The following is a 72,089-nucleotide window of genomic DNA, read 5'->3' on the forward strand; positions in this document are numbered from 1 at the left end:
GTGCACAAAGGAAAATTTCAGGTGATTTAAATACAGAGAAAAAGAAAACATAAACTCACTGAATCCGGCTTCTGTGGGGCAATCATAAAGTAGGTTCATGACAACACAGCTCAGGTCATTTTTTTAAAAAAGGATGAGAAGTGGCATCCTGAGAATACTGGAGGCAAGGACGCTCGCAGAGAGACAGTGAGAGAAACTAAAATTGTGAGTAGGATTTCACAACACGTTAGGGGTTATAACTAATTTCACAGCAAGAAAACACAAAGGCTTATTTTTTTAAAGCTCAATATAATCAATGCAAAAAAAAAAAAAAAAAAACAAAATACCAAAAAAAAAACCACCCCAAGTCAGAAGTTTTGATGGAAAGTCCACAATGTATCCAGTGTTTCAAAAAGGCAAACTACATCTGTATGTACACATGTATACATACTGTCTATGTATAGAGTTAAACACAAGCACGCCGTTTCTCACCACCGGTACGAGGCCGAGCTGGGCGCCCACTCTGCAGGCTGAGGAACCGCTGCGGGCTGTGGGCCAGACCGGTGCCGAGTGTGGCTCTCACTTAGGAGCATATGAGGGTGCTGTAAGCACATCATTATGTTCTATGTTGTAACAAGGTTCCAGTGACCCAGGCATCACCATGGCAAGGCCAAGGACATCTGTACAGGATTTATTTCATGAACCTCAATGTGTTCGAGTGGTGGTTTATACCCTAATACAGCAGGACTGATTGAAAACCAGCGAAGTCAAAGGTCGAAACCAGAGTCGGTGGCTTTGAATCTCCGGTCAGGGAGTTTTTCTCGGACTTGTGAAAGGCTGATGCACAGAACACCTCGTTCGAAGCGGCCCCCTGCTTTCCAAAGACGAGCAGCACCAGAGCCTAGATCTCACTGCTTCGCCACGGCTCCGGCTGTGCTGGTGGGGGGCCAAGCCTGCTGTCCGCCTCGACCCCTCCCTTCACTCACGAGCACCCCCGTTTCCAGCCACAGCTCCCCACAGCTGCACACGTGCACAGCTCCCCATGACCTGCACGGCTGTGATGCCGGCAAACAGGCCTTGTGTGAGCGATTAAATCGTCACCTGTTTAACAAGAACACACCCTTCGAAGAGAATCTCCAGTCTCGCTGAGTTTAGTACAGAGTCACAACATTAAAATGACATCTGGGAATCAATAGAAAATATTTATTTTTTTCAAACCACAGAATTCACCCAGACTTGTAAGCCATGAACATTTTTCTCGACAACCCGGTCCAACCAGAAATGAAGACAACTGCCGCCCGGCGGGGGCGCCGCGCACAGCGGGGTCTCGCGAGAGCGCACCTCCGAGTAGCCCTTTCCGAGTTCTCCCCGCGGCCGCCGCGCCAGCACACGCAGGAACAGTGTGTGCGCTCACGCCACCCGCTGTGGACAGAGGCTCAGAGCAGGGTCTCGGCCAGTGGAGGGGGGAGTGTCAATGACTTAGTAATAAACGGTGGGGACAGAAAAGCATTCTTTCCCAAAAAGAGGGTTCCTTTCACGTACAAGGTGGGGGAAAAGTAGTAGGTTTACAGTTGCGAGCACGCGGAACACTTGAGTTTATTCCTGTAGTATTATTAATTATTGTATTATTTTTCCATATGAACCACTAGAAACCTAACTTTTGCCCCACCCTGTATTCCAGCAGCCAGAAACTGGGGCAAATTTCAACAAGGCAATGAAAATAATCAGAAAGCCGTTTCTCCATGAGCTTCTAGGACCTCTATTTTAACTTCTGATAAACATGAACTTCATCTTATGCAATCATATCGAGAACAGTAATCACACACAAAAAGGCCCTGTACACCTCTTATAGGCATCAGTCAAGGAATTCACATTCTGATCTTAAATTTCAAAGTCCCCTGAAGGGGCCCAGACCTGCAGTAAAGTAAACAATAATACTCTGAAGCTCAATGAGACACCATAGGGAAAAAAAAATCAACTGAAAACATCCAAACAATGAATGGATAGCAAAAGTAGGTTATTTTGTGTTGGTTTTTAGTTGTAACGTTTTTTAATATCTCAGATTAGTGTATATTCCTAAAACAATGTTATTTTAATACTAGCTGCTTATTAAACAACTGACTTTGGGCTTAAGGGCAATACATCTTGCATGATCATCATGCGCACAATTGAGATGAAGCAGAAAGAACAGAGAGGAAAACACAGCCGGCCTCGCTAAGACGGCGGCGGCGGACCTGGAAGGCTGCTCTGGAGGGGTCCACAGGCTCATCCGAGGCGCCGACGCAGGTGCTCCCGCTCACGGCCGCAGGAAGCGAGCTGTCCGCTGGGTCGCCAGGAGCTCTGCTAGCACGCAGGCGCCGACGGCCGCTCCGAAGTTCTCCTTGTGCTGAAGGACGTTCAAATCCCTGCTCAGTCTGTACAGAACATTGCGAGGTGATGCATGTGCAAACTCTTCCTGAGGAATTCTTTGTGTGTGCAAATCTGCAACCCGACAGAAAGCGTGTAGCAAGGGGACTGGTGGCTCTGTGGGGCTGCAGCGCTGGGGACGCCCGTGCGGCATTGCTGGCCTTGGCCCTGGGCATCGTTCTTCTGCAGTCTCTCACCCACAGATCAGCTCTCATCCTACACCCCAAGGAAACGGAGGGCAGCTGCCTCAAACTTGTGAGAGGGACAGAAAACATGTAACCTTTCCCCAAATGTACTAACGCACAACCCCTGCGTCCAGGTTGGTGTTCTTCTCACTGACTCTACCTAAGAACTTCAGGGTTTGCTCTTGTCCCCAAAGGACACCAAAGGTGTGTTGGGCTGGTGCATCTGTGACAAGAGGGCACAAGATGGCATTGTTACTGAAGACTGAGGCCGAACTTTAAAACACGCATCATCTCTCCAACCAGCTGTCACTTGTTGACGCTCTTCCACGTCACATCTCCGTGGGCTGACGTCACATCTAAGTGGGACTGAGCCGGCTCCCTTGGGAGGGAGGGGCCACATCCGGGAGGCCCCCCCCACCCCCGCAGCCGAGCCAAACCAACTGCGTGTGCCCACACACCAGGGCACAGCCCGCATGGCTGATGTTCCGACTCAGCCCACAGAGGTCGGGATTTCACCGGGTGGAAAGACCACACACTCTAACTGGTGAGAACACAAGTCAACATGAGAAAATACTTTCTGGCAAACAGTGCTTCATCAAAGCCAAATGGAGGACAAATCTTATTTCTTCTCATGTTGAAACGTGAGAATTTGGTTAAGAATCTCAATGAAATAAGCAAGGTCACCTCTGCCTTGAAATAAAGAAATAGGTCCCTCCTGCTGCCACGCGCCTCGGGGGTGCAGAGAGCACCGACAGGCAGGTGCGCTGGCAGGAGGTGGGCTCGCCCCGCGGCACCGAGCCTGGCCCGGGCCTGGCTGTGCTCACTGCACAAAACTCAGGGAAACTCAACTCTACAGGCTCTGCTGACGTTTTGTTCACATATATATTATAATAATAAAAGAAGACAATATAAAATTTTTCTCCATTAACTTAATAATGCAAATACATCCAAAGATTTTAATGCCAATTCGTATCATAATACAATGCTTTTATAGAGAAAGTTCTGTTCTCGGCCAAAGAACAGTCTCTCCCAGAAAAAGCATTTGGGTATATTATTAAAATACTGAACCATTTTTTAAAAATTCCAATTTTATTCCTTGCAGAAATATTAAAACCACCCCGGAGAGACTTTAGTTGCAGGTGTTATTTATAAGCCTGCAGCAACATTCCACTGAGAAAACAAAATCTGGCCTTCGTGGTAAAACGGAACTTCCCCTTGGTACCGGAATGTCACTGGTGCCGCGAACCAGACTACACCGGGCCGGCGAGGGCCCACACCCCCTCCCACTCATTCAGCGTCTATCAGCACAATCCACTTCACAGAGCTCAGGAGTCTAACGCAAGTCCTCCACAGACTCCGCCGACTCTGGCTGATTAAGTACTTTAAAAAATAAATCTTACCACCTTTACTTTTGCTTCTCTGGGTAGTCATCTTACAGACACAGGACTTCTGGGAGATGACGCACTTGCTCCCAAGAGCGCACTTCAAGGCTCCCGCTCTCCCCTGCCCCCAGAGGAGGACAGACTGCGCGGCAGAGGCAGCCCTCGGGGACACCCGCAGGTCGGAGGTGTGACAGGGTCTCCAACGTCTCCCTTTCCCGCCCCGACTTCTCCGAGAGTAAATACTAGTCTGACACAGCCTCACGGGCTCACAGAATGCTCACCTTTTAGATTCACGCAGAACTGAAGAAAAAATTTTTTTTCATTTACCACATCTATTTCTCTTTGCCTTCCGAGAGCCAGAATAAGCTTCCGAGTCCGAGCAGGACCCACACAGCACTGCGGGTGCAGAGAAACAGAGAACACGGCTCTGCCACCGCTGCAGGGGGCCTTGCAACAGCAGTGCTGCTTCCCTGCGGGACTCAAAAATAAATAAATAAAAATTTTTAAAAGTGAAAAAAATAAAAGATGCAGGCTACAGGCTCAAAGTACTTCTCTGATCCATTTAAAATGAAACGGATCCAGAGTCCCACACCCCTGATGACCCTCGGACGCAATAACCTGCCTGCCTCGTAGGGCATCACGGAGCCAGCTTCCTGGTGGACGACTCCCAACATCAAGGGGGAGCCTCGGGGCCAGAGCGCTGGCTGCCCCCGAACCAGTGCGACACCGACGCTCCAGCAGCCGGTGCGTCGAGTGCGGTGCGAGGGGGAATGGCAATGTTCTGCGAGAGCTGGTCCCCATGGGCACGCCACGGGAGGCCGGGGAGTCCGATCCACGTGCGACAGGGTCCTGTCGCCCACTCACTTAGCACCCCGCTGCGAAGTCGTACCTGACATCTCACGGGGGTGAGTCTGAGACACCACACACCTTTTCAGGGTGCAGGTGTGAGTGTGACCGCACGGTCACAGAGTTGCAAAGTGCACAGAGCTCAAGGCACAGAGGAGAAAAGAGTTGTGAGCTAACGGGGGGGGGGGGGGGGGGGAGCAAAAGCAGGGTGAGCATTTTCCTCTCACGGGACTCCCTAACGCTACACGAAGACCAACTCTTTCAAAGGGGTGTGTTTGGTTATGGGTGAAAAATACTGTATCGTGATGATCTGCTCCATTTTAAAGCAAAAGGAACCTTGATGTGAGAAACCGGGATGCCGAGTGCCAGGCCCACGAGGGAATAAAACAGTGCTTAAAAACAATTCTTCTGCGCTTACGTTTTTGGAGAAAGCTGCTGATCTGGGCCGCCGGGTTTCGCTTACAAAAACATCACTTTTCAAGATGCCTGTCCCTCACAGAACCTACAGATGGATTAGCCCATTTCAAAATCAGCCCCAAGTCTAGCAGCAACTGACAGTTTTCTTGTTAGTTTTTTGTTTTTTAAAATTACAAATCAGAGTGAGAAGTCCAACGTCCTCTTCCAAGAACAGCCGTGAGACGGAGCTCCCGCGGGCAGGGCCCCGCCTCGCCCCGAGCACAGCCTCCGCAGCTCCGGCGCGCCCTTGCTTCCGGGAGGAAAGCGCACGCAGCACCTTCACTATCTGTACCCTCTGGAGCTCGCGCACGCTGATGAGCTGTCTGAAAAACATCACCAGAACAGGGACAGGTATGAACAGCAGGCGACATCTGAGAATGGGAGGCATCTGCCTATTTAACACAAGCTCCTCACCCCCCGTCCCAATCCCCTGCCCCAAAATGTTTTCTTCTTTAAAGTGGTTTTGGGTGGCGTGAGAGGGGGACAGATCATCAGGAACTGAGACGGGTGGCGGTCCCATTCCAGCAACGACAGAATCTGGCAGCCTCCTGACAACTGTCTGAGAACCACCACCACCCACTGGGCTTCGGGCGGCCACAGTGTGCCGAACAGTCTGTCCCTGATCACACAGGGTGCCTAATGAGACCACCATCGGCGACACTACGGACACCATTATACTCACTGCGTGGTCACTGCCAGTGGCTACCTTCCATCACAAAGCCACCCCACGTGGTACGGAGCATCATTACTTACTGTAAGCCAACTCATCCCCCGCTCTCTTCCGGGACTGGTCACCTCTGGGGATTAAAGAAAGAAGAGGGGTCAAAAGAACTGACCGGCTTCTTCCCAGACCCAACAGGGGAAATAATCGGCATAACTGGTAACGGAAGTACAGCACATATTTCAATTCTAACCCAGCAACCTATTTCAAAGTAGACATTAAACTTAAACAGTAACTGAGTCACAACCTGTAAAGGATGCCACCTTACAAATACAGAAAGCTGTTCAGTGAAGGAGGGATGGTCTACAAAGACCGTTTACACCGATTCTAGAGACAGGTTCAGACTAAAACGTCTTTGAAGACTAACCCGGGTTCTGCTATCGACACCCCTAGTGACCTTACACGAAGGGCGCAAAGCTTTTGAAAAAATCTCAGCATCTCAAGAACGAATACGAACACCCTTCCTGCAGGTAGAAGAACAGGAACCTTTGAGAAGGTGTAGTTCCACCTCGGAGGTAAGAAATCAAAGGTCCTGATCAGGTTCCATTCTACCCACACATCCGATGTTTGTCCTGTCAGTTTCTCAGATGATAATTAAGACAAAGGACTAAAATGCCAAAGAACTGAGTAACAACCACCGATTCACTAGCTTTTGGGTCTGCCCAACACTCTGCCCTTGGCCACTTTTCTTTTCCTTGTATATCTCTCTCAGCCCAGAACGACGAAGATGCGTCCTGTGGCGTGAAACACCGCCCACGGGCCAGTGGGCCCCGGGTTTAAACCTCCAGCTCCGACACCTCCCCGCGCTTCAGGCGCAGGTCCAAGCGCCCATCTCCACCGCCCCTCGGGGGTGTGCACACACTGCCAGTCTGCTGTGGCCGGGACGGACGCCGACTCCCCACCATCCCCACACCTGCCCCAGCCTTCCTCAGTAACGGTACCACCAGCCGCCCAATGACTCGGCCAGAGTCCCAGCTCATCCTTGATTCCTCTCTTTCCCTCACTCTGGAACATTTTATCCCCAAACATAATCCAGAACAGACCACCCCTCACCCACTCCACAGCGACAACCCCACTCCAAGAAACTAGCATCTCTCCACTATACAACTGCAGGAGTCTCACCATTGGTCCAGACGAGAGCCACAGGGATCTTAAGTAAAAGCATAAGATTATTTCATGTCTCCCATTAAAGTCCTTCAGTGGGTTTCCAATGCCCATAAAAAGCAACTCAAATGCATTCTCCCAGCCCGGGGAGATCCCTCCTCTCCACCCTCCTCATCCACTTCTGTTCACTGCACTGCAGCCACTCTGGCTTCCCGTGTGTCCCTGGGACACGGGAGCACTTCTGCACTTACTATCTCCTCTGCCCACAACCCTCTCCCCCTGGTTAGCCAAGTTAGCTACCTCCTTGTCATCTACTCCCTAGCTGCAACGTCTCCTCCTTGGGCTTGACACTACCGTGTCAGCCCGACAGTCCCTCGTCCACGCCCCGGTCACTCACTCTCCCCCCACCCCCGGCACTCGGTTTCATCTTCCTCACAGCACTTGCTTGGAATAGTATGTGGACGTATTTGTTATTTATCTCCCTACCTCCCACTGCAAGCTCCCTAAGAACAGGAGCTCTGCCTGCCTTGTTCACCCGGTACCTGGAACAGTGTCTAGCACACAGCAGAAAATAAGTATTTGCTGAATTAACAAATTAGTGAATAATTCATAAATGGCCTCAACAGATGATTAAAATGCTAGTTCAAGTGATGATCTTCTGCTTTTGCATAATCTTTCCGATTACCAGAACTTCCCACTTGTGTTCTCTGGTCCTGCCCAAGACTGGGCAGGAAACCCCTTGCTGGGCTGGAGAGGAGTCGGAATGACCAGCAGCGGGACGGCACAGGCACAGCGAGTGCCTCTGGAGGGCCCTCCTCCCCTGCTGTGCCTCTGGAGGGTCCTCCTCCCCTGCTGTGCCTCTGGAGGGCCCTCCTCCCCTGCTGTGCCTCTGGAGGGCCCTCCTCCCCACTAAGCACCTAGAGCACGCCGGGCTCGTGGTCGGCACGAACCGGCCTCGGGCGGCCTAAAGAACTCTCAGCGCAGGTCCCAGCGCCCCTTTTAAACGTCTCTGCTGGGACCGCCGTACCCGGCAAGCCAGCTGCGTGTCTCACGTCACCACCACTTCCAGTGGCACCACCGCAGCAGCGCTCACCAAGTGTTCTGCACCAAGCGAGTCAGTGCCAATCAAAAAGAAAGGGCAGGGTTTTCTATCTGGAACCTCGGCTTCTACAGACAACCTTCATTCCCAACCCCCCACGCTAAATAAAAACTGAACACGCAAAAAATAACAGAGAAAAATGCAGACGTGAGAACGACAGGAGAAAGGAGGAGAACGTGAGTGTGAAGTGCGCGAGAGGCGGCCAGAGACACCACCTAACGAGGCAGGTACAGCAAGGCACAGGCTGCGCCCCTGCCCGGACCCTGCTGCTCCGCGGAGAAGCCCCGGTCTGCAGGGGCAACCTGGCCGGCTGACAGGCCAGCAACACCTCCACCCTGCAAGGTTCTGTTTGGTGCCGGCAATCTGGGTACCAACGACTCAGAAAGGACATCTCATCTGCCCTTGAAAGGCAGTTGGCACCAGCTCTGAAGAGGGCCACAGGCAGCCTGGAACGCGACATTTCACCTCAGAGCACGCACGTTCGAAGTCCCCACACCAGCAAACGGTCCACGATGCGACCTTTGACAACAGACTCCAACCCGCCTTCTCTGACAACAGTCGATTCGATCACGCAGGTAACAGATAAAAACAGCACATTGATCTCAGCTTATATGTTAATTCTGGCTGTGAAATAAGTCCACATTGAATTTCCACGCACCTAAAGATCTTTTTCAAAAACTCCAGCTCAAATAAGAATCTGTCCAATAAATGCAAAAGAAGATATATCTGAACAACATTCGTGCATTATTTCAAAATATTTCGAAGACTCACTCTGTGCCATCCGCATCACAGCTGCCCCCTGCCTGGAGGGACCGTACATCATGTAAGTGGGACATAATCGTAAACGAAAATAGTTGGCAAAGCTGGACGGGAACCATGTGGTTATTAGGTACAAACATAAAGTGACTGCTCACATCCAGAACAGCCAGAAACAGAACTCTTGTTAGATAGGTTTTCACGCTTTTTTTTTTTTTTTTTGATTAGTGGACACCATTTCTTCTAAAACAATTTGAGCCAGACCACATCCAGGGAGTCATCCAAGCTGGCAGGGCAGGGTGTGGAACGAGCTGGAAGCACGGGCAGGACCTGCCCACGGCTACACAAATGGTGTCGCACACCCCGCTGGGCCAGCTCAGTGGGGGGACAAGTGAGTCCGAGAGTGTCAGCGTGGGCAGCACCTACCCTGTGCTAGGCACCCATCAGAATCATCTGTAAGGCAGACCTTAATCCTTATAAGCAAGTGCGAAGAAACTGCTAACTTAATTTTGGAAATGGCCCAATTCAGTTTATAAAACATTGCATCTTATCATCTCCTGGACTACTACGTTTACATTTCAGGCAGAAGGTGTATGAAAGAATTCCACTAAGGGAAACAAAAAATCCAATTTGCACCCAAGCTCCAAGGCACTTCCTGGAATATGACCAACCTGGCCTCGGCAGAACAGTGCCATGCTAGCCCTTCATGTTCAAGGGCAATGTGACACGAGACCATCTACGGAGGAGTCAGTGACTCACCCTGACCAGGTTCTGCAGAAGGGCTGCCACACACCAAGCTGCCCTGCACCCTGTGGTTCCGAAACGGGGGTTCAGACACGCCGCTGGGTGTGCGTAAACAGCTGCCCGTACTGCTCTGAAAGATGAGTTCAAGGTGTTCGGAGACATCCAACCTCCTAAACTGCCTCACGGAAATAAAACTCTTCAGGTGGCTGTTTGTTTTTTAAAGACACCAATAGTTCATCTCTAAAATTAAAAGCAAACATTCAAATAAAACATAAAAGCACAGAAGACTTCAAAATTATGGTGACTCCCCCCTCATGTTTATTAGGGGAAAAAAGGTATACTCAGGTTATTCTGCACTTATTTTAAAATATGTACGGAAAAAATTTTCACTATAATTCAAAACACAAAAGCCAGAAAAAGGCAAAACCTGATATAGCTACACAAAGATAAAAAAACTTCTACATGACTTAAAATTAAAAAGAAAACGCAACACCATAAGCAAAGTCAAAAGACAATCTGAAAATAAACTGTCTTATCACAGGCAAAGGATCAGTATCTTTACTACAGACAGGACGCCTTGCAACTAAGAAAAAAAGTAGATTAACAATCAAACAGAAAAATGAGTAAAGGACATGAACAGGCAGTTTACAGAAAGAAATACAAGAAAATTTGCTCAGCCTCACTCACAACGAGAAATGCAAATTAAACCAACTCTGAATAAGCATGTTTCACCTGCTAGATTGGCAAAAATCCAAAAGATTAACAATACACCCTGTACGAGCAAGGCCACGAAGGACAAGCACTTTCAAACTCTGTGGGTGCGTATGCAAAAGAGCACAATCCCCCATGGAGGGCGATTCAGCAATATTAATCAAAACTACAACTGCATTTACTCCTGACCCAGCAATCCTACTCACGGGATTCTGCTCTCCAGCTACACCTGCAACGGGTACAGGGGTGTGCAGGGACAAAGGTCTTTGTTACAGCATTGTCAGTAATCGCAAAAGACTGGAAGTAACTCAAGTTGCCACCCGCCTACTGGGGACTGGTTAAATAAGTCGTAGTGGATCTACCCAACAGAATGTGTAAGACATGAATAAAAGTAAGAACACAGATTGTATTTGCTTTTGTCTGTATATTAAGAAAAACGCTGGAAGGAATCATAAGCTAAAATAACGATTACCTAATGGGTGGGAGCAGATGGGGAGACAGGAGAGAAACTTCTCAGTGTAGGCTTTTGATCCTCAATGTGTATCATTTTGATTTTTGAATCACAAATATATCAGCTCTTCAAAAAGGAGTAAGTAAAACTACTATGGCATTAAATGGCCCCATTCTGTGTATGAAAACAATACTGCCGTTAGCAATATTACAGTTAGTGTCAGGAAGCAGGTGACCACTGGACCTCGGAGAGAAAAACCAGCCGTTTGCACTCCCCCATCTCCCGCGGGCCTGTCCTTCCCTCGCCCGCTCCAAGACAGCCGGGTGCAGAGGCCTGTCCACCTGCACAGCCCCCCGAGCCTTTCCACGGGTGGGGTGGGTGGCCAGGGGGTTACTCGGTGGGCCCACTGCCACACGAGCACAGAGGCCACCAGGACAAACCGGGAGACAGTGCCAACCCACAGGCCAACAAGTCATCTGCTTTATTTCCTGACCTGTGCTGAAACTAGAGACCCAGTAACAGTCATCTCGGTCAAGGCCAATATTCTGAGATCTCATTCGGCCTCAGAACCTGTGGAAGTGCATGTCCATCCACAGTCCTGGCGAGACAAGTGAGCCAAGGATCAACCGACTCCTGGTGGCCACGGCTCTGCCACGGTGAGGAACCCGGTACCTTCCTTTCCGCAACTGTCTTCCTTCGATGCCACAGACCCCAACAGGAGAAGATACGTAAAAATGTGAGCGAAGAGTAAGAATTATGAAAATACAAGGCACTATGTGACCTTCAGGGACACGATGACATAATAGGGTGTCTTCCTATAGGAATCACAACATTTTTATACAATTTATTTCAGTTGAAAAGATGTACTCTGCAAGATTGTCTGGGTTAGAGCCATGATACTGAATCGTAAATTTTAGAGAAATTACCAAAGTGTATATATCAAAACCAAGGCAGGCAAACTTTCTGGCCACACTAAAGAGATACCCTACTTTTTAAGAAGAAACAACTAGAATTTAGGGCAAAGTGAAAATATGAGAAACAGAATCTAGCCCGGGCCAGATGGCTCAGGTGGTTAGAGCATTGTTCCGCTACCGAAAAACTGCGGGTTCGATCCCCAGTCAGGGCACATGCCTCAGTTGGGGGTTTAACTCCTGGCGTGTATGGGAGCCGAATGACCAACATTTCTCACATCGAAGTTTCTCCCTCTCTCCCTTCCTCTCTCAATCAGTGAGCATATCCTCAGGTGAAGAGTAAAATAGTAATAATTAAAAAACAGAACCTACAGCCTCTTTAGAGTAGCTTAGTCATAAAAGTACCTTATAACTGATCATAAAATTTCTGCAATGCTTTTGCAAATGTTCAGAACTCATCTGAGGCAATCTAAGTTGGAAGGGCTGTCGGGGGCTGCCCAGCCTAACTGCCCCCAGTGAGAAATCCCTTCTTCAAAATCCACGTAAGGGAAGAGCAGCTTCCACAAAATCAAAACCCAGCCCAAACACTCCACAGACAGAGGCTCCCTCCCTCTCCAGGGAGCAGCACCTGGACCTTGCACAGTTCTGCCCCGTCTGAGAACCCTGGCGCCCCTCCCCTGCCAGGCCCAACCGGCCTAAGGACGTGGACGTGCTTTGTCACGAAGGGAAACACTTGCCTCATGAAACCGTTCTGTATGAGCTCCCGCTGCAGCTTCTGGTCTTGCGCAGCGTACTCGGAGAGTTCGGACTCCACCGCGGGAGGGAGGATGTTCGGGATGAATTTGGAAAACAGAGCCGGAGCCATCTGCACCCACTCTGCGAGGGAAGGAACAGATCCACTGAGAAAATCATGCAGACAAATTAAATGAAATGGGAGAGTTTTATTTTGTTTGTTCAATATATATATTAAACCACACTTAAGTATAATCCCATTCCGATAAATAACATACAAGAGGTTCAATTTCCTTTCGAAAAAGAATTTACAGCGTAAAGAAAGCAGATGTTTTCACGTTTTACTGATATAGCAAAATGTAATGAAAATTATATAACAGAATTTCATTTATTTTTATCTTTTTACTGAACTTACTGGGGGGTAACACTGGTTAATAACATTATACAGGTTCCAGGTGCACAACACTGTAACACACCATCTGGACTGTACTGTGTGGTCACCGCCCCAAGTCATGTCTCTTTCCTCCACCGTTCACCGCCCCCCACACCCTCTCCTGCCTCTGAAACGGGTCTCATCAAAAATCCTAAATATGAGGGAACACAAGAAGGAGATAACTGAGGAATTCGGCACAGGAGGCAACTGGGAGGCAAGAGGCTCGGTGGGAACACCAGCCCTGTGAAGCTCGGTTAAAACAATACGCTGGACGAAGAACAGAACTGGACAGGGAGCAATAAGAAGACATATTAAAAAGTTCTACAAAAATGGAAGGGAAATTAAACATTTAACAAGCAGGCTGGAGATAACTAAGTACTTTTGAAATAAAAACCTATTTTGACCCATGCTAAATGACAGCACATTAAATATATATAACAGTAAAAGAATTAAAGTTGTTTATTAAAAATATAAATGACCAAGAGACTAATCGAAAGGAAAACATTCAGAAATAAAATAGGCAAAGGGGAGTCTAAGAAAGATATCTGCATTAAACATGAAGCAGTATTTTTACTCCAGAACACTTTTACAAATCACTAAGACCAGATAAGTGAACGACAGGGTTGAATGGTTTCCAAGAAGAAAATACACAGAATGGAAGCCTTGTTAATAGTCCCACAAGCCTGAGCGGAAATGAACACAACCCCTCCCCCTCCCGCCTGAACCCTGACTGTAAAGGACGGGCACCTGGCGCAGGGGGCCCTCACTGAGCCTGAGCGCGGCGGCCCTTTGGGGTTCTTCCAGTCTGGCCCTCTCAAACGTTCCCTCTTGGAAAACATCTTAGCTACGTATGTTAACAACCGTAAGACGTCAATGCTCTATTTATTCCAGTAGGCTCAATGTGAAAATGGTAACATCTGTAAATATCATTCTAAATCGGAAAAAATTACACTAATGCTGTGCAGTGCTGAGTCATTGGTAAGTTAAAAAGAAATTTTTTTCAACAGAATAGCTACCTTAGTGATGGCAAATAAATAAATAAATAAATAAGGCCCCAAGAATGGCACAAGGGCCGATCCGCTCACCCCTTCTACACTAACTCATGGCAAGATGCCCTCAACGGGGGACCCCACGTCTGGCTCAGCTCCAGCGCCGTCTGGAAGGAGCCTCCGCGCAGCGCTCTGGGCAACCGCGGACCAATCAGCGTGGGCTGACGGAGTCCCACAGACCTGCCACTGAGGGGACTCCCAGCAGCCGCTGAAACGCGGGAGGAGAAACAGAGCGTGTGTATTAAACAAAGGGCAGGCTGGGATGGGTGGCTGCAGCTACTTGTAAGCTGTGCTCCTACAGATCAAATGAAAACACACCCAAAATGGTCACAGAATTCAGAATCTCCAAGGATTAGAGCCCAGGAAGAATCTAGTTTAAAAAACTTTCTCGGTTGATTCAGATGCATTCATCATTATACAAAGATCGGCATGTGAGAACCACCACAATGAAAGAAACTTTTCCACTTAAAATTCAATTTTCAAAATATTTTAACCTTAATCTGTCAGATGAGCAAAGCTGCTTTAATAAACCAGAAGCAAAATGGGCAAGACATGTAAATGTCAAGATGTGTTTCATTTTGTATCTCAGAACATGCCTAGGGTTACGAAAGGTTAGTCCGTGATAAAATTCATGTTTTCGAAAGGACAAGTCTCAAATACAGTATTCGCCTCACAAGTACTATGAATCCTATTATAAGAGCTCAAACTTAGATAAAATAGCATTTAGAGAACAAGTGTTTCTACCCACAGTGATTATTTTTATTCTGCAATTTATCACTTACAAATAAATGCCAGAGGTTTTATGATAAAGCTGCCTATTTGGGAGGCAGAATGTAGAAATCTGTCAAACTGCACTTGGATGCCTTCCAGAATGAAATAAACCATTCATAACCTAGCACTAAAAGTCCATGAGCCGTTTCATCACATTTAGTAAAATGAAATTCAAAATTCCACAAAACTAGAAAAAGAAGAACATCAGCTTATTGGACACATGTAATAAAATATTTCTGCTACCTTATGTAAGTAATTACATTATACAGGTAATCTGTTAAAAATTATGAAGAATAAAACAAGACCTGATTAAATTTAAGTACTATTAAATCTGAATACTGCGGAAGTCACTAATTGTTTAAAGTGGCCTGAAAAAGAAGTATCTGACACCACACTCTACCCCTAGTACCACCATTTGGACCTGGTTTCCATCTTCAGCAAGTTAAATTCTGACATGTCTTTCACAGTAAGCGAACAAGCAACCAGTTAAAATAACCACTGGACCCAACTGTATAGTAATCACAGTTACTGTGAGCATGCTTCTTATATTTTCAGAGACTGTGTTAAGCAATTGAGACCAGGTTTTATTTCATTGAATCCTCAAATGACAAAAAAAAACCACAGAACTGTAATTAAAAGTAATCCCCTTTACTGGGGGGATCCAGCCCAAGCACCCCAGTGGGTTCCTTGCAAGTTACGTAACAGGCCTAAGGAGATGGGATAGTGGATGTGGGGCCTGTGCACATGTGCAGTGCGGGGCGGAAGTGAAGGAGAAACTCAGTAACAAAAAGGACCAAGGTCAATGCTAGACACGAGAATCCATTTCACCAAAAGTGTCTCCCACAAATTAGGTCCTGTATTTCCTGAACGAGTTGGTTTTCACTAGAAGACGGAGGATTCCAACTGAGACCTGAGTTTACATTTCACCATGGTGAGTACCGACTCATTTTTTTTGCTGTAACAAATCCAGACGCCAACGGGCCTGAGAAAACACACAGTGAAATGCTCTCCTCCTGGATAAGGCTGGAATTACCAGAGACAGATGAACGCAGCCCCCCAAGACACGCCGTGGACATTTACCTGGTCTGAGAGTGTACAGGCCTTTCACGATATTTGCCATAGTGGAAGGTGTGACCTGAAACGGTGTCGACTGGGCTTCTAAAAGTAAAGCTGAAAAGAGAAGAGAAAATGGGATATAAAAATGATGTAGCATTCACTGTCAAGGTTTCTCCTCCTATTACAATTTCTCCCAAAGGCAGAAGGGTAAGTAAATGCAAGACAAGAACAGCCCAAGAGGGCAAACGGGAGAGTTTATATACAAAAGACTTTTTTTGAATCCAATGCAACAGAGCTCGATCTAACAAGTAAACAGGTGCCGTTCTGCTAGAATACTAATGGAAATGAGTCAATTCACCGAGGTTCGGGAAGCAAGCAACGCTTTCTAAAAGCAGTGGCATTCACGGCGCTCAGCGAGCCGAAAGTGCTTCCCATTATGTTGGCAACTCGAGAGACTGGCACTTGGGGATGAAATGTTCTCTAATTCTCTCAGTCACTGCTCTTTCCCTCAAACCGACATTGTCGAGGCTCTCGGGGTCTTTCTGAAAGGCATGTTGCTAGTCATTTCAATAGCTGCAGAGTCAGACTGACTTTCTGAGTCAATCTGACTTTCCCCAAAGCTGCAACTGTACGAGCTTTTTTCCCTGCTAAAGAGAACAGCCCGAGCGTGCACCATCACCCTCACGGTCATGGCTCTGGGAACCACAGGACCCTGCCTGACCGTGACCAGAGGGGCAGTTTCCTTTCAGGTTATCTACTGCCAGACAAAAATTTTATTAGAACATTTTTTAAGGATTTTATTTATTTATTTTTAGATAGAGGGGAAGAGAGGGAGAAAGAGGAAAAAAAACAATCAGTTGCCTCTCATACACCCCCAACTGGGGACCTGGCCCGCATGCCCCCTGGCACATGTCCCCTGACCAGGAGTCGAACCGGCCATCTTGCGCTGTGAGGAGCACCCAACCCACTGACCCACACCGTGGGTCAGGGCTTATAAGAATATTTTTAAATGGACAGGAACAATTTCTCTAGATAACATCATCAACAGATACAAATAAATTCCATTACTTAGGGGATACAACAGATACCGGTGACTCAAAAGAGTTCATTTTTAATTTATCCCTCAAAGATCTACAATTTACTAACCAAAATACTTTAAAAAACTTGGCATAATTTTACTGTACGCCGGGCTTGTGAATCGGACAAGCTGTCCAAATGCCTTTTTAAAAATGAAAACGTGGCCAACATGTCTGGCCGTCTTACTCGGCCAACGACGACTTCACAGTTTCAAACACACTTTGTGAGCTACTCTTGAATCTATATGATGAAGGCCAAAGGTGCACTGTTCAAGTTCATCCTTCGGATTTTATCAGCAGATAGCTGTAATTCTGGGTGGCATACTCTATCTGTTAATCCATCTTCCTACTTTTTGACCAGCCATTTTGACCTTCAATAAAGTCTTGTTCCGACTGATGACTACCTGATAGGAGGGCAGCTGGGGGAGGGTGGGTGAAAAGGGGGAAGGGATTATGGACAAACTGGCAGGTACAAAATACTCACAGAGATGTAAAGTACAGCATAGGGAAGACAGCCAATACCATTAGCAATTATGAATGGTGTCGACTAAGTACTAGACTTATCAGGGGAAACACTTGGTAAGTTATGTTGATGTCTAACCACTGTGCTGTATACATGAAACTAATGTAATATTGTCATCTATAATTAAAACATTTTTTAAATATTTCTTTTAAAAAGTACTATTCCAAGTAACTCTTCATGTTCAATGAATATTCATCATATGGTCAAATACTGGGTTGACCAAAAAGTATAGTTTTTCCCATAGAATAAAAGACACACTTTTCATTTTCGCCAGTAACTTTATTGATCTGGGTATTTTGAGTATGTCAGCTATCTCCCACGTGGTAGATCGTTGATTGTTCTCAATGTCTCGATTTGATCACTGTCAACGTCACCTGGTCTACCCATCCGTGGAGCATCGTCCAGCGAGAAATCTCCGGCACGAAACCTTGCAATCACTTCTGACACGTTCAATCAGTCACAGCACCTTCTCTATACACCGCACAGATCTGTTTTTGCATCTCAGTTGCAAAAAACCTTTCTTGCAGTAATAACGCATAATATGCTGAAAATGTTGCTTATTTTCTTCCATCTTCGATATTGAAATGGCTACACAAAACTTCACCAATTTCGATGAGTTTTTTTAATGCACACTGATATGACAGCTATCACAATACAATCTAACAAAATTGTTTTGGGTGAAGTTCAGGACAGTTGTCCTAAGCACTACTAGAGCCATCGTATGAAAAAAACAAATGAACTTTTTGGCCAACCCAATAAATATATTTGCAAACAACCCTTACATAACTATGTCAAAATAACCCATGTCAAATTTGATAGCTATGAGAAATGATGAATTCAGATTAAATTACACGTAAAATGCATATAAATTTATTTAGGATGAATTAATTGAAAATAATTACATTAACAAATGATCATTAGAGTTGAGAAAGTGTAATATTCCCTAAAATCCCCTCCATCCAAAACTCTTTTTAGGAAAACACTGTTTCAAAGACTTTCTAGTTGATCTCCCCTTTTGAGGAAAAAGAAATGGAAATTTGGAGAAGTGGTAGCTTGAGAGAGGAAAAAATATTTGTTGAGTATTTAACAGGTGCTAGATCCTTACATATGTTTAAGTCTCATAATCTTTCCTTTAAAATTTACCTTCTCACAACTAAACTCTCATCTACCTTTTTTTAACAGATAAGAAAACTGAGCCTAACAACAAAACAGAAGAAAAAACACGGAATATAACTCATCAAAAATCACAGAGCCGGCAGGTTACAGAAGAGGCCTGAGAACCTGCATCTCTCTCTGAACCCTGTACGGTTTCCGGCCACCGTGCTGCCACTGAAGTGCTGCTCTCGTGGGCGAACTGGTGCTAACAGAGTGTGAGCCTTAGTAACAATTTTCTTCCAAGAAGCATTCAATTTTTAAAAAAGCAAAGATCCCCAATAATCCCACTGATTGTTGACTGTCAGTAAATAGTTTTAAAGTAGAGCAGGACCTTAGAGAACTTCTAGTGCTAAGCGCTTTTTTACAGACTTTGCCATTGAGGCCCACAGAGGTCAAATGCCCTCCTGAAACGTCACCTGGCTTTTTAATAGCTGGACTGAGACCAAAACCCATCTCCTCTGCTCTTTCAATTACCCCCCAGAACCACCAGCTCACCCAGGGACTCCTCGCTTTTATTTGAGAAGTAATTCTTAAATCAAACTAAAAATACATGGCTTAAAATTTTCTCAAACTAAGCCCTGGCTGGCGTAGCTCAGTGGATTGAGTGCGGACTGGGAACCAAAATGTGCCAGATTCGATTCCCAGCCAGGGTACATGCCTGGGTTGCAGGCCATAACCCCCAGCAACCACACATCGATGTTTCTCTCTCTCTCTCTCTCCCTCCCTCCCTTCCCTCTCTAAAAATAAATAAATAAAATCTTTAAGAAAACTTTTTTTCTCAAACTATAAGGGTCTGAACTAAAAGGCAGAACCTAAGGAGAACACCTGAAATGTCGTTATTTAAAACCTTCTGTGCAAACTGATCTGTAATCTTCTACTGCAACTCAACGTGTGCTTTCTCAACAAACTTTTACTATTAACTGACTCATTTTGTTGAATTTGCACAGAATATAATACTACAGAGAGATAAGTGACTAATGTATATCCTAGTATGTCTGTTGTTTTCAAAGTTGAATACCAAGTAAAAATTATTTTGAAACAAAATTTTAATACCAGCCAAGAGTGGAAGCCATTTTATTCTATAAGCATAGATGCATGAAAATGATGACCATGCAAAGATAGAAAACTAGCTTTACATGCAGTGAGAAGTCACTTTCTTCATTCGTGAAACAGCTACTAATACAGGGCATTTGAGTCCGATTACTAGCAGAACAGGTGTTCATTCTGCCCTGCTGCACTGGCTTTAACATATGGCCCCCAAATTCTTCTGGCATGCCTCCCATCGCGAGGTGTGTCCATGTCCACTCCCCTGGAATCGGGGCTCTGGACCCGCCTGCCCAGCAGCACACAGCAGAAGGGATACTGTGCCGAGCTCCGGGCCCAGGACTCTGAAACCGGCTGTTTCCACTTCCTCCCTCTTGGAACGCTCCCTCTCAAAGCCAACAGAGAGGAAAAGCCGAAGCCAGTGTAACCTGCTGGTCATGTAAGTGGGCCACCTTTCAAGCCCCCGCCCCCTGATGGAGTCACTGCAGCCAATGCCGAGTAGGGCAGACATAAACCGCCCCACCGCGCCCTGCCCGATGCAGATTTGTGAGCAAAATAAAACGGAGCTGCTGCTTGACGCCACTACATTTTGGGGTGATTTGTTACATAGCAATAATAAATAAAATACTAGCATTCCCAAATGTATCTGAAGCCATGTTAAGGGAATTGCTGATCAGATTTTAGAAAATTATAGAAATTGAATGTAGTTATGTGTTTTGGTAGAGAAAGGGGTGAGTATACGAAAATGTGTAATGAGAGACAAGAAACCAATCCTTAACAGCTGTTTTTCTGCTTTAAAATAATTTTACCCTCTCTGTGCCTTGGTTTTCCCACCTGTCAGACGGGGGTTATGACCGTACCTACCTTAGAGTTACGAGAAATAAATACGTTAGTGTTTGGCAAGCATCTACAACAGGCCCTACACCGCACAGCGGTGTGTTTGCGTTAAAGCTCTTTCTGACGGCCAAGCACGTAGCATTACAGAGTCTCTTGCTGTTACGGAGTCCAAACCAGGAGGCCAGTGGTCACTTTCTGTGTCCCTCACTCCAAGCACAATGCCTGGTAATTGCTTAATAAATACCTGACAAGCTCCATTTTATCCAATTTACAAAGCTTCAGGGCCTTTTCAGTTTATTTGGAAAAGAAAAGGCATATCCACCTTTAAGTGTAATTTTTATTGAAAATCGGATTATATAATAAACAGAAGGAAGACGTAATCTGTTTATGTTTTCTCTGACCACATCTGGACTGTCATATTTCTCTTTGATTACTCTCTTTGCACATATAAAATTGATTTCCAAATTACTGACAAATATAAAAACATGTTTACGTAGTAAATACACTTTTCTACCAGATGATAGCACTTATCTGAAGAATTTTAGCAGGAATGTTTCCAAAGTGCTGTGTTTTATTTCACAGTGAGCACAAAGACAATGTCAACATCAGACGCAATACTTAAGCGGCTCTAACTAACAGCTGGGGTAGCTCATGAGATAATGTTGAGAGATATCTGTAAATGTGTGGCCAGCCTTTAAAAAAAAAAAAAGAAAGTAAGGCCACACTCCCAAGATTCTAGATCTCTATGATGATTCTGGAAATTCTTGGGAACATAATAAAACATACATTATCTTCATCTACAATACTACTGACAAATGCTGCCTTTCTAAAACAACCTAGCCTAACGTTTAACATTCCTTCTCTTCGTTTACACTAAAAAATGAAAGAGTTTGTGGTCAAGTTTACAACAACTCCCTTGTAAATTCTGGTAAAAGTCCACTGTGGCAGGAGTTATAACTATTAGAAAAACAAAGTAATACCGTAGATCCAAAACGGGCTAAATTCTAAAACACAATTTGATGACACACATTGTACATAGTGTAAGCTTTTAAAGAATGCAGACCCCTTAGGTTGTCGGGGACCCCCAAACTCCATTCAGAGAGGTGGATTCTTTTAGGAAAGGCACAAGATGCCACCTACTGTTAGGGGGCAGGGGACCTGGGAACAGGAGGGAAGGAAAAACTAACGGAATGTGACAATTTGATCTGCTTGCTCAATAACCTACATGACCACGTTAAACATTTTACAAGTCCTAACTCACTGAGGAGGAAACAGGACCAGAGGCTAAGTAACTGCCTACAAAATAGTTAATACATGACAGAGTCAGAGAAGGGTTTTTGCACTACAGATAAGAATCAGAGAAGATTCTGTGCCACCACTTCAAAGATAAGCATGCTCTCCTTCTAGAGTTGCCACTACCAAAGTTAGGGGTGAGCCCCTTACTAGTATTTCCCCCATTGTCAGGAGGGGTAAAAAAGGCAGCAAGTTTCAGGCCAGATATGAGGGCACCACCCAGTGACGTGGCTCAGCAGCTCCCAGCGCACTGGGGGACCTTCAGGTCTTATTTTCAACTCCTCATGTCTCTCCCTAGTGAACTGGGCTGCGACACTCGCCGTGTGATTCAGAAGGTGTGGACGCTGCGGAGTAGGCGCCACCGCTCTCTGCTCGAGAGCACGTGTGTCGCTGCTGGTGCTCTCTCGCCCCTGCCAGCTCGGTTACTTACGCATTAGGCTGTAAATGTGCTTTTCTGCAACATGTTCCGTAAACAGCTTTATAAGGTCATCTTTTAAGTCTCTGTTAAGCTTGGTTTCGATGTAAAACTTATTCTGAAAAAGAAAATAAATTACTCCCAGTGCATTAATTAAGAGAAATGATTAATAAACTGAAACACTAAAAAAAATTTTAGAAAACAACTCATAAAGACATGAATTAAAACATAAAAAAAATACCAAACAACAAAAAATCCATGTCCTATCTATGTCTTTCTGGCAAAGCACCCGAAGATACAATCCACACCTCCAAAACAACACAGAAAGATACCTGACATGTCCCAGACAGGGATGTACAGGACACATGGAACCACGCTATGTGACAGGCATTTACTGTGCCGTTTGAAAACACTTTATTATCTAAAAAGCAACACTGGGCATCACTAATGAAAGGCCCCCATCTATCAATGATCTAGGCTGAAGGCAGGTAGCAAACACGCACCGGCTGACTCCCAACTGACATCCCACTGCGATGCTTGGTCCGAGTTGTGCGGCTCATGGCACTCCTTAGCGACGGCCATCTCTGAACCATCTCTGGCTCAAAGGCAGACACGTGACCCAAGGTGGCCCAGCAAGACCGAGAGAAACCTAGTCCTGAGTGTAAAGTATCTTACGGTCACCTTACCACCCTGAGGAGAGCAAGATGAAACAGGTGCTGTGTACAGCCAAGAGAAAAAAAGAACCCGCGTCCTCGGTGACGCTGTTCAACCACAGACTCAGCCAACCCTGCAGACTGCCTTGTGTCTGGATTTTATTACAGGAGCTCATTCTTTCCCTTATTTACTTAAATCACCTTGAATCAGCTTTTCTGTGTCTAGTAGCCAGAAGCATCCTGATTAGAATAGCTGGCAAGTCAAAAAAGATTGAATTTGCACTGGCTGGTGTGGCTCAGTGGACTGAGTGCCAGCCTGAGAACCAAAGGGTCACCGATTTGATTCCCAGTGAGGGCACATGCCTGGGTTGCAGGCCAGGTCCCCAGTAGGGGGCGCTCGAGAGGCAACCACACATTGGTGCTTCTCTCCCTCTCCATCTCCCTCCCTTCTCCTCTCTAAAAATAAGTAAATTAAAAAATCTTAAAAAATTGAATTTGTTCATGTTTTAATATTACCTCAATGTATAGGAATGGAAAATGCAAGGAGGAATGATAACAAGTTGCTCATTTTTAATTCCTAACACGAGTCTTTTTCCTCTTTGAAAAATTATAAATATAACAGGTGCATGGTTAAAAATTAAAACCATGTAGAAGGGTATACAGTAAAATGAAATGCCCTCAGCAGACCCTCTGTCCCACCCCCAAAGGTCTCACTCTACACTGGGGAAATTTTCATAGGTTCTTTCTAAAGTGTACCTTGCATATATATGAGTACACTTTATTCCCTAATAAAGAGGAAAATACAAAAATAAAATCTAAAAAAGAAAATACTTGCTAATGGAGCAATATTTCACACTGCTCTCTATGTTGCTTTTTCACCTGATGTCTCCTGGGGAGGACTTTTCTCTGAAATAACAGATGTGTCATTATTTTTACTGCGCTTTTTTCAACTGTAAGTATCTTCCATAAGTTACTTAAATAATAGTCCCCTGCTGATCACAGAAATTTCTCCCAGTGTTTTTTTCTCTAGTAGTTGTTTTGTTTTTTTCAGTCAGGTATATCTATGGAGAATAAATAAATCATTTTGAAGACTGGTATACAACATCCAGCCATCTCCGTGCCATCGATTATAGGGTCAGCCTACACACCCCATTCCCCAATCAATACACGAAGAGGAGTTGGGGTACCAACTTCACTGTGCTGGGACAACAAGCCCCGTCTAACAGGACCACCAATGACTCTAGGCACTTAGGTACTTAAGGCGGGAGGGGCTAATCAACAAAGTCAACAGACTACAAATTCCACTCAAGGCACAATTCTCCAAATGAACTCGATCAGCAGAATGGAAGCAAATTTTATTGTTCTTTTTTATGAAATGACTTTCTTGGCATTTATCATACTTCATGTGTTTAGATACACATCTTAATTCTCTATTCTGAGGACAAAAAAAATCTTTCTTATACACCTTTATTTTCCATATGGCGGCAATAAAATAAATGCTAATTGGGTGATTGCTGATATTAATGCCCGTCTATACAGCAACGTTATTTATGTAATTTTAAAGCAGAAAAGGGTAAACAATTCCATGTCAACACTATCAAATATTCCCCAAATAGGTTAACTTCCATTTCTACCGTAATACATAGTATTAACAGGCAACAGAACATGCTCTCCGTGCTCCGATCAATAAACCGCGCTCCAACTTACCATATATATGAAAAGAGGCACAATGCTCTGCAATGCTCCCATATATTGTCCAAGAGCTATATTAAATCTTTCGATATAGAGATCTGGAGGGCTGGCCTGTGAGCAAGAACACACACGTGATCATTCTGGGAAACCCGGGTTACGCCACAATCTGAAGTGCAGGCGCTCCACTTACAAGCTTTAGAACTCGCCCAGTGAACCCTCCCTCCTCACTCAGCTTCCGTTACTCCGTACGGACAGGTGTGGTGCCACCAGGTGCCTGCACACTGAGTGTTCTTTCCACCTTCATGTGAAACCACCAGGGCTCAGAACACGCAGGCACCCGACTTCAGTTTCACAGCCAGTAAGTCCTGGCCAATCCGAATCCTTCCGTCTATTCACGTTCCTTTCTCTGGCCCTAAAACCTTTAGAAAAAGTTCAAATTTCCAATGCAGGGAGCACTGTGCACCTCTCCGCATTCCAATCCTGCTCTTTCTCAGGTGCAGCCCAGCTCGGCCAACGTAGGGAACGGCCAGCAGTTCCCAACCAGCATCGGGGCACTGCTTCAGGCTTCCCCGACCGTATTCTCTACCTGAAGGTCTTTACCACACCTCCGACCAGACTCACCTGGCTAACTTCTGCTCATTCTTCACGATCTGCCACCTCCTCATACACATCTGGGCTACAGGACCCTTCACCATCACACTTGCTCACTTCTCCCACTGGGCGGGCTCTGTCCCTAAGCTTAGGTCCCCTCAGGGCAGGCCCCAGGCCTCCCCTCCCCATCTCCAGTGCTGACGCGGAGCTGGGCACACAGCAGCTATACATAAAGGCATGCCTTCCGAGGACAGAGCCTTTCTTAAACGTAAACTTGGTAAAACAAATCTAACCCAGCTTTGTGTAAATCTAAATTATTTTACTATTTAACAAAGCTGTGTGACATCATGTAATTCATTTAGGCCTCTGAATTCCAATTTTCACACATATAAAACAGGAAAAATACCAACGTGCTATTTCTAAGATGTGCTTCGAATCAAAGAAAATGGTAAGTGCTTTGAAAAATGTCAAATATGACACGTGCATATGCAACTAGTAAGTAAACTTTCTGAACTAACTACCCATTTGCCTAATACTTCATAAAAACCCATTAATGTTATTAAAAGCATTCCTTATCAACTAAAGAAACTGGGAGAAATGGTTCCACATTACGACCAAACTTTATATCTAATGAACAGAAACATGTGACAGCTTTCTCTACAGTGCTTCAAAGACTCTAGAGATGATATTTCAGTATTCAAAGAAATAAATTTTAGAAGTATTACATGAAAAAAAATCTGAAGAGGTTTTGCATTAAAATAATTTTCCCTTTTCATAAAAGGACACTATCTCAAAGTTAAAAGTAGGAACAATGATTAAAAGGCATACTTAGTAGCAGACAGAATAAATAAAATTGAATTCCTTAGTTATTCTTTTCAAGAATTCACAAAGCTTCAAAGGTTATGGGTAATAAAAAGTACTTTTTCTACTAAATCAAATGTCGGGACATTCAGTTTTTTATTTCCACATTTCATGCAGCACTAATTCAAAACCTTTTAAATGACAAGGCTATAAATTATAACAATCTTCTGAAACAAATCCAATCTCTTTACTAGGAACCTAGAAAAAACTATTTTTAAAACTAACCAAATTGTTCATCCTTAAAACTTTAATTCAATATGCTCTGGGCCCCACTAGGGAAATTGCTACCTACTTGGTTTACATCATTTTGACATGAATATATCTGGCTTGGACATTAAGGGAAATTGTTTACCCCTAAAACAAACAAGCTTCCTTTTCTTCTAACAAGAAAAAGTAAGCTGCCAGAAAATTAACTTTACTTCCAACTTTTCATAATAGACCTTGATTCCCTGAAATGTATAATATGGCTGGGAGGGGAATGTTCTTTTTTAAAAAATGACTAATGTATTCATCTGGTTTAAAATTCAAATTAGTTCAAAATGCTTTAGAGTTTACCTTTCATTCCTTCCTCACTGAACCAATACTTAAGTCACTTATAACCTTCCAAAAAAATGTTATGTATATACAAAAAAATAACTATCCCATTTATACCCCTTCTTTTTCACATAAACGACTGTATGATTGTCACTATACAATCACACACTGATCTGCAATTGATCTAAAAGTGTATCTTGGAAACTGTTTTATTCTGGCAGTTCTCAGACATTTTGATCTCAGGAATCCTTTACACTCTCAAAATAATCAAAGACTGCAAAAAGGTTTTTTTGGGTTTTAATATTTTATTTATTTATTTTTAGAGAGAGGAAGGAAAGGAGAGAAAGAGGGAGAGAAACATCAATGTGTGGTTGCCTCTCATGCTGCCCCCCACTGGAGACCTGACCTGCAACCCAGGCATGTGCCCTGACTGAGAATCAAACGAGAGACCCTTTGGTTCACAGCCCGAGCTCAGTCCACTGAGCCACACCAGCCAGGGCAAGAAGGCATACTTTAATAGCCTTTTCAGATAATTGTGAACATTCTTTGAAACTTAACAAGTGGTAGTTTCTCACAGATTAGTTGCAATATAAAATCAGAAACCATCAATAAACTGTTTGTTCTCTAGCAATTAAAACCTATTGGTCTATCTTCCACTGTGAATGGATCTTTCATATACGCATTTTAAAACATCACAAACAGGTCATTTGGAAACACAAACTTACTGAATTATGCAGATCTTCCAAATGTTGACACATTTCACTATACCACAACAAACAAATTTCATTCGCTAGTATCACCTATCTAATCAGAAGGGTCTTTTTGGTTAGGCACTGAGCATCGATAAATGTCATGGAGGTCGATTTAGGCTTTCCATAATTCTAACTCTCACTTCAAACCTCAAATGTTTTCACTGGCAACAAATACTGTCAGCTGTTTCCCTGTCAGCTGTTCTGGTTTCTGCTGCGAGCGTGTGGAAGTGAAGATCCCAGCAGTCTCACTCACTGTCGCTATTGTACCATCACAGCAAATACCAACAGAGTAAAAAGGGCAAATGCCATTCTAGTAGTACTAGAAAAACAGTTCTGATCTTGTAGCCCCCCTGAAGGAATTTCAGGGACCCTCAGAGATCCTCAAACCATAACTGAAGAATTCTACTCTTGCCCTGACTGTGGGGCTCCCTGGGTTGGGCGTTGGCCGGTGAAGCGCAAGGTCCCTGTTTCGATCCCAACCAGGGCACAGACCAACACAGAGGGTTCGGTCGGGACATGCAGGAGAGCAACCGATCCATGTTTCCTCTGCCACCAATGCCTCTCCCTCTCTTTCTCCCCCACCCTTTCCCTCTCTCCAAAAAGAAATCAACAAAACAAAGTAAGATAAAATAGAAATACTGGGTCAGCCAAAAAGTCCATTTAGTTTTCCCCATAAAATAAAAGACACGTTGTTCATTTTCACCGATAAGTTTATTGATCTGGATTATTTGGAATATGCTGGCTACGTCGTAGAGGCCAGGGTGCTGCTAAAGATCTCCCAATGCGTAAGACAGCCCCACGGCAAAGAACTGTTTGCCAGAATGTCAACAGTGCCAATAAACTTCGCAAACCACCTCTGACACGTTTGACCAGTCACAGCAGCTTCTCCATACACTGCACAAATCTTTTTTTGCATTTTGATTGCATTTTTACCTTTCTTGAAATAATAAAGCATAATATGCAGAAAATGTGTATCTTCTTCCATCTTCAATGTTAAAATGGCTTCACAAAAATTCACCAATTTTGATAAGTTTTTTAAACAAATATGCGCTGATATGACAGCTGTCACAATACAACCTAACAAAATAATTTCAAATGACAACTAAGCTCTAATAAAGCCACTGCACAGAAAAACCTAAATGAACTTTTTGGGCAACCCAATATGTGTTTGTAAGTACTGTACAGTGTTTGAACGTACTATTCCATCAGGGTGCATTTTGATTACTTCTTGTTAATCTTTTGTTACCACAAACAATGCTGCCATCAGTAACTTCCCACAGATGTCATTTTGTAGACAGTTTTAAGGTAAAATTTTAAAGTTAAAGTGGTAGACCTAAACAACAACCTTAGAACAAAGCTTGTTATCCTCAACTTCAAAAACCAGACAAGGAAGCTTGGTCGGTTACTCTAGTTCCATGCGTACTGACTTCAGAACAGCATGATCTGTTTAGATCGTTTTACTGCCCACCGGACAAACACACCATGAGCCAGGCCAGCTCTGTCCCACAGAACTTTCCGCGGTGATGGAATTGGCCAATATGGCAGCCACCAGCCACATATGCTACTGAGCACTCGAAATGTATTTCGTGGAGCCAGGACCTTAGTTTTTATTTCATTTTAACTTTAATAATTACACATGGCTAGAGGCTACCAAACTGGACACCGCAGGTGTAAAATACAAACAAGTTCCACAATTTCACGTTTACATCCCTCTTCCTCTACCTACGCCTGCCCCCTCCCACCAAAATGAAACATTAAAATTTAAGAACATGTGTTTTATGTCTACAAAAACGTTCTGGTCTTCTTTAAATAAAATAGTGATTTTTTCATGGGAAAATGAAATAGGAAAGAAAAAAGTCGAAAGAACTAATAAACATTACAAGGGCACTCACATCTATCTTTAGAGAAAGAAGCATGTTCACTAAAAATTTTTAAAAATTAAAAATGCGATTGCAGAAAAATAAGCACTACCAACATTGGTAGGTGACTACCACTAGCATTTTCTTCTGTTCTTGTGTCTGTGTATTTAATAAATACAGAATTCCATTATTTTGTATCTGTTTTCATCGCTCCACTACATATCATCAACGTCTCCCAGGTCAAATGTATTCCGTGACGTAATAACTGTCTGGACACACCACTGTCCATTTCATCGGTCCCTCTTCACTAGCTACGGAAGCTGGGCTTTGCTCTTTGCACTACCCGGCTCTGCCTGGACCCGCTAATCCACATCAGCGCCTCAGTGGTGCGGCATGTCCAGGGCTTCAGCAACGACGCAATCTGACATGTAAACGTGAGACCACGCCACTCCGTGCTTAAGAGGGAGACCAGCGTCGGGCTCCAGGGTTCCTCCCCGGCCCAGAGAATCTGAGCTCTCCAAATCACCTGAAGAACGTGTAAGCGATACCGACTCCTTGGCCACACTCCCAAGTCCTGACTCAGAAACTCTCCAGAAGGGTATGTTTTTAATGAGAACTTCAGGGGATTCTTCAAACCGCTGCCCCGGCAGCTGCTAAGCATTTAGAAACGTCTACCGTGGACCCCTTGGAAGGCAGGCAGGTGCCCTCTGGGAAGAGGTCTAGCTAATTCAAGAAAAGGCTGGGCAGCAATCACCGTGCGATACGAGGCACGTGCGGCATGACGACAGTGATGTTCAGCTGCCAACTCTACTGAGATCAGTAAAAACACGACACACTAACACTTGAACATTCATTTTAAGAGTATAGGTGAATTTTTCCTTTAAATTTAGTAATTTCTTGACTGTTACTAAATTCAGTAATTATGAAGTTATTAAAACGGAACAGGGAAGTTCCCCCTCCACTAAGAATGCAGAAATTCATGGAAGAACATCAATCCCACACCTACGATTTTAAAAACAAAACAAAACAAAAGGCTGATTAACCCACATAATCTATTTTTTGAGCCTATCAGAGACCTGAGGTCTCGGTGTCTTACATACACAATGTCCAACCAGATGAAGTGAATTCCAAAGAGGGACAAGCTCCCCCAAGGAAAGAAAGGACACACGAACGGCTTCTCCTTTGGGGAGGACATCCACAAAAGCTGGTAAGAAAACCACGCTGTAATGAACCCTTAAAGGCCGAGCGTGCACAAACAGCACAGAATCCCCGAGCGCCTCGCACAAGGGCGGCCGTGCCCGTCCTGTTGCCAGCTCTTCTCCACGGCTTCCCCCGGGTCTCTGAGAGAAGAGTGGCGGCAGTGAAAGGGACGGACGTGCAAACGCCTGAGGACGAGGCAGAAGTCCCTGCAGAGCCTCTGCGCCCTCCAGGAGGGGGAGGGTGGCTGCCAATGCAAGCATGAACAAACGCTGCCTGAACCCTGGACCCTACTCAGTACAAAGCAAAACTCATTTGCTGAAGGGAAGAGGTACGAGACCCACCTGTACCCTGGTGACCCTTGTGTGAAATGATGCAAAAACTCCACCGCTGGCGTGAACCCTCCAGCCCACCTGTCCCCAGCAAAGGTCGGCTACCACCGGAGGGGGTAGAAACTCCGCTCACGCCCAGGTTCCTGCGCTGCCGCAAAGCAAGAGAACACCGCTGCAGAGGGAAGTGCGGGAAGCCCGCTCACTCCCCAGCTGTTCAAGTTGGACACAAGGCTGCCACAGGGTGCAGGGGACCAGCGGGCAGGGGCGGGGAGAGCAGGAAACCCTCCTGGGCTCTGGACGAGGGACGACAAACACAGCCTGCAGGCCAAACCGGGCCCCCACAGGTTTCCTGAATATGCATTTATGGCAACAGTCAAGCCCATCACTTACAAATTGTCTCTGGCTGCTTCCATCTGCAACAGCTGAGCTGAAGAAGCTGCAACCGAGACCATGAGACCCCATGAGGATACTGACTCTCTGACTCCTGGTGGAAACAGTGTACCAAGCCCTGCTCTAGACCTTGAACTGAGGAGGAAAAGGCAATCTGCAACCAGCGAGGGGAAGTGGGGCATGGGAACCCTGACAAAGCCCCTCCGAGGCCTCAGACTCGCAGACCATTCCTACGGCTAAGGCAGGAGCAGGAGAACCGAACCAAACAAAAACCACAGGATCTGCCCCTCACCTCCCACACCTGGCACCAACCACCTAAAGAGCAGCCAGCCGGCCAGCCTGGCAGCCCAGCCACTCACTGCTGAGGAGGGTGAGAGTGCAAAGAACCCCCCCCACCCCATCCCCCAGGAAGCAGAGCCTGCTGAGAGCCAGGGAGAGAGCAGGAGGAGCGGCAAACACCCTCCCAATTCAGCCCCAGAACCGGGCAGCCACGGCCCACCACTGGGGCTGCAGTAACAACAAAGCCTGCAGTCACCACAGTCACCACAAAACTCAAACCCAGCTCAACGATGTACAGAGGAGCACGACTCGGCCCTTCACACCAGCAGCCTGACAGAAGAGAGGCACGCCCATTTCTAAGCATAAGTATTGTTTATGTCCGTCTCCACTGCTGTGTTTATATACAGCGCTCAGCATTTAACCAAAAATTAAGAATTACTAAAAAACAAAAGTCAAGAAAACATAACCCATCGTCATGAGTTAAAGAGGCGGCCCAGGCTGGTGTGGCTCAGTGGACTGAGCACCGGTCTGCGAACCAGACGGTCGCCGGTTCGCTTCCCAGGCAGGGCTCATGCCCGGGTTGCAGCCGGTCCCCAGCAGGGGCCGCAGGAGAGGACTGATCTATGTTTCTGTCCCTCTTTCTCTCCCTCCCTCCCCCCCTCTCAAAAAGCAAATAAAATAGATGCCTCAAAAAGAGAGCTGACAGGCCCAGGTGCAAAGATGCCCACGAACAGCGACCGTCACACTGACTTGAAAAGAACTGCGGTTAGTACACGGAGTGACCTGGTAGGGAAGGCGGACAACACGCATACGAAGGTGGGGCATTTCAGCAGACAAATGGAAGGGTTTTTTTTAAGTCAAATGGAAATGCTAAAAATTCTCAAATTTCAATTTAAATCTTTTCATATTTATTCCTATATTACCAGGTATGATTCTGGCATTTTGGACACCACACAAATGGACCTGGACGCTCTCTCAAGGATTCTTGGTATTATTTTCTGAATCAAACCAGAAATTCCTTCTTTAAAAGTCTGCCTCTACACCACTAACTTCAGCAAAAACAAACAGTGTGTAATACGCTTTTAGTCTAGCTCATTCCATGACCTCCCAGAGCCATGGCCAGACTGCCAACAGACTGATGGGTCACGGCTCCGGCAGCAGCTCTAGTCCCACCCGAGGCTGACAGGGAGGCCACAGAACAAGGGGGCGCCCCCCAGCACACCCGGCGCCGCACTCTCGTCCCTGCCGCGAAGGCAGTGTTCCCACAGCAGACCATCCGAAACCGGCACATCACACGGAAGGTGGATGAGCCACGGGAGCTGCAATAAACTATGATAAACCCTATATTAGATGCTCCTATTATAAATCCTAACAATGAGTTTCTCATCAAAAGTAGGGATAAAGAAGTGAAAGAGAACCCAGAAGACATTTCTCTTGGAGCATTAACTCCCAAAGTTAACTGCTACTGTGATTACCACTACTCCAGTACGGACATGTCTGCCTCACTTATTTCTAAAATAAGACTTTCCTCACTGTCTTAAACAGTAACCTGCATGGAAAGTCTAGCCTCACGTCCTGGCTGGCGTAGCTCAGTGGATTGAGCGCAGGCTGTGAACCAGGCATCGCAGGTTCGATTCCCAGTCAGGGCACATGCCTGGGTTGCAGGCCATGGCCCCCAGCAACCGCACATTGATGTTTCTCTCTCTCTTTCTCTCTCCCTTCCCTCTCTAAATATAAATAAAATCTTTAAAAAAGGAAAGTCTAGCCTCTGTGATCCTGGATTCCTTTAGCTTATCCACCTAATAATGAGATAAATCTAGGTTCTGGTCCTGGGTCTTAAACCCACTAGCCGGTGACACAGAGCAGTCACAAAGGGCCCAAGGATTAGTACTTCACACAGAAAACATCCAGAGGTCGGGACTAGGATGACTTCGCACTTTCTTCCCATACACCTCATCTCACAAACGCTTGGCAAAAACTACCACTTAACCCTATTTGCTTATTTTTTAAAGTAAACTTTTTCCTTACCTTTTCCAATTTAAGGACATAGCTGTCTCAAAACAAAGCTTATTTAAAAAGAGTACAACTTCTAACTGTACTGTGTTCACTGTGGCAATAAACTACTGCAAATAACTGTTATTTACTTAAGTGATTTGACTCTCCTGCTCACCACCGACTCCATTTTCTGAGGTCAGGATGCGGTCTGACCTGAACAAGTAAGATGGTTCTAGGAAATCTCAGCTGTAAAACTAAACGTGCTAAGCCCTGGCTGGTGTAGCTCAGTGGATTGAGCACGGGCTGCGAACCAAAGTATCACAGGTTTGATTCCCAGTCAGGGCACATGCCTGGGTTGCAGGTCACGGCCCCCAGCAACCGCACATTGATGTTTCTCTCTCTTTCTCCCTCCCTTCCCTCTCTAAAAATAAATAAATAAAATCTTAAAAAAAAAAACAACTAAATGTGCTTTTTATCAACGAGCGGGTGCTTTCATCAGCTCTCTCGGGGCCCCGGCATCGTGTGACGCCCCGTGGGGAGAAAGCACTGTCCCACCTTCTGCAGACGACAGTGACCGTGCAGGGCGCCTCACTGGCAGCCTCTCTGAGCCAAGGACAACGCTGCCACAGCAGCTGCTCTAAGTCCCAGCGTGGATTAACACACGGATCTCCAAATCACTCATGAAGAAAGCATTTCAGAAGAACACACACATGAAGACTTACTTACCAGTTGGCAACAATATTTATTTTACTTGAAATATATGTAAAAAGGATGACAGTCAACTTTCTTATTATCTAGAATCTCCCTCACTCTAGCAAGGAGTAAATACCGTATTTGAGGGAATGAAAGCTTTCTTTTTTTAATGCTGTGTGGTTCAACAGGTATAGATGTAAGAGCCTTTAAAAAAAAACAGAAACTTCCAAATGACCAGGTAACTAGACAAGCTGAGTTATGCTGCCACCCGCCGGACAAAACACAAATAGCACAGCAGCCCCTGCTCTGACTTGAAACCTCAAGAGAACCTGGCTCAGCCTGCTGGCAAATCGGCAGCGTCTCTGAAGAATGAGTCAAAGTTAAGTAATGTTAACCGATTACGGTTTATTTTCTATTAATTCCCATTATTAACTGGTTTTAGAGTCAAATTATATGTAACTCAAGATGTCTTCAGCTTAAATGATATCAAAGTACTTTAATAAACACTGCGACATCTCCCCCCCCCCCCCCCACCTCTGCAGTCCCCTCCTCTGGACCCGGAACCCAGGGCGGTATCACTGGTGCTATCCCTAACACTGAGTGTTGCTGTCCCGGCCCGGGAAGCAAACCTGGTTGAACACCGCTTACTGGGGGTGATACACAGTGTCAAGTTCCAAACCAATGTCAAAGAAAGTTTACTAATGGTTTCCTATTTGGTAAAAGTAAAAATACACTCTGAACTTTATAAAATGAATTAACACACACAATAAACTTATCAACACTACTTAGGGAGAAAATGTCTCGCAACTGCTCCAGTGAATTCCACATTCAGATGGACACAAAAATAACCAAAATGTGGAAGTGTCCTTTGAGACAGTTTTAAGAGTAAAGGATGTTAGTTATGTTCATCAAATTCAATTATCCAAAATGGTAGTGGGGCAAAACAAGAAGGTCTAAATCCTGTCACTCAAATACTTACTGTGCTAAACTACGGACTATGGCAGCAATACAAATAAAGCGACACAGCAGCAAAGAAGAGAGAGTGATTAACTGAGCCTGTGGGGAATAACGGCGTTAAAGGCTGGGCAAGCCCACCAGACAGGCAGAACGCCCCTCTACAGAAAGCGAAGAGAGGACAGAAGCAGCGGCAAGAGAAACCGAGAGAGAGAACACGAGAAGATGAAAAGGCAACGCATGTAAGGGTCTTGATTGTTACACGTTCAGCCTCCATGTGTCTTTTTACTGGAGCATTTGATCCATTTGCATTTAAAGCAATTGTTGATAGCTATGTATTTATTACCATTTTATTATACACATTTTTATCTTTTTTCTTTTTGTTAATAAGAGCCTTTAACATGTCTTGTCATACTGTTTTGGTGGTGATGAACTCCTTTAGTTTTTTCTTGTCTGGGAGGCTCTTTATCTGTCCTTCGACTCTAAATGATAGCTTTGCTGGGTAGAGCAACCTTGCTTGCAGTCCTTGCTTCTCCTCACTTTGAATGTTTCTTGTCAATCCCCCCTGGCCTGCAAAGTTTCTGTGGAAAAATCATCTGACAGTCTTATGGGAGCTCCCTTGCGTATAACTGCTTTTTCTCTTGCTGCTTTTAAGATTCTCTTTGTCTTTACTCTTGGCATTTTATTTATGGTGCGTCTTGGTGTGGTCCTCTTAGGGGTCACCTTGGCTAGGACTCCCTGTGCCTCCCAGCCTTGTCCAGAGACAGGAAAGGAGACCATACACACTCCACAGCAAGGATGTCAAGGCCCTTCACACTCTGAACTGAGCGAGACAATGTAACAGTGTTTTGCTTTTTAAATGTATACAAGAGACTCACTTCAGGTCAAAAGGTACATACAGACTGAAAGTAAAGAAATGGGAAAAGATATAAAAATGGGAACAAACAAAAAGCTAAGATAGCAATACTTACAGGCTAAAACATAAAATAAACAGAGACTCACAGATACAGAGGACACTCTGACAGCTGCCAGGTGGGAGGGTAGTTGCAGGTATGGGTGAAAAAAGCGAGGGGACTAGAAGCACAAATTGGTAGTTACAAGACAGTCGTGGGAATGCGAAGTACAGCACAGGAAATACAGCCAATGATATCGTAGTAAGTAAGTAACATAATATCATAACAACTAAGTACGGTGTCAGAGGGGTACTAGATATATCGGGGTGATCACTCTGTTAAGTTATATAATGTCTATACTGGGGTGTGTACCTGAAACTAACGTAATGTTGTATGTCAACTGTCATTGAAAACACAAAATTATTTAAAGTAAAAAAAGGATCAGTAAGTAAATCATTCGGAGCCGTGACACACAGGTCTCGGGTCTCATCTGCGACTCACGCACATCTGCGCCTCGGCCCCACACAGTCAAATGAGTGAGACTTGGTATCAGTGGCAAAGAGATGAAGAAAACGTTTTACACTAACAACAGAAATATATATTTGGCTATGATAAACAATACTCTGGAATGTTTTTTTTTTTAATCTACTCAGTGCAACAACAGTTCAGAGTAAGTGAAACCAGGAAACCTGGGCACTGGGGTTAGTGAGGAATGACGTGCAGCCCCCAGCACTCCCCAGCACTCGCCGGAACGGGCTGTTTCAGAGCGGCCGGAGTACCTCCCGGCGGACGGCGGGGTGGGCCCTGCCAGGCTCCTGCCGGGGGACTCTCCTGTTCATCGTGCTGCTCCCGCACCAGATCTCAGACGGGATCTGGCCCCGGCATAAAAACAGCGCCTGACCTTCAGGCACTGGAAACGTGACCGGGGCAGAGAAGGGGCGCTGTGAGGATCAAGAGGCCACGTGCCCCCTGAACAGAGTATTTTCCCCACGGTTCCCGGGGCTGCGAAGCCGGGATGACGTTCACCTGCAGAGGGCTCGCCGACACAATGCCGACTTGGCTGTTTGCAGCGGCGACTTTCAGGGCCTGCCAGGTAAACTGATCCTCAACGATAATCTTTTAAAAGTCCCAGGAAAAGAATTAACATATATGCACTTATATTACAAGCACCACCAAATACTAAGTTAACAGAAAAAAATGAGATTTTAAATAAAAGAAATATTCACCCGCTAATAAATGAACCAAAGTCTGAAATATAGCTAACATAAAATTTTCCACAATTTATGTCAAAATTTTGAAATAATCTATCAACAAAGATTAGCTGATCTGGTCACTATCCATCTAGAAAATATTTATAAATTTACATCATACTCAAATTAACAAGCTTCCAAAGATATACTACACAGGCTAATTTCAACCAGTCAGAAAATTCCAAGGAAGCAAAAGGGATGGATCAGTTCTTTACCTGCAGCTCCTTTGAGACTCTCTCTAAGTGATTAGTAATCTTTTTAATCAGATCACTGTACATCTGTTCCGAGTGCTGCTGGCATACACACTTATACACACAACTGTTGGGGGGAGAACACAGAAAAACCAAGTTAATGATGAAGCTCTTAGTTCGGCCGAGAGCTAAAGCATACTCTGGATACACAGCCACTGGTCAAATAATGACCCACTTGGGCCTAAAAACAGTGACTGATTGCAACTTCGAACACAGATTTCCCCTGCCCCCACCAGTGTTCCCACGAGAGAAGTATCACGAGCAGCAAGAAAAATAATCTTTGTGAGTACTCTAATACACACTTTAGCTCAGTACTGAACAATCTGAGAGTCTATGGTCCCTCCTTAACAACCAGACTCTCTCTCATTTTAATGAGCGTCAAAATAAGGAAGAGGGAGTGGTAACGGGGAAGTTTCTCAAGTTTCTAACTCCCCCTGAACCTCCACAGTGTAACCTCTCCATGCCTCTCCTGTGGACCGACCCAGTCGGCACTTCCTCCTCCCGAGGCTGGGCCAACCCCACGCCCCACCCCAGGCCCTCGCCAGGGCGCTGCTCCCACTTGCCAGGAGCCGGGCGACCAAACCACCAGAGGCAGAGCTGTGTGTCAGTGAACACGAGAGATCGAGCGAGGGCCTCCCCGGAGACTAACCGCACCCACTTTTGCCGACTGCCATCGCTTCTGCATTGAATGGCAGAGGGGGAGGCTGAAGCGGGAAGTGGGATCAACTCTACCTCGATGGGGGCACCAATCTGAAGCAGAACGTGTGAATCGAACTTCCAGCCCACAAGTGTGTGACACACAGGCAGCTTCTGTGTTACACGGCGTATGCACACACGCTGCCGTTATTCAAATCGCCGTGCACCCCGACACCCCCTCCACCCCGGCAAACGAAACCCGCACCCACCTGTAAATCTGCTCGTAGGAGATGGGGATATAGTCTCCAGGACTCTGGGTCAAAAGCTGATCTATGGCACCATCCAATTTTGGCCAGTATGTGCTCTTATAGTCTTCGATAGTTATAACATTCATCACTAAAAGTCAAAAGCAAGATAAGAATTACCACTGTAGCATGTAAACAAAAGCCATAGCAATTCCGTGCCCTCCGTCAAAGTCCTTTTTGACTTCACATTGACAGCCCATCACCTACATACAACTCAATTACTAACCCACTTCCAACTTAATAAAAAAAAAAAAAAAGCAGCAATCTGGTCAGGGGGTTTAAGCAACCATTAACTTGATTTTAAAAGGAATTCCTATGAGCCCGTCCAGCTTTGAAAATAAAAACTAAACAAGCAAATGTCACTGGTTTTCCCTTCCTGGTTTCTGTGAGCTTCTGCCGGGGGAGCTTCTCGAACCCGCACTGGCCCTCACACGCGCGTTGCCAACGATGTACAGAGGCGGCCTACCTGAACCGCAGTCAGGTTCTGGGGCGCCTGGGAAGACCCACCTGCGCACAGGACTCTGCAAATGCAAGTCCAAGGACTACAGCAGCCAAAGAGGTTGCTAGAGACCTGCAGCGACCTGTCGCGCCGCCAGTAACCCCCAGGCATTGCCATAGCTCTGACTGCCGGCTCTATCCTCATCTTACACTTTGCAAAAGTCCAAAAGGAGGGAGACAAAAAAAACCCGTTGATGACTACAGCCGTGCAGGGGAAGGCTTACCTCATTCCCACTGGCTGGCTCATTCCTGGCCTCCAGGTCTAATGAAGCATTCCTAACAGCTGCTCCTAACAACGCTCGAATCCAGGGGTGGCAACTATTTCACAACAATGAAATGAAGCTAATGTTAAAAAGAACTACCCAAAGCACCTAAGGCACCGCATGTCCTAGGAACCTGCACTTCCTCACGAGATCAGTGTTTACAACAACTAGATCCAGTGTTTCTTCACCAGACACCGGGGAGCAGCCGGCTGACCTCCCTGGAAGTGCATGGCTAATTATTGGCAGAGGACCAGGTAAAACAAAGTCTTTACCTAGAGTCTTTCTATCACATTGGTGATTTCCAAACCTTCATCATCCGGGTTCAAGATGTTTCTGTACCACCTGTATTATTTTTGTTGAATATTTTCTTTCAAACAATCCAGTTTTTTTTCTTAAATAAATTTACTTTGAAGGACACGAGAAATGAACTACTGATTCACACAACGTGGAATAATCTTTAATGCGTTTTGCTAAGTGAAAGACTCAGACCAAAAAGGCTGCATGCTGTGAGATTCTCACTTACATGACGCTAACAAAGGCCAAACTACACAGAGGAAGACAGGGCGGTGGTTGCCGGGGGCTGGGAGGTGGGGAGGTCTGTCTACAAAGCGGTGACATGGAGAAACGTTTAGGACAATGAACTGATTTAGGACAATGAACTGATTTGCATGGACACACCACCCCATTTGTCAAAACCAAGACTTACACACCATAAATTTACTGTATGAAAATTTTAAAAAATCAACCAGGATGCAGCGGTGAAAGTGAAATACAAACTGTGATGAATCTAATCTACAAATGAGTCACACAACCTGGACCGAAGGGAAGGGGGAAGAACAGCTGGATGCACGTAAGGCTAAAAACAAAACGAACTGTGCCTGGGTGAGCTCACATGCGCGCGCACACACACACACACACACACACACACACACGGCAGACAGAGGCCACACTGCAGGGCCTTGCGGAACACTGTGACGACTCTGGCTTTACACTGCGTAAAGGGGAGGCTTTGAGGGGAGCAGGGACCTGATCTGACTCCGGCTTCCTGCGGACCATTCCAGGAGCTGGGTCAGGAGTAAATGAAGTTAGGAGGCTGTGAGGTGATGGGTGCTGGGGCCAGACGGTGGCGGTGAAAGCCGAGAGGAGCCAATGAGATTTGCTGATGGCTTGAATGTGGGGTGTGGGAGAAGGGTCAAGGATGACTCCAATGGTTTTGGCCTGAGCACCACAGGATGGGGCTGCTGTTTCAGACGATGAGGATATGGGGGACACCTAGCACGTCTGAGAGTGTAGCAGACAAGGGGGGACCCCCGAAAAACTGGAACTGTCTTCAGGAGGGTGGGCCCCTTGCGGCACAGGCTTCCTCCATTAAGGGAGTGTTCTAGGAACCCATCTGCACCAGTGTAACCAGCTGGCATTGCTGTGAGAGGCTGCATTCAGCTTCAGTAAACTTTTTTTTAAAGACCCTTTCAACGCACGTGCCCACGTCATGAGCGGCGATTCCGAAGCGCACCTGGCCACGCCGCCCTGCGTGCTCGGCAGTGTTTGACCGCAAACCGCACGACCCCCGTGCCCCACCTTCCCTACGCACCAGTTCCGGCCGGTGACTGTTTTTTTTTTTTGTTTCCCCTGGATGAAAAACATCCTCAAAGGGCAACATTCTGCCAATGTGGAAGAGGTGAAACAAAAAATGGCAGAAACACTGAAAGGCATCAAAATTGACAAGTTCAAAAACTATCTGGAGCAGTGGAAAAAACACTTCAATAGGTGTGTTGCATCAAATGGAGATTACTTTGAAGGTGGCTGAAGTTTAAACATGTAAGAGTAAGACACCATTTTTTATAATAAACTCGGGGTTTTTTGGTTCCCCCTCAGAAACTGTGGGCACAAAGGCCATGTCACCACCTCCCATTACCTGCCTCAGGGTTCTCTCGGGCTGCCAGTGCCGCTCCGCCCGAAGAGCGACACTCCGAGACCCGCCTGTACGTGCTGACTAGTGAGAAACTCGGTGCGAACACCCCGGCATCTCCTTTGCTCTCGGCGAGATACATGGACTCCCAGAGTTCCTGGCGGGAACCGGGCGTCACCTGCTCACCGTGGTGACTTCTTGACCGGCTCCCTGCCTTTCCTGACTTTCTCACGTCTCCACTCCCCAACAGGTGCTTCCCAGATTCGCCCCTTGCGCTTAAAGCGACTTGCACTTGAAAGAAAAAAAAGAATCTACAGAAAATGGAAAAGCAGTGTCATCTGCCATCAAAGAAAAGGAACACAGACATAAACGCACAAAGCTACCAAAGCGTAGCCGTGCGCCCCTGCGGTCCAGGCTCTGAGCCCGAGGCCGGCATCCCCCCCCCACCCCCCCCTCCCCTGCCCCGAGGGAGACCGGCAGGGGCCGCAGGCACTACCCTGGGCTCCACAACACCAGCTCTCTGCTTGCGGAGGGCTCAAAGAAAATTAAAAAATAAAAAACCTTAACAACAAAATCACTCCTCCCACTGTGTGATTCTAGGCTATGGAAGCCCCTAATCAGCGACCCCCCCAAACCACACCCTAATCCCTGCTCTACACCAGAAGTGGAGCCGTAAGTAAGTGACGTGCTCAGCAGGAAAACTTCAAGTCCCCGAATGGCAAGAATTAAATACCAATCCCATGGGCGCCTCGACTGCTTCGTTCAACAAACGACACCTCCGGAGTAAGGGGGGACACTTCCACTTCTCAAGCACAGGCATCCCCCGCAGCAGACCCCCAAACCGAAGACAAGAAGGGGGGAAAAGAGCCTCAAGTGCAGAACCTGCAGCCCTGAGTACAGCCCGGCGCCCACAACAGCAACAGTGACCACCAGCGCCTCCAGGGGTCTTCCCAAGCCACTGTTCTGACACTCTCGTTTTCACGGCAAAGTCCTTCTCCTCCAAAGCCCTTCTCCCCACCAGAAAAGCTACCTTCGTTTGGAGCTGACTCCTTAAGAACCCTAGCATGGCATTATGAAACAAGTGACTGAGCCAAATTTAGCAGGCTACATTATGTCTTCAACGTAGTGGCTCTTTAGATTAAATATAATTAACCACAACTACATAACGTGACAGAATGGAGGAGGAGGAGGGAAAAAAGCTCTGGCCTTCCCACTTAACGCTGGCTGGCCAATGGGACGTGAGAGAAGGACCGGACGTCCTGCGGCCACAGCGCTCGCCTGCCCACAGCACCCCAGTGTGGCTGGGGGGCCGGAACACGCCCGCCTGGTGGAACGTTCTGCTTCCTCACGCACGAGGGGATGGCTGGACTCTCTCCAGGAGCAGACAGAGAGAAGCCGAAGACCAAAAACAAAGCCGACAGGAGGGCACTTTTCTAAAAGCCTGCCTCTGGGAATAAAGGAAAGGACTGGTCAGATGGAAGAGGAGGATCAGAAGCAAAGCAAGGTATGAGAGTGTAAGAAGCAAATGGGATTTTTTCATCTTTACTTAGAAAACAAAAAATAAACTCCCAGTTATTTATTTTTCTCAAAAGTAAAATAACTTGATACTAGCAAAGGACATAGTTATTACTTACTTGTTCCTAAAAGAACTGCCCATATTGTTTTTAAAGAAAAACTCAAATATTTATTCAACTACTTTAACTATTCTTTTCCTTATTAGGAGACCAAAAAAATAAAAAATAAAAAACACCCTGCACCACCTACTCAGGTATATTTTGTTTTCCCCTAGAAGAGAACAGCTAGTGTTACTCCTGATGAAGCCTACCTGCTCCTCAAGTAGGCTAAAACCTTTTCAGAAGGCCCATGCTTTAGGTGTCTCTCTCACTGCTCGGAAACCCACACACCTCTCAGTCTGACAAAGTGCAACAGAATGGCAGAACTTCCTTCACCACACGATCAGCGACAGTGCGACTCACACGCATTCTTCAGAAGAGCTGCCGCACAACGCTCACAATCACCACGTCACGCCCGAGCCTGCACGTAGCTTCTAAGACTAAGATGCTATGACGGCACGTGTATGAAAAGGTCAACAGCTATCAAAATGCCCATTAGGGCTCCAACTCCGACTACTCCAAAACTTCACAACATTCACATAGACAGCATCTGCCCAACTGAGATTACACAGGAGTAGGCCACGCTAACTGCAGGTCTGCCATAGTTTTAAAATTCTGTAATTTCCTGCAAAGTATAAAAAGACGTTCCACTGCTCGAAGACCAGGGAAGTCCAGAGCAGCAGCCTAAGGCAGTGCGCCCAGGTGGACACACGGCTAGGGGCGCTGACCGGGGCGCCCTGCGGGCCTCTGAGACGATCGGGACTCGAGGACAGGACACAGGAACGTGGGCTGGAGGCCAGGGCGGGGGGTGGGAGGAGAAGACTGGCTGGAAGACTAAACAGCAAGAAGAGAAGCGTTATTCTGCCCAAAGACTGAAACACAAAAGCTTAGGACTCTAAGACAGCTTCACGGTAGGGGCAGGGGCAGGTGCAGGTGCAGGGGTGTGTGTGGGGGGGGGGGGGTGTGAGTGTGTGAGTGTGTGTGTGCAAAGGACAGGGCTCATGTGTCTTAAGTAAAAGTCAACAGTCAGTATCAGAAATGCTCCAATATCTAACCCTGCTCTTCTCTTTAATTCTAGAACGCCATCAGCCAGGAGAAACGTACTTTCTTCCGTGCCCCACCTACCCACTCCTACCATTCTCCCTTGAACTGGCAGATCGTCCCCCAGTGACACTGAGCAGTCCCAGAGAAAAGGCATTCCCTTACGGATGTGCGGCACCTCCTCTGCAAAACAGCAGCTCCCCCTCCGATGGGCCCGAAGAGGAACCCCCCCCCCTTTCCACCTGGAAAGGCCCCTGCGAGCACAGAACGACCAAACAGCCCTTTTCAGTTTTTAAATATGAAAAGAGAGCTAAAGACCACCAAGACTGAGAGATCAAAACACACCAAAACTGGTAACATAAAAACAAAGATGATTAAGAGGATAAAAGAAGACGTTTTTAAAACCCCGTCATCACTATCCTTGGAGAGGTATGAGAAAAATTAAAAACCATGCCCTGTTGAAAGCAATCCAAATGCTCTTAGGATTAAAACTAACTAACTGGTCCTTTGTAAAAGTCCAACAGAAGAATACATTAAAAAAAAAAAAAAAAAAAAAACACCTCTCCCAGAACAGGGTAAAAACCAGTTAACAGGCTTAGAGAATCAAAACAGAAAATTCAACGTTTGACTAACAGTAATTCCAGAGAAAAGGGAAAATAGAGAAAATGTAGTAAAAAGAGAAAAATATCGACATATATAAAAAAATCCCAGAAATGTTCAAGGGAAAAAAGTCACATACAAAAGAACAGAAATCAAAATGGCATCTGAATTCTCCATTCTAATACTGTGCACCTAAAGTCAGTAAAGCAACACTCTAAAAAGTCCGGGGAGAAAAAAGTTTTCAGTTACGATTTTTATACCCCAACTGTCAATCAAGTATGAAGGCAGCATTTTTATCTATGCAAACTATTATCCACACACATTTTCTCAGGAGGCTCCTAGAAGACACGTCCTAAACACAACACACACACACACACACACACACACGGAACACACCCATAAAAAGGAAGACATCGAGTAACTGTCTGGGAAGTCCCTGAGTGGCAGCTGTGCACAGACCCTAAGGAATACACAGAAACAGGAAGAGTAACAGCTTCGTGAGCAGACAGAAGCAAGCGCTGGTTAACCAAGCGGTGTAAAAACACTGGTGGCAGGGACACGGGGAAGCTACTGCAAACTTTTTTAAGTTTAACAAAAATTATGCAAGGATAAACAAAACAAAGTTCTTCCTATGTGAAAGAAAATGTAATCTGAGTCTAGTCCTGGCCCTTGAGTAAATATTTGCATAGCCATAATGTAAATATGGTTTACTGATTGAAGCAGAAACTGAGGTACTAAGAGAATTAAAGAGATGAGGTGTACAGAGAAAGAAAACTAAATTCTCACCATAGTGGGAAGTCAATAGGCAACATAAAAGGGAAAAATGAAGCAATAACAATATTCACAGATTGAAATATGTGGATAAATTTCAAAAGAAGCAGCTAAATGCATTGTAAGCACTGACCCTGGGTAACCCAGGAATGGGAAAGGGGAGGGAACCACTGATTTTAATTGTATGTCTTTTCACAGTTTGAGTTTCTAAATTACAAATCTGTATTTTAATAAGAGCAAAGTTTTATTTTAAGGCCAAAGAGTTTGCTGAATCTTAACTCCTCAGGAATGAAAACATAAATCTAATGAAATTCAATTTTCATCACAGTTTTTCTGATATTCCAAGACACAAGAATGAGAAAGCTCCGAATGACCGATTTACCTGCGAGACCCCCTCCCTCCCCGAACAGCCTGCAGACACCTTTTAACCAGAGACACGCACACCCACCCGTTCTCCTCCCACACCCAGGGCAAAGGCAGCTCCCAGTCACCCAAACCAGCAGTCCTGGGGCCTTCATCCTCCCTCCTTGACCCCCAAACTTTTTACAATCCAGTCCCCAAACATCCCCAAAATCTGAAACAACCTCTCTTCCAAAGCTCTATTTTGCTTCAAGCCTCCATCTCTCATCCAGACTGTAATTACAACCCACAGCCAGTCTTCAGGCCTCCGTTCTCTCTCCTTTCTCCTCCAACTCACTCCACAGTACCCCAGGCTCCACCACGCTGCTCCCCGGACACCCTGCAGTGGCTCCCACCCAAGAAAACCCCGCCCCTAACAAGGCAAGAGCACATGCCACTCTCTAGCTGCTTCCATCTACAAGGGGTCAACTGTGCCACTCCCCGTGCCTCACACCGATGTCCCAGCATCAACTTCGACTCCGAGTCCTAAGCACAGCCTGCCCCTGCAAGAAGTCTCGAGTCACCTTCAATCCTCCCGACAAACGTCTGCTCGCTGGTGAAAGGTGCTCTGTTTCCTCCGCACCACCCTGTACGTACATAGCTTGACCACTTAACCCTAATTATCCGTCCATCACCTCGCACCCTACTAAACTGTGTTTCACTCATCACCGGAGGCTAAGGTTATTACCCTGACACGCAGAGTAAGTGCTTGCTGAATAAAACGCCATCCAGAGGTCTAGTCGGCACGCCTGCAACCGCAAATTACAGACCTCTGCAGCTCCCTCCACACCGGTTCTCAACCGATTGTCCGCAGAAGGAAGAAGAAAAATGAAAGGCCAGCTTGCCTGCCAAGACATATAACAGTAATTTTTGCCCTGGCTGGGTGGCTCATTTGATTGGAGCGTCATCCTACACACCAAAAGGCTGCAGGTTCGATTCCTGGTCAGGGCACATACCTAGGCTGTGGGTTCAATCCCTAGTTAGGGTGCATATGGGAGGCAACCAATAGATCTTTCTCTTTCTCTCGCTCTCTCCCCCTTCCGCTTGCTCTAAAATCAATAAACATATCCTTGGGTGAGGATTTAAAAAAAAAATGATAGGAAGCGGGTCTTGGTCATCCAATCATGTTGGAGTTCAAGGTAATAATAACAGTGCTACCATGAGATAACATAACACTAATAGTATACAGCATGCAGCAGCAAAGTATAATTTAAATTATCACTTGTGAGTACCTGAAATCAAGTTCTTTTTGAAGAAAAAAATCTGGTAGACTGCTCCAGCAGTTGTGATGGGAATGAGAAATACAAGGACTACGGAGTGGGCTGTCTGGTTCGGACAACAGATGACAGCTCTAAGGAAACTGTTAGCTTCGTGACCAAAAAGCACCCACGACGACCATAAAATAACCTCTTCATTCTTACAGGCACAGGGTTGAAAAGGCCAACAGCACACGCAAAAGGGAAATGCAAACACACACACACACACACACACACACACACACAAACCCCACAGTGAGATACACACTATTCAGCCTCCAGAAAGGCTCAAACATTTGTGAACCCAGCCAGTACGAGTGCCAGTAAGATGAGGAGCGACGGGAACTCACATACATTGCTTGTGGGAGTGTAAATGGTTCATCGTTTTGGAAAACAGCCTAGCAGTGTCTCGGAAGTTAAACGTATGGTTAAGATATGACCCACTTGTACGCGTTTCCACTTGTATTCCTCTTGTACGCGTTTATATGAAAACCTGCGTCCACACAAAACCTTCCGCACAGTTGTTCACAGCAGCTTCACTAGTAATAACCCAAAACGGAGACAACCCAAGTGATTATCAACAGACAAGTACGTAAACAATTTGTGGTATAGGTATATCCTCCAAAAAAAAAACCAGTCATCACCCATAAAGAGGAGTCACTTGCAAGAACAAGAACAAATCCCAGAATCAGAGGGAAGGACAGGCGCCGAGCATGAGACGGCACAGACCGTATCCGTCCGTCTGCACGGAACCCAGCGACAGACACCGGCGGACACCTGCGCCCGGGGGCAGGCGCCGACCTCAGAGAAGTGAGAAGTGTTTCAGTGGTGGACAGGTTCCAGCTCCTGCCTGCCGTGGTGGTTACAGTTGGAGACACAGTCCTCCTCCGGCCTCTCACACTCCTACACGTCTTGTTGAGGGTGCCAAGTCTGCAAGGCCCAGAGCCACTGCTCTTGAACCTGGGCTACAGCTGGTAGCCTTCAAAGATGAGGTAATGTCTTGTCCTGGACAAAGGGCAGGCTTGCTTACCGCTTTCTATAAAGGCAATGGATCCCCAAGTTCAACATTCTTCAGCTGCAACACAAATCCATTGAGGGAGCACCCATCTTGGCCACACTGTCACCCCTGGGAGGCAGACAGAGAGCCTCAGCAAATATGCTGATTTCTCATGTGATTCGCTAGGCCTGGCTTCTGCCAGCACCCAGTAGCAACAGCAACGGGGCTGGCTGTTAGCAGCTTGCCCAAATCCCAGGTCAAACAGCTACACAGGTCAAAATTCATCAAACTACACGCCTAAAATAGGTACACTTTAACATATACAAATGAAGGACGGAGAAGAGAAAAGGTGTAGGAGAAAGATGAAAACGGACAAGGAGGAAGAGGAAGAGGCAGAGATGGAGAATGAGGAAGAATGAGTGGGAAAAAGTCAGGACATTAGAAATTCCTTAGTAGAACAATGAATCCAGACTTGATGACAGAAAGAATGTCGGTGTTACCACACCCAGCCCACTCACACGCACTCTTAGACTGTCCAAGAAGGAACCGAAAACCACACCGGTGAAGGGCACACTAACACCCTGAAAAATGCTGGGCGGCTGTCCTTTGCGGCTCTGGGTTAAGGGTGGGCAGTGCTGCCAGCAAAGGGGATCCCTGATTTCAGTGGGATAGTAAGACCCCAGGAGCGATAAAGGGTAAGCAGAAATACTCACTCCTCGGATAGAAAAGGGGTGTAACTGTGGTACTCGGAATGGCGTAGATCTCTGGTGGCGGCAAGCCACGGTGTCCTTAGGAAAGAGGTGGACACCACACACTAAGGAACTATCTGACATGCGCAATGGGTAAAAAAAAGAAAAAAACACTAGGTGTATCTAAAGAGGCCTAACTTAACTGACCACCGTGGAGAGTTACGGCACCTCGCCTAATACCCAGACTGAGCCTGTGTACGGACAGAGCCCCTGGAGTACAGGAGAGGGTGGGCTCCACGAGGAAAGACCCCAATGAATCGCATCAACAGCATGTGACGTCGAGTCTTCCTCCGAGCCTCCTCCAACAGAACACGCAGCCACGCATCAAGGAGACCGCGCACTCGGGGAACGGACTCACCTGGTCTCCTCAGGGGCTACTCAACACTGGCTCTAACAGCGGTAACCCTCGGGGACCAGAAGGTCACCGTGGTGAAGCAGTCAGACCAGCAGGCGATGTCACCCTGAGGAATGGTGACTCGGCCCCGATCCCTCTTGCTGTGGGCCCAGTGGACCCACGGACCCACCTGTAATTCCTGAGTTCCTGGATGCACAATGAGGGGTTCCCTTGAACCGTACAGGGAGGGCTAGCAGTGTAGGAAGGGCAAGTGAATCCGCTACACATGCCCCTTCCTTCCAAGCTAATAAACCCAAAGCACACGCCCGTGGACCCTGCGGAGGAACCATCTTTCAAAGGGTTGTGAGAGTCAGGGACAGTGACTGTTATGACGCTGATTCCACCAGCCTATTTGGCCCGTGCAGAGAAACTGGGTCTTGAACAACGTAGCTTCTAGGAAATCAAATCGAGCGGTGGCTACACTGTAGTTGCTGTTCCAGATATGGTCCCTTGACAGGGACAAACCAACACAGTTATGTAGTACCTAAAATGCATCCATCGAGCTAAAAAAAAAAAAAAAAAAGAGGTCTCTTCCCCCCAATCTGTTCCAAAACAGACCAGCAGAAGCTGTCCTCATCTGACAGTCCAGAAATACCCTCTCAACGTCACAGCTCCCGGCTGCAGCAGCAGCAGCGCGCCAGCTCCCTTCCTTGCCTGGTCCCCCGCGGCTCTGGCCATCTCAGCTCCTCCAGGCCGCTGCGCCCGCAGTCCTGCCGGCGAGTCCTCTGTCCCCACGTCCCCACCCACACCCAGTGCTTATGATGCTGCTCTCTTATTTCTGCCAAACCTAACAGGTGAAAAAAGATGTGCATTACTGTAATTTGTAACTGTAACACCTAGTTATTTAATAATTTCAAACATCTCTGTGCTTGTTAGGATGCAACAAGCACAGAGATGTAATCTACTTCTCTATTCTGTAATCTACTTATTAATATTCCTTTCCCTCTTCTCCCACAGGGGTCCAGCCCCTCTTTTTGTTGATTCCCTTGATAATTTTAGGCATCGCTAATACGTTCTCTCCTTCTTCCATGTGTCTTTTGCAGAATGAAAAAGCCTTAGTTTTTAAAGAAAATTGTTGAAAGATTTTATTTATTTTCAGAGAGAGGGCAAGGGAGGGAGAAGTAGGAGAGAAACAATGATACACACACACCCCAACTGGGGACCTGGCCCTTTTCTCTTCCTCAAGTTTGTGAAGGTTTAAGAAGTGCTGTCCTTAGGTCAAGACCTTCTGCAGCACCGTCTTCTATTAATTTTACAGTTTTTCCTTTCACACTCAGATCTTTGATTTGTCCAGAGTCCACCCTGTTTGTGGGGTCAGGCGGGTCTGTTCTCCACGTAGTGAGCCACTCTCCCTAAAAGGACTCCTTTCCGCCGTGATCTACGGTGTCACCTCTCAGTTCTGAATGTGTACAGCTAAGTCTCCGCCCTCTAATTTGCTTCCTGGTCTGTTTTTTTTGGTTCTTGCACTTACGCTAATTTTTCCTGCTACAACCTTAGAACACTTTAACGTCTGATTTAAGTTCTGATAAGACAAGCCCAGTCAAAGCAAATCTTTAAGACTGATTTAGCAATTTACAAGCTTTATCTTGCTTGCCATATAAATTTTAGATTAGGTGACTGAGTTTGTCAAACCAAATGGAATTTTTTTCTTATGCAGTCATTGGTTCCTTTTTCTTTTTTTTATTCAATGACAATCATTTATATTTTGATATTTTTTTTTTCAGTGTTTTTCTCTATGGATAGATTTTTTAAAATATATTTTATTGAGTATGCTATTAGTTGTCCCATTACAGCCCCTTCATTCCCCTCCACCCTGCACACCCTCTCACACCCACGTTCCCCCCCTTTAGTTCATGTCCATGTGTCATATGTTCTTTAGCTTCTACATTTCCCATACTATTCTTGCCCTCCCCCTGCCTATTTTCTACCTACCATCTATGCTACTCATTCTCCGTACCTTTTCCCTCTCTCCTCCTCCCACTCCCCTGTTGCTAACCCTCCATGGGATCTCCATTTCTGTGGTTCTGTTCCTGTTCTAGTTGTTTGCTTAGATTGTTTTGGTTTTGTTTTAAGTGTGGTTGTTAATAATTGAGTTTGCTGTCATTTTACTATACATATTTATCTTCTTTTTCTTGGATAAGTCCTTTAACATTTCATAAAATAAGGGCTTGGTGATGATGAAGTCCTTCAACTTGACCTTATCTGAGAAGCACTTTATTTTGACAGCATTTTAGTTTATAGATTAAAATAAGAGAAAACTGACATTCTTATAATGACATTCTTATAAGTAATCTTATCCCAAGAACATGTAAAGGTTTTCCCTTCCATTTACTTAGGTCCTCTTCTTCATTAAAGTTTAAAGTTTTATATATTCTCGAGTTAATTCCTAGAGACTTCAGTTTTATTGCTATTATTTTATACAATATTTACCTCTGATTACCTTTACTAGTTGATTATTGCTAGCATAGTAAGTGCTATTAACTTTTGTATGTTGATCTTTAATCCAGCAACCCTGCTAAACTCTTACTAGTCCTAAGTTTCTGATTCTAATGGTTCTTCTAAAGTAAGTGATGTTATCTGCAAATTTTGAGTTTATTTCCCTTCCTATCCTTACACTTATTTTTTCCCTTTATAGTGTTAGCCAGGATCTTATCATGTTAAACAGCAATAATAATGGGGGCATCCTTATCTTATTACTGATCTTAAAGTGAATGTGTCTAAAATTTCTCCATTAGGTATTATTTGATGTAGGCTTTTGGTAATAACTTTTATATAGTTATCTTGTATTTTGAGCTGGATCTTATGTAATTTTATGGTATCAAGATAACCATGATTTTTCTCCTTACCCTATTAATGAGATAAATTATATTAATAGATAACTAAATGTTAAACCATGTTTACATTCCTAAAACGAACACTACTGATCATAATTCTTTTAATGTATCGTTGGATCTGATGAGCTAGCATATTGTGTAAGATTTTCATATCTTTGCTAGTAAGAGAAACATCTGTAATTTCACTAACCTCATAAAATGACCGTGGCATCTCTCTTTCTCCTGTTTGCCAAAACAACTTGTAAAAAGGAATTAAGTGTTGTCTAAAAGTTCAATGCAACTACTGGTATGGCTGTTGGCTGGGCATCGTCCCACAAAGTGAAGGGTCACTGGGTTCCATTCCTGCTCCAGCACACGCTTGGGCTGCGTTGCAGGCCGGCTCCCAGCTGGGGAGAGGGCGAGAGGCAACCAATCAACGATTCTCTCACACAGTAACATTTCTCGTCCCTTCTTTCTTCCTCCCTTCCCCTCTCTAGAAATAAATAATAAAACCTTAAAAGCCAAAAAATAAATAAAAGTTCAATTAACTTGCTTAAAGATTACTTGGATCTAGAATTTTTTTAAAGGGAAGGTCTTTAACGACCATTTCAATTCATTAAAGATTTATTAGGCAATTCAAGCTATCTGTTTCTTCTGACACCAGCCACCAACTTTCCCAGTTTATAGTTTTCTAAGAATCTGTACATTTCATCTAGGCTTTCAAATTTATTAACCTATAGAAATTCATAAAATTATTTTTTAAATCTCATGTTTGTGGTTATTTACAATTTCTCATATGTTTTATTTACATCTTTTTTTGTATCTTATTCAACATAGGTCTGTCTAGCTTATTTACCTCCAAAGAACAATCTTTTTTTGGCAAATCTTTTGTTCCTTAATTTCACTGATCTCTGCTTTTTTAGGGGTTTTTTTTTTTAACTCTTTAAATGAACTCTGTTGGAGCCCTACAGCAAGGTTCCTTGAGCATTAAGATAAATCACCCTGTTACTCTGTCCCGGATCCAGCTTCCCCACAGAGACTTCCACACACAAGGTATCAATATAAATATTATTCCCGTGTATGCACCACATGGGAAAAATAAAATACAAATTTTATCAACCATACCTACATATGAATGTCTTTGATTAAAGCAGTATCTTGAAGGCAAATACGTAAGATTATGTGCTGTTCTCACAAAATAAAGTAAGTCTGTGATTATATATCTGAATTATGGCAAACATTTTTCTGCAATGCTAATTGAACAATTACTGGTGCAGTTTGGTAGAACTAGTGACTAGAAATGAAATCTCCAGTAGCTTTACCAGGCGCCATTCAAAACTTGCAGGAGAGAAATTAATAGGAGAGAAACCTGCCAGCAACGGTCAATTTCCCTCCTCCCCGCCCCAAGAAAACCCACTGAAAGCAAAAGCAGATTTTTCTCCCTAGCTATGGAAGCATACATCCTGGTTGGGGGCAGTTTCGGCTTACAAAACAGATTTTGGTCTCCAACTTCTCTGTCTGCAACTGAGTGTTAGGCAAATCAGTAAAATAGAGTCCAACACACCAACAGAATTTTGGATTTGGACACATGCTGAGTGGCTTATTTATATCAGTGTAGGCTGCTTTGGAAATAATTTTATGGGTTACTATCTTCCAAACGGATGTCACGGCTCCCACTGCACTGGTTTACCCAACAAGCAACTCAGAGATTTCCTTACTGGGATGCAGGAGGTGCACACTGGAGAAGAGAAAGGACGAGTGTAGATATAGGTCAACTTGCTAATTCCTAACGTGTTCAACGTAGACTAGCTAAAAGCGCAAGCAAGAATGGAAGCTCCCAGATTTTCCTCTCCCTCGCTGCAAAAAAAGACTGAAGGCTCCTCTCTATGGAAACTCAAGCCGCCTTATTTTCCTCGCACGTTTGAGGGTGAAACTTTAAGGGGGAGGTAGGGAGAAGAGAAGAGCGTCCTTATGTTGAGTGACAGCCGGCTGTGATAAGGATCGCGTCTGCAGGAGAACTTGGGGCTACGTGCGCACCGGGTGCTTCTCTAGGACAGGTAACACAAGAAGACTGGGCCACTCCGGCGCTGGCCGCAGGCACCAAACGGGGGGGGGGGGGGGAGGCGGGGAGGGGAGAGGAGGGAAGGAGAGACCCGGGCCTGAAACAAAGGAAGCGGGGCTGCTCCGAGAGGGGTGGATGCGGCGTCCGGGTGGGGGAGGAAAAAAGCCAAGGCTGCTGGGGAAAGGCTGGACTCACAGAACTTGGAGGTGGAGGTGTTGATGTTGATGGTGGAGCTGGGGGTGGGGGCGGGGACCGCCTTGGCCACGGCGGCCGCCGCGTCGCAGCTCTTCAACATCATGATCACCCCATTAGGCTCCGGCGGTGGCGGCGGCCCCAACGGGAGCCCTTCCTTGGGGCCTTTTCTGTCCACCGAGACCGCTGGCACCGCCAGCAGCTGCCCCCGCGGAGGCTCTCGGACAGGGGCTGGGATCGACGGAGGGGGTGGTGGGGGCTGCCGGAAGCCATCCACAGCGGTCTCCCAGTTGTTGTGGTTCTGGTCATCCATCATCGCGTCGTAGCTGCCCCCCTCCTCCTCTTCCATGCTTTCCTCCATCCTGCTGGCCCCCAGCACCCGCCCGCCTCGCAGGCACCTGCCGCCCGTCTCAACCCCGGGCCAGGGGGCACCACGGCCTCCTCGAAGTCACATCGCCGGGGGCCAGAAGGACGCGACGGGGAAGGCAGTGGTACGCCGGGCCTCGCACTCTGCGCCGGGCTGACTCCAGGAGTCGCGGCTGACGGCGGTGGGCGCTCCCGGGCTCTGGTCGGGGAGAGGCAACCGTAAAGCGGCAACGCCCCTCACGACATTTTACAGCGGCCTCCAACAGGCAGCTGGGGGAGCAGCCAGGAAAGCACGTGGTACGAGGAAGAGCCGCCGGAGAGCTAAGCAAAAAGGGGCGGGAGCTGTGAGTCACCGCCACGCAATAGGGCAGCGGTTCGCCCCGCCTCCGCTGCCCGGGCCCCGAGAACCCAGGGGCCAAGGGCCCGGGAGAGCCGCGGTTGCCCCCCCGCCCCGCCTGCGCCCTGGCCTCACGTAATAAGGGTACTGGGCTGCGCATGCGCGTTCGCAGTCCGGTTACCCGGACGACGGGGAACCTGGACGGCTCCATAAACCGAGGACAATCCTTGGCCGATGGTCTTCAACCGATTCGAGGGTGTTTTTCGAGTGCTCAGCCGGTTTACCGGGCCTTCGCACCGCAGAGGCCTTGCAGCCCGGCCTTGGCTTGAGGGCGGCTTGAGGGCGGCTCTAGGGAGCCACAGCAGCCCCGGAGAAGCGCCTTGCAACTTGAAAACGTGTGGACCCGCCTGGACAGCTCTATGGGACTGCTGGGGCCTTAGTTCACAACTCCCAGACCCTGAAAACCGAGAGGAAAAAGTGAAACTTAGCAGGGTGGCTAATAACAACAACAACAAGAATAATACGTTTGAAAGATTCATGGGTTTTTTTAAATCCCTAACTCCATACAACTTAGGCCAGAAATTTTAAACTTAAAATACCAATCTTCGTGCACCATTTCACTGATCTGACTACAAGTTTGAGATTGTGTAAATCTTGAGGGGCAAAGAATAAAGATTATGTAATTTACAAGTTTCATGCCTCTGCATTCTCAAATTATAGCAATATAAGTAATAGCAGAATCTATGCTATAATTTATTGTAGAGCTTGTTCTAGCTACTGGTGCTAAGAAGAAGTGTCTAGGGAAACCTTTATTACATTTAATTTAGCAGATAATCTTTCTTTCCAAAAAATACGTAATTAGTGTGAGATGAAGAATTCCTTCAGCCACCAGGAAATAGACGTACTTCAATGTCCACATTTGTTTCAGTTTCTTTACATACGTTTTCCCAATATATTCTGCACTATGCCTAATGGAACGATTTTGCCAGTAACTTAGAATGATTTAATTTCAGACAAGGCTCCCTTATATTAATTAAAGACATATTTTTTGAATCAGCACGTGTTTCTAATTCTCTGGGAGTGTTTTGTTTTGGGAATACAAAATTAGGGGGGAAAAGACAATTGCAGGAAATGATGGGGGGGGTGGATTCACAATTCTCCACCCAGCAACAACAGAGAAGGATAGAAGAAGGAAGAGGAAGTCTTTTTCAGACTAATAGCTGAGTTCGTCATTAATAGACTAGGTAGGTTGGTGGGTGGGTGAGTGAGTGGGTGGGCGTGACTGGAGGTAAAGAGAGGTGTTCCGTAATAAAAGATTCAATACATAAGGAGAATAAAAGTCATAAATGTGTCTCTAATAACATTGTTACAAATACAAAACACAAAAAGTTGGCAAGTACAAGAAGAAAGAAATCTACCACCACAGCAGATGATTTGCACACATCTCTTTAACAGGTTGCAGTGGGTTATTAGTAACACCCCCCCCCCCACCCAAGATGTGTTCATGTCCTAATCCCTGGATCCTGTGAATGTTACTCTGAAAACAGGTCTTTGCAGATTTAACTAAAGATCTTGAGACAATCATTCTGGACTATCCAGGTGGGTCATAAGTCCAATGACAAGTGTCCTCATAAAAGAAAGGTAAAGGGAGATTTGAGACAGAAGAGGAGACAAGAAGAGGTGACGGCAATGTGACCACAAAGGCAGAGACTGGAGTGGTGTAGGCACACACCCAAACAAATGCTGACAGCCACTAAAAGCTGGGAGAAACAAAGAACAGATTCTTCCCTAGAAACTCCAGAAAGAATGCAAGTCTCCTAATACCTTGATTTCAGATTTCTAGGTTCCAGAATTGTGAAAGAATACATTTCTGTTGTTCAAATGTCACAGGTGGGCACAGGTAACCAGGTTCTTGGTGATGGCGGACAAAGAATTGAACCCAATACACAGAGAGTTTATAGGAGAAAGAGAGAGAGCAGATTTATTAAGTGATAGTACATTCCACAGAACATGGGAGGGGGGTCAAATCCAAGCAGAGACTGACCCCAGGGGTTGTGGGATTCTATTCTTATAGGATGGCTCTTTCCTGGCTAGTTACAGTGGGCTTTGATTGTGAACGTACAAGTAGTGACAATACTTTAGAGCTACTGTGCATGTGGTCTCCCATGATTTTCCTTGATTGGCCACTGGGGAAGGGGTCCCACAATGTCAATTCATTATAATGGTATTATAATGAAGCAGGGGTCCTGTAGCATCTTCTGCACAGGTGCATTCATGATTCACCATGATCCGGCACTTTTCCAAAAAGCGGGAACAACAGGTCTTAGAATAGGGTCTCTGTCCTGTATTGATGTCCTCCTTTGTCTTAGCCCTGGGGCACCTCCAGAGTTTCCTCCCTCCTGACTATCTCCTGCCTCACAAAGATACCCTTTTGTGGTAATGTGTTACAGCAGCCACAGAAAACTAATACACAGGTCAAGGGGACCAAAAAGCCTTTAGGGGACTGAGAAGATTTGAATAACAACACAATTACCAAGCTTCATTTGACTAATAATATGTAGAACGTTGCACTCAGTAATCACAGATATATATATTCCTTTCAAGAATAATATGTGAAACATTTAAAAAATTGAACATGCTGAGTTATAAAGCAAGTCTTTCTACTTGTCTAAGCACCGGTACCATAGCAACCACATTCCCTGACCACTGTGTAGTTAAGTTAGAAGTCAACAACCAAAAGTCAGCCGGGAAACTCGCATATTTCTACTCTTCCAATCAACACATGGGTCAGAAAATCGTAACAGAAATTAGAAAACATTTAGAACTGAAGAAATGGGTACTAACACAGCCAGGGAATTTTTGCCCAGCATACTGGTGAATGTTGAACCTTTCACATGTGTACAGCTAAAGTGATCAACATAAGACATTAATTTTTGCGCTGATTGGTTAAATACACCTTATGGTGTTAGGGTTCAGAACGCGTCACCCTAAAATCTACCTTTGGGGTATGTGGATTATCTTGAGCTAAATCAACTGAGATCCTGGAGACTCAAGAGAAGCTTCTGTCCCCGCCTTCACTACCCAGAAGAATTTACAAATTCTTGCCCATAATAAGAGTTATTAATCAGAAATAACTGAACATCTGCTCTTCTTATCATCCCACATGTGACCTTCCTCCCCTCTGCAGCCACGAAGCATTTGACTTCATCCTTAGCTCAGAATGCCATGCGCCCCATTTTAACTTTCTACCCTGAACCTCTCCTGTGTGTGTGTGTCTGTGTGTGTGTGTGTTTGTGGTCTGACTCTCTCACGCATACATGTGCAATTAAATTTGGTTATTTTCTCTTCTTAATCTGTCTCATGCGTACTTCATTATTAGACCTGCCGAAAGAACATTGAATGATAGAGGAAAGTTTGTTCCTCCCCCACAAGGGAAAAATCCAATGATGATTGGGTCAAAGCCATCACTGGCAGGGCACAGCTTGCCATAAACAGGAAGAAACACCCCTACTGAAGGGAAACCAAATGGACATATTGATAACTGGTTGATTTTACCAACATTGTGAGACCTCGTGATATTACACGTAAAAATACTACATTTTAATAGTTATTATTTAAAATCTTTGATGATTTGTTCTGGGATGTGGAGATGGGGAACAACATTACCATTAGTCATTGCCTCGACAATACTGGACAGTTACAACACAGGTTAATAATTGCTCCAACTGTCCATAGTCATGGACATTGATCTGTTCGGCTTTCTGGTTTGTTCCCTGTTTCCCACTAGGCTGTGAGTTTCTCTAAAGCAGGATAAATATATGTAAAATATATATATGTAAGTTTGTATATGTAAAGAAAAGACTAATTCAAAACATCAATAGCAGGTATCTAAGGAGTAATAAGATTTTAGGAGGGTTTAATGGTTCTTGGTACCTTTCAATGTTTTCTATGTTCTCTACAATGAGCATGTGTTAGTTTTATAACCAGAAAATTATTCCAAACCTTATAGTTTAAAAAATAAGCACAAACAACATTAAGGAAGTATAAATTGGAATTCTATATGTTAAAATGGCTTCAAAAAAACCCAGAAATCTCAAGTAAAGATGGCTTTGAATCAAAGCTATTCATTGGTTCATTAATAAGGTCTAGGAAGGGCAAAGGGGAGAGGAAATTCAGTCAGGGACTCAACTCTGTCCTCCATAAGCTTCTCTGTCCTGATGCCTCTTTAGCAGGGATGGCCCTCGGGCCGCCAGCCCCAGGCCTCATACACACAGACCACGGGGTCAAGGTGAGGAGAGCCCATGCCTTCCGGTAGCTCTCTATCAGGAGCCTACAGGTTCTTTCCCAAAAGCTCTCGGTAAACTCTCTCTCAATGTTCCACTGGCCTGTTCCTGAACCAATATTTCAACCTCTGTTCCAGAGCCATTTACTGGGAAGAGTTTGCATTTATTCCAGTAAGTCCTGCCCCTGGAATTCAGAGTAGGATCAGCTTCTCCTGTAAGTACATTGGCTGAGAAGGGAAGACACAGGAACAAAAACTGGGGTCAAGTTGGGAGATTTAAATGAGTGCTGGGTCGGCACCAACGCCCACTGGAAGCCTGAGTTGCTCATCCGTTGCAGCCTACCCGGGACACAACCTCACCCCAACCTCCCCACCCCTGTCCTTCTAACTACCCCCTAATCAATGTATTCATTCAGACCTATGTACTGACTGATTACAATAAAAAAGACGTAACTTGTGTTTATTTCATTACAAAATATGTATGTGGTTAATTGTCTAAAAATAGTTAAAACTGGGGGTGGGGGTGCAGGCATAGAGACTTTGTCACTAAGAATTAGTCTTTGTATGGCTTTAAATACCTAATGTCACCTTTCCCACAGGATATTTCCTTGCAGTTGTTTCCTATGTTCAAATGAGTAAATGCATGGCTAACAAATCTAGTTTAAGTCTTAGTCCACATCAACAGTCTTTTATTCTTTCATCAACTCTTAAAACATAGCCTGTACTACAAAACATGTTTTCCTTAAGAAAAAGGGAAGTTTATTATTGCCACTTTTACACCTTTTCATCTCTCCTACCGTACCCCACATAATTCTTTTCATCTCTCCTATTCTATCTCACAGACTTCTCAGTAAAGTGAAATTGCTAAGAGGTGAGCAAGAAGAGGCAAGAAGAGAAGAAAAATTCTATGAAAAAAATCCAAGAACTGAAAATGCCTCTTCTAAGTAGTCAAGGACTCATTGAATCAGAGGAGATTCTGACAGACAACATTCAAACATATACGTGATTTATTTTAACGGCTATTTCATTTTAAATGCCCTATTGCATGATGGCATGAACACAGAAAACATAAAAATGTAGCTTTGATAGAGCTGAGCTCTATTAGAATAAAGAAGAATGAATACTTTTTAATCCCTAGGAGATTGTGGTGGTACCAATAGGGCATTTGACAAAGAAATGACTTGTGAATGCATAACGCCATTGAAAGTCTAAATGCAAAACTACCGGAATGATCTTGATTAGCAGGTAAAAGGATTAGGAACCTGTAAATAACTCAAGTCTCAGTAGTTGAACGCTGGGATTACTGCTCACGGTGAAGGTGTGAAGCCGCTTGGGGAGTATTCTCCCTTCCGCATTCTTTCCGTGTTGGATTTCTTTCCTTCTCTCTTCATATCTTAACATCCAGATCCTCAATTCCACCCTAGCTGGGGAACAGAGATCATGATGTGGATTTTCTCCACAAATCTGGTGAATTTAGGAGCTGAAGCCAATGACTTGAGGCTGAAGGAGGCTGCAAAAAAAAAAAGGTTTTCCTACCAGCACCGTGTCGTGGTCCTGCCCCTTTCACTCAGTCACTCACGAATACGTCTGGGTTCAGGCACTGTGCAGGGACTACAGGGGTAAGGAGACGACAAGGGCTTCTGCCCCCAAGGAGTGTCCATTGCACCGAGGTGCTGAGTATTAAGCGGTTAACCACATTAGCCAAACCAGAACACGCACCATGAAGGAAATTCCTTGGTGCTCTAAGAGGGCATAACAGAAAAAATTACTTTACTTCGGGTGATCAAGGAGAAACTGTCCGGAGAAACACGACAGGAGGCATCTGGCGTCATCTAGGAACTGAAAGGAAGATAATGAGACCGGAGCGGCATGCAGGAGCGGGAAGGGTATATGGCCGAAACAGCCAGGCTATGCATGTCCTGGCAAGTCCTGTTGAAGATTTTGTGTCTTTATTTAAAAGCAAAAGAGGTAAGGAAAATGTGACTTACAATATATAAGGGCAACTAGCTGCCCTAAGGAAAGGGAGCTGTAGGAAGGAAAAGAGTAAAGAGAGAGAGAGCAATTTGAGAGTCACAGCAACACTGCAGCCAAGAGACGGTGGTGGTGTGGACTGGCGGGATGGTAGTGAGGGGAGAAGAAGTAGACCACAAATTTATTTTGGAGTTAGGATGTACAGGACGTGATGCCCTAAATACTGAAGGAGAGGGAAAGAAAGGTTTAAAGGATGACTCAGCTGTCCTGATACACACCTGGGTAGAAGATCAAGTTCATACAAGGCTGGCATTTTATCAGATAGTGCAATGGCAGGAGAGGTGGATGAGTGATGGAAACGATGAATCAGCCATGAACACTAAGCTGGGTAGAAAGATAAAGGCAGAGGGACCCAATGGCTAAAGAAAAGGTAGAGTTGTTTATGGGTGAGAAGCCTCCGTGGGGTTGAAGAGCGGGTGCAAGGACAGCTGGCCTTCATCAGGAAACCACAGGACGGGTCATCACCAAGAGGCGGAAGGTTTGAATTAGCACCCCAGGTCCTCAAACCACAAGGGAAGTCTTCTGGATGCCTTCAAGGTTTCTGGGTGGTGTCTACCACCCACACGCGAGACAGTGGCGTATCAAAGTGCGGGGAGGATTCGGGCGACAGAAGCACTTAACGGAGGGAGAAAACACATTAATTAACTTCTGAAACCCTTTCCACTCGGCATTAATGCACTAGATGGTGGCATAACAAAGTCCCATTTCCCAGCTGTTGCCAAGTGTCCATTTGCATGTGCTAATCCATGGTCTTGGAGCTACTCTGTGTTAAAGGAATTTGATTTACTTTAAACAAGAAAGATGAAATGCACTTGGAGAGTTAAGTGAAATATTAGAAGATCCTCAGCTATAGTGAATTGTAGTCATTGGTGGAAAATGGAATTACTTTTATGTTTGCACTATCCACAGCTATTTGGTGTGAACTGTTGCTTCCAGAATAAAACCATACAGAGTTAAGTTTTTCTATTTCCCTTTTTAAAGCATTATTTTTTAATCATTAGAGAAAAGTTTAAAGGAAACAGAAATGTTTGCATGCCTACGAAAAAGACTCATACAAAATTTCTCAGAACTAATTTCTATAGAGACCATTTGTGGCCAGCATACATAAAAATATGACCTGGGGAAAGATGTAGTAAATGAAAAGCATGTTGCAGTTGTCAATTTTCTTATTATATCCCAGCATTGAAGGATTTGAAAGAAAATGCTTTAAAATACCGTATGGATCTTAGTACTGCTTTTCAGAGACAGTTATATTGGTGATAGCAAATCATATAATAAAATAAAAATATTCTAAGCTATTGTCTGTGGCAATAATGGATTGTCTACAACCTAAGCCCATCTAAATGTTACATATTAAACATACCATATTAAACTCACATCATGGTCATATGAACATGACATGTTACATTCACGGTTCAGATCCAAGTATTGCTTTAGGAATTTCATTGGCAGTCTCAGTTGCTTCAACCTCAACCAAACATAGTTTCTCCTTTTTGAAATTAAGGAAAAACACCCTAAGAACTACAATGTCCCCAGAAGTTTCTCTAATTAGTCATTACTCTCAAAAGAACACAAATGATGTGAAAATCTTGATTATAACAACGTAATTAGTAATGTACTTCAATGAATCTTTTAAAATTAACTTTCTTAGCACACACATAATTTATGAATTATGTATGACTTTATTTCATTACATATCATGATAACAAGCCCACGGAAAGAGCACCCAGACACACACACACACAAACGGTTAAATTCAGTCATCTCTGATATGTTACCCTACCTTTACATATTTTTTGTCATCATACAAAGGCTTATTTACCAAGAAGTGGAAGAGTGCATGCATTATTGAATAGTTTCTTAGCTGGATGTATAGCATTTAAATATGTGGACATACAGATGAGCCTCCCTTTGTATCTTGCTAGAAATATAGGAATTGGGCCTGGTGAGGAGGCAGAGACTCGGAGTTCGGAGCACTGAAGGGCCGTCCGTGAGGATGTTGAAGTTTTTCTTGTGGGAATGATGCCAGGAGTTGACGTAAAGATAAAGGCTACCCAGAAAGGAAAGTAAGAAGGCAGTAACAACCAGGAGCTGGTCGCTGTGAGGAGGAGGCTGGAAAAACCCGATGGTGTGAGCCCCAGCGGAGCTCACATGGGAGAAAGCAAGGAAGAGAATGGAGCAAGGAGGACACCAGGACCACCTCCCCATTGCAGAAGGACAGGGTATGAGACATAAGTGTCACCACGAGAGGTTGCAGGGAAGCTGTGCTCCAGGGGGGACAGCCAAGTTTGGGTTAAGGCGAAGACTTGGAGGACATACCTGAAGAAACAATAGAAATAAGAGTGTGCCGGTCAAAGAGCTACTGTTCTAGAAGGTACTGCGGAAGGGACTGTAAAGGAATGAAGGGGCAAAGGACCGTGCCAGGGGAGATTACGGAGAAGTTTAGAGATGAGAACTCAGTCCATTAAAAGTAACGGTTTGCATTTCGGGTGATGAAACAGCCTCGGACGAGCCAGTGCCTCCAGTCCCAATGGAGTCGCAGGATGAGGGAACACCTGGGCCTAAAGCAGCTGAGATGAAGCCCTTCCTGAGATTTAAACCCAGGCCGCCTGCCATCAGCCAGTGCTGCCAGGCGCCAAGGGCATGTCCGCAGTTGGCAGCAGTGAGCACGAAGCACCTGGTTCTTCATGGCCAATCAATCTGGGCAATTCTCATGGGCGTGCCAGGTGGTTGGACCAAGATGCTTCATGAGCTTGAGGCCAACGCTCTCAGTGGATTAGCCCTGGGCAGAGGCCAGAGCCTTTTAAAGGCCACACCAATCATCGGGGAGGAGTTGGTATCTCTCTCATCACGTTTAAGAAGGGGCAGAAACGCACTCCATGTCTCACACACAATTGACATTTTCACACATTATACACAACTGCCTTTCGCACGCTAAACCGGAGCATTTCCAGCTTTGGCACAGAGAGGCCTCTCTCCGGCCAACAGGTCAATTTTGGCAGGTCCCTTGCACTACCTGGACACAGTATATGTTTATGCAAATTGCATGTTTTTGCCTTATTGTTTTGTAAAAAATGAGTAGAAAATGGAAAATGGGATGAACTGATACCAGTGATTTTAAAAAGCTGTCAGGTTAATCCCATTAGACACAGATGGAAACCGTTAAGAATGCTGCAGACAAAGACTCTAATCTCCATCAGCCATTCACTAGACTTGAGTCAGTTACTTGTGTGTTGCATTGCAAAATAAAAGAAAAAATTAAGTTCAAAAGGCAAGAAAATGCTCTCAAGGACTGTCAAAAAGAACAATTGTGATTGAGAATTTTGTAATATTTCCAGCTTTCTGGGGATGGAACAGCCTTTTGTAACTATGCAGACCCCTTGTTCACCCTCCACGCACTCAGCTGTCCGACGACGTTTCAAGGAACGTGTTGTTAAGGAAGCAGAGGCTGCCCGTGCCGAGATTCAAACTGGAGCCTTCTCTCCTGCAGCACAATGCCCCAAGGACATGACTGGAGGCAACACGGGAGGGCTGCTGAGCTGGTTAATAATTCTAGGGGCCATGCGCTCCCTGGGTGCCAGGCCCATCCCAGGAGCTTTTCCAGTCTAGCGTGTGCGGCGCTTCCTCCCGACTCAGAACCACGCGTCAAGCGAGTGGTGGGAAGGACTCTGGGGCTTGTGAAGCCACAGCCTAGGCCAGCATTTCCACGTGGCCAAGAATACCATGAGTCATAATAATATTAGCAATAATAAGGTTACTAATAGTAGTGATAAAAATAGCAAATATTCATTGCCTCTTAACTACGTGCTAGACACTGCGCTAAGCACTTTCTAAGGATTATCTCACTTAACCTGCACAAGAACCCTACGAGTTCGAGTTTTACAGACAAGGAAGCTGAGGCTAAAAGAGCTGAAGGAAGTTCCCAAGGCCAGGGGTGGGGAGCCCTGAACTGTGGCCCACATGGGCACCACGCCCCATTGCCTGGAAGTGGGTCACGCAGGGCGGCAGAGGGAAGCCAGAGGTCACTTTGGGGGGCAGCCTCGCACGGCAGAGCGGTAGAGTTTGGGTCAGATAACCCCCATTTCGGGGGGCTGTTGGGAGCAGCCCTGAGATGCTGAGGGCCCATCTCCTTCCCTCTTCCTGTCCAAGGTGATCTCTCAATATTCTCCAGAGGTGATGGCTTTGCAGCTTGGCCTCTCCCACAGCCAAATGGGCTTCTGTCTCATCGTCCAGTCAGCTTGCCTTCTTCCCCATGTTCTAGAAGGTCCTCTCTTTCCCATCCCTTTCCCCTTCTCCCCTGTGCCTTACCCTGCCAGCAGCTCCTACACACACTGCGAAAGCTTGGCCCCAGGAACACAGAGATGACAGATATCAAATGAGGTGTCGAGAAGCAGTCATATGCCACCGGATTCCTTTGGTCATGATACCACAGACCGGGCTGGGCTCAGCCAGACCTGCCTGGGTCGTGTCCACACGGGCTCCAGGCACAGACCGTTGGTAGCCTGACCAAGAGCCTCTCCTTGTCCCCACGGCCTCTACTCATTTGCGGGCAGGCAGGCAGGCATCAGGCAGCCATGGGCTCTGGGGGAGATTCTACAGGATGAATTGTGGTTTTCCCGAGCCGACGGAGATTCCTCTGGCACAGCGGTGGGCTTGGGAATGGGTCTGTGCTGGAAGCCCAGCTCAGGAATCCTAAGAAGAACTCCATGGGAGGCTCCGTGGGTGCAAGGAAGACTGTCCCCTGCTGGGGTCACGGGAAAGCTCGGGTCTGCGGCAATCCTCCTGCATCCACTCCGTCAGAAGTGTGAGGTCAGAAGCCGACGTGCTCGGATTGGTAAAGCAGGGAGATGAGGTGAGTCTGGGTCCTCAAGGAAGTTTTGAAAGTCAAGTTAACCAACCCTGGAGCTGCCTTGTCTCCATATTTCCGATTGTGTAGGACCTGAAGTCCCTTTGGAGCCCCAGCCTCCTTCTGTGGTACCCTCTGTTACGTGCAGCCGAAAGCACCCTGCTCCAGCACCCCAGCAGCGTCTGGTGGCCCTTACCGCCAAGGGGATGTGTATAATAAGGTCCCCATCTGCACCAGAGTGGGGGGTACCCTGAGAACTTTAGTTACGAACACCCCAGGCCTGTGGGCCAAATGCAAGTGAATAAGTGGAAAGTTTTATAATAAACTTCCCTTGAGGCCAGAAAAAGTGTCAAAGCACTCTACAATCAAACCTAATGGAACACAACAGCTCTTTAATCTAAATTTACAGCATAATCAGCTTTCTGGTTACCTTACTATAATTGAATTAGACTGGCAGCGTACTTCATATATGCTCACTAAAAGCACCAAAGGAAGCCCTGGCTGGTGTAACTCAGTGGATTGAGCGCGGGCTGGGAACCAAAGTGTCCCAGGTTCAATTCCCAGCCAGGGTACATTCCTGGGTTGCAGGCCATGACCCCCAGCAACCGCACATTGATGTTTCTCTCTCTCTCTCCCCCTTCCCTCCCTAAAAATAAATAAATAAATTAATTAATTAAATTAAATAAAAAGCACCAAAGGAAAAAAAGCTGCCTTTGGAAACTGCTGGGTCTGTTCGCTCCCCAGGAGAGCCAAGTATGAAAGGCAGCTGCTGCCTGGGCCCTAAATTTGGAGACCTGGACATGGGCCCCGCCTCTGCTCAAACTGGCTGTGCCACTTCGGGCAAGTCCCTTAGCCCCTCTGAGTTCCCGTCTTCTCGTCTGTAGCAACCGAATCAAACACAGTGTCATCCTGGATTCGTTTTGCCTGTTCTTGAGAACATCATATAATTAAAAGCATACACGATGCATTTTTTGTGTGTGCCTACTACAGTTTTAGGGCGTCTTATTGCCAAAGGAATGACGAGCCCTAACTAGCAAAGATTTTCACTGTTTAAGCATTAAACAGCCCTTGGGGCCCCAAGATTGCACAGGCAGGAAGTCGGCTTGTGCAAGATGTACAGCCGGCAAGTAGGGCACATTTCCCAACGTGTGCATTAGATGCGGCCCAGGAGGTGACGGTCCAGGAGAGATCTCCCAGAGGGCGGAGTCCCGACCACAGAGAACAATGCACCAGGGGCCCGTCCTCCAGAACCACCCAGGGCTCCGCCTCCTCGCTGCCCACCCAGCAGGAGCTCACAATTGCCAGGTGCCAGGCACGCTTCTGTCTGTCCTTCTTCCCCTTTCTGAATACAAGTACGTACTGTGTGCTCAGGCTGTTTCTGCTCCTCCTCTGTGTGTTGAGTTTGGAGGTGGGGGGATTTAGATAACTTGTCCTTTTACTTATATGTCACCAAAGCAAGCCACAGCCACACTCGGGAGAAGACTGCAATCAGGGAGAAGCTTTGAGCTGGGTCCGATGGCCTGAGAGGTGTCTGGACCGTCCCCCCTGTGGAGGAGATGACCGTGTTCTGTGGGAGGGAGGAGAGGTGCACACGGATATTTTGCTTGTCACCAAGGATGTATGACCCCCTGCTGGAGTGTGCGGTCGTCACCAGGGAGCAGCAGCTGGGACCACCGTTTCCCGGGCCACTCGCATTTTTTTTTATTGAGATGCAATTCACATAACATAAAGTTGACACTTTAAAGTGTATCCCTCAGTGGCATTTAGTACATTCCCAGTGTTGTGCGACCATCCCTATATCAAGTTCCAAAGCATTTTTATTATTCGGAAGAAAATTCTGTACATTTTGGTGACTGAAACTCGTTCTCACCAAGGCAAGTGAGTGGAAGAAACCTTGGTCACGTCTGGGCAGGAAGAAGTGCTTTCCCACAGTCCTGACCCCTTGTGGCTGGGCACGGGGACCCCAGGGCTGTAGGGGAGGGGGGAGCTGCCAGATGGAGGGAGTTGGGTCCCTGGTTGCAGGCTGCCTGACCGGGAAGCCCCACATACCATGGTGTAAATAAGAAATGAACTTCTACCGTGTTAAGCCACTAAGGTTTCAGGGTTTATCTATCACAACAGCTGGCATAACCTCAGCGAACACATCCATCAAGTCCCGTCTTTGAACTTCCAGCTTCCTAGTAGCATCTGACCTGCGTGATGCACCCCCACATCTCAGCTAGCCTGTATCAGACACCAGATTCCTAATTTCCATCCTAGACAGGGATAGGCTGACTGCAGGGGTCAGGATCCACTCACACCAGCTGAAGCAAAAGAAGCGTTTATTGTCAGACTACTGAGATCTCAAGGACTCTGGAGACAAAACAGTGTATCCAAGCTCATGCAAAAGATCAGAGACACAGCAAAGCGGGGGTGGGGTGGCGGGTGGGGGAAAGGGAACCTAGGGCCCTGGGCCTGGTCAGTGGGGACATCACACAGATGCAGAAGAGGACTTTCTCTATTTCAGTGTTGCGCTGAGTTGCTATTTTTAAGCATGTCGAACACGAGATCTCTCGTCTTGCTGTGTCTGGTGTTTGTTTCCAGGCAAAATCCAGCCCCCAGGCTCCGCTGATGCCCCCCTGTGCTGGGAAGAGGGGCCAGATCACCACAAGGAGCCTGGGCAAGTCCTTCCCCCGCCTCCCACCCAGGGCCCCTGCGGCCTCGGTCTCCGCTCCTCTGTGCACCACCGGGCCATGCTCTGCACCACAGACGCCGTCTTCGGCTTGCTCCTCCTCTCCCAGGCGCGGCTCCGCACTGGAGACCGCCCAGCCCTTCCTCCTGAGTCTCCAGACGTCCCTGGCTCCTTTGTCGCCTCTGAAATCTGCGGTTGCCGTGCTCCACCCGCATCTGCCACCTGGATTTATTGCCTTTCAGGGCCGTTTCCCTTTTTAGGAAGCGTTGATCTTCTCTCTGCACGGAGAAGGCAGGGCCAGAGTTTCCTACCCTGGACGGAACCTGGCTCCCCCACGTGTCACTCTGTGACCTCGAGCGAGTGATTTAATATCTCTGAGCCTCGGTTTCTGCATCTACAAAATGGGTAGCATGGGAGTGCCTCTCTCCATGTTCTCGCAAATATCATATATATTTAAAAAAATAATAATAATGCAAGCAGAGCACTTAGCAGGGTTCCAGCTACACGGTGAGAGCTCCCGATTCTTCTGGGTCGAACTCCCTGCTTGGCCCACCCTGCCTGGGGATCGGCAGATGTGACCTGTGAGTCTGGTCCTCGGACCTTCAGAGGACGGGGAGCAGATGAGGAGCTTCGGGAAAGGTCCCGGGCCCCTCCCCCCCGTGCACCTAGATCAGAATCCCAGGGTTGGGCTGGGGAACCTGAGATTCTAATAACCAGCTGGATCTGACCGCCCCCTCAGGGAAAGCCCCCAGCCTGGCTAGGCCACCTTCAGGAGGAACTAGGGAGAAAATGCCCATCTCCGCCTAACACGGTCATCCCCCTGCCGTCAGAGTCCCTTTCTCTGCAGCTTCAGCCTTTCCTCAGGGTCCCCTCCACAGTTGTCCCCCTCCACCTGCTTCCTGGTCTCTCATAACACCTTTCACTACCCGCCTCTCTCTGGAGTGTGTGCACCGTCCAGCATCTGCCCCACCCCCACGCCCTCGCCCCAGCAGCACCTAGTGCAGAGTAGGCGGTAAGTACAGGCGGGGAATGAAAGGACGAAGCAGCCTCTGTCCGGGCTCCCTCCCCACCCCTTAGCCAGGTCTTGGGCAGGTTCCAGAGCTCTCGGATCCCCTTCCTTATTAAAGCTCAGCCCAGTCTGCTGCAGAGCTCTCATCCCTTATCTGACCCCAAGGCCGCTCCTTCCCTGTCCCAGTCAGGCTCGTGGCTCTGGGGACCTGGGTGAGGGCAGGCAGTCTGCTTTCCACCTCCTCCCCCCACCTGCACCGAGAGTGAAGGGGAGCTCTGTCTGCCTTTAAGAACATCCTCCCCTCCTCCAGTTTGTCAGGGGTTGAGGGCTGGGAGCCAGCAGTTCCTGGGAGAGGGCAGTCCTGTCCAGGTTGGTAGGTGCTGCTGGTCTGGCTGATCCTTCCCAGGGAGGCTTCCAGAGGCCAGCTCCTCACGGGTGCAGGCCTGAGGCACCTGGATCCATGGGGCCACAACCTGGTTCCATGCCACCGCATACCTACGCTGCCCCCTGGCACTTACTCTTACTAGTCCTTTTGCCAGGAGGCAGCTAGCTACCTCCCACCATGTGCCCTGGAGGCCTGAGAAAGCCACGCACGTGGGTGGTCAGGGCACATGTGGGTAGACGGGGCCAGCCCTAGCCCTGCCACGTCTCTCTAGCCCCCTCTCCCCGGCTCACTGGGGCTCAACGGGTGATCAGCACGTCCAGGCTGAGTGCCTTCCGATCAGGTTCCCCGGCTCCCCTCCCATGGCCACCAACCCCTCCCTACAAGGGCTTCTTTGGCCACCTGTCCTCGTCACGGGGCTTAGTGGCACGATGATGGGACGAGCAGCTCAGAGCAGCAGCCCCTCCCTCTCACATACACACCTTGGGAAAGAGGAGAAATTGCTCCTCGCAGCCTCCCACACAAAGCACAGAGGGACCCCTTGTCCTCATCAGCCTCGGCCAGAGGGCAAGTCCCACCTCCCAGCCTGTCCCACGACCAAGCACCTGGTGACCTTCTGATCAAAGCTCCCAGGCTTGAAGGCTCTGCCAAGGGCAATGAGCCCAGGCTTCTCACAGAGCAATAAAAATAAAATCACTAGTTCCTCCATGCCCCACCTTCCTTCTTTTACTTCTCCAGTGGCTGAAGGAATAGAAACCGACCTCCAGGAAGTGGCCCGTCACGAAAGGGGCAGGATGGCCCCTTCTGACAGCTAGAAAGTGGGCACAGTGGACTTGACCGCGGAAGCTGCAGCAACTGTCTTGGGCCGTAAAGGACTCTACATGACATAGGTGCCCAGGCGACAAATTAGAAGGAGCCTGAGCTCCTGACAGTCACAGAGCTTCCTTTCCAACCCCGGGGTGTTTGCCTCTGGTTCACTGCGTGAGAGAGAGCTACACCTGCTCTTGTCCAGCCGATGTCACCGAGCTCTCTGCCTGTCACAGCCAAACCTCACACTGGCGGTCCAATGCTGAGCTTGAGGGCCTGCTTTGCTTTGGAAAACTTATTTTCTTGAGATAGTCAGGATTGAAAGATGAATGGAAAGGAAATGGCTTTTGCATTAGGACTTGATGTGCTTTACCTGTGTCCGTGCACTCCTCAAATCGTCTCTCCTGCCCCAGGGGGCACCTGCCTCACGCTGAGAGGGACTGCAGAGATTTCAAAGTCAGTTGAGCCTGGGTGAGAATTTGGTTTCTAAGATTCACTAGCTGCGTAGCCTTGAGCGAGTTACCCAGCATTTGTGAGCTTCGGTTTCGTGGTTAGTCAAGTGAGAATAGTAATGTCTGTGCTGAGGAGTTCAGCTAGCAGATTTTTACTGTACATCTGCCATCCACATGACCTGATGCTCGAGACACCGTGGAGAAAAAGACAGAAAGGCCTTGACCTTCATGGGGCTTGAAGTCCAGAGGTGGAGAGGTGATGAGAAAAGCAAGTCAATCAGCCAACAAAATAATCACAGTAAATGGTTTACAGTGACGGGGCCTAACAGAGTGCGAACACCCTGGGAACCGGGGGATCAGCCCCCGCAAACACTGAAAGAATAACTCATGTCAACCTCCGAGCACACGCCTCTCCCAGAGGCTGCCAGACCTGCTCCGTCAGGGGGGAGCCTGCCATTAACAAAGCCCGAGTGCCCGCCTCCCTGTGCCCCGCGCCCCTCACCCCTGGCAGATTGTGCACAGCACCTACCAGGGTGACCCAGTCTGTGCTCTTTCTGACCATCTGAGGATGGGGGGAGTGGGGAGGGAGGGACAGAGAGCCTCACACCGACTGCCAGCAGGGACAGCTACGGGCTGCAGACCCTGCCTGGCACAGACCCTCCCCTGAGCTGGCATCGTCCCTTTGTATAATGGGCACCACCTGGGTCCCAGAGAAGGCCATTGAAGTCAATTAGTTCTCAATGAGCCCAAGCTGGAGTGGCACCCGGGCCCCCCACTCGCAGGCACTAGTGATGGGAGCTGTGCAGCTTTCCCTCCTAACGACCTCCACTGGTGATCTGTTCCCAGTCTGGCAGAGTCCACCAGGCCCACAGCTGCCACCATCACGAGAAAACTGGAGCTTGGAGCTAAGCGATCGGACCCCATCCACCACTGTGCGCCTGGAGGGGCCAGGTGTGCACACTGAGGACCAGGTAAGCAACCGAGGGACTCTGCCAATTCTGTTTCCAGCGCGCAGCCTTAGCATTCCATTCAGCACAGAAGACGACGCAGTCTAGAAGGGGCGTGCTGCGCAGTACCTGAGTGGGCGCCGTGGAAGC

At 46.5% G+C, this 72,089-nt stretch overlaps 1 protein-coding gene and 1 long non-coding RNA gene across 2 annotated transcripts; both read right to left on the reverse strand.

The window, feature by feature from the left end:
• Nucleotides 1-1,166: 1,166 nt before the first annotated feature.
• On the reverse strand, nt 1,167-54,655 carry CACUL1 (CDK2 associated cullin domain 1). Its single transcript, XM_028513641.2, has 9 exons — nt 53,813-54,655; nt 38,217-38,343; nt 37,276-37,378; nt 24,496-24,591; nt 22,151-22,253; nt 15,817-15,906; nt 12,489-12,627; nt 6,008-6,051; nt 1,167-5,577 (listed from the first exon to the last, which is right to left on the reverse strand). The coding sequence occupies exons 1-9, from the start codon at nt 54,168-54,170 to the stop codon at nt 5,537-5,539; spliced, it is 1,101 nt and encodes a 366-aa protein (XP_028369442.1). The 5' UTR covers nt 54,171-54,655; the 3' UTR covers nt 1,167-5,536.
• LOC118500919 lies at nt 49,999-51,993 on the reverse strand. Its single transcript, XR_004903503.1, has 2 exons — nt 50,967-51,993; nt 49,999-50,390 (listed from the first exon to the last, which is right to left on the reverse strand). It is a non-coding gene; the product is annotated as an uncharacterized LOC118500919 (long non-coding RNA).
• Nucleotides 54,656-72,089: the final 17,434 nt, after the last annotated feature.

This window comes from Phyllostomus discolor, chromosome 5, assembly GCF_004126475.2.
Source record: "Phyllostomus discolor isolate MPI-MPIP mPhyDis1 chromosome 5, mPhyDis1.pri.v3, whole genome shotgun sequence".
NCBI classification, from domain to species: domain Eukaryota; kingdom Metazoa; phylum Chordata; class Mammalia; order Chiroptera; family Phyllostomidae; genus Phyllostomus; species Phyllostomus discolor.

Coding starts and splice junctions, on each gene's coding strand:
- CACUL1 (XM_028513641.2), bottom strand. CDS start 54,170: ATGGAGGAAAGCATGGAAGAGGAGGAGGGGGGCAGCTACGACGCGATG. Junction 24,592..37,275: donor GAGTCTCAAAGGAGCTGCAG/GTAAAGAACTGA, acceptor TCTTGCTCACAG/GCCAGCCCTCCAGATCTCTA. Junction 22,254..24,495: donor TGCCTCTTTTCATATATATG/GTAAGTTGGAGC, acceptor TTTCTTTTTCAG/AATAAGTTTTACATCGAAAC.